Consider the following 58362-nt stretch of genomic DNA (forward strand, 5'->3'; position numbering starts at 1 on the left):
TGTGGATGTCATGACAGTTATGGCTGGAGTTGAAGTGAAAGTGTTATGACATGTACCCCGAGGTCTTCAATTTTGTATTCTCAAAAATCATTTGTGTTAACAATTTTTAGTTTATCTTTGATAAAAAAAATTTACTGCATTTTGAAAGTGTCATGATTGGCACATGTTTAATTTAATTGAACTTTATATTATGAAAGTTCCCAATCAAATATGCAAAACTAGTTAAAGTTACGTGTTATACTGTTGAACTAGTAACTAGGGGAATCGATTTACCTTGTTTGCTTACGCCCAATTTATGGGAAGGTTCAAGTGTTAGCAAGGCTTAAAGACGAGTCCATTATGTTGTTACAAAGGTTACAAAGCACATTTAAGCCCTGTCGTAATTCCTAAAGAATTCGTGTTTGGGTTATAGGCCTGACATCATCTTGCATTCGTGTTTGGGTTATAAGCCTGCCATCATCTTGCATTCTTGCTTACCTGTGGCCTTTGGGTTATAGGCCTTCTAGCTTGCTACGGGTGGGTGATACTTCCTCCGTTTTGTATTAGTTGACACGTTTTGACTTTAGCACTATTTACACAAGTTACTTCGTCTACTTTTGTGATTTATAATTAAGAAAAAACATGATCATGTGATGTTTTGTAAATTCATATCATAAATAAATATCAACTTTTATAATATTTGCAAATAATGGAAGATATTAATGTTAGAAACAAGCAAACTATGGATTGATATAAGTTTGCTGCTGTTGGATTTAAAAGGTTTCGCAAAATTGTTTTCGTTGTATTTTGTAGCTATTCCCTTGAATTCTAGCTTCATTTTAAGTTATAGAAAGAACACAAACAAACGAATTCGACAGATGGAAAATAGCTAATGGTTGCAATAAGAAATGGAGACTGCACATACCAATGTCCAGGCATAACTTGACCCGAAACTTGTTGGATTTCTATTTCTAAAACACGGAGAATGGAGACCGCAAATATTTTTAGGACACAAGTGAACATCTAGATTTCACAAGCAACTGGAAACCTATGACAAGCTTTGATACATCCTCTTTGTGTTTCTGCCTTCCAAAGCCACGGAGGTAAGGCAAACAAAAAGCAGGGTATTACAAGTCACAACCGGACCCCTAATTCAAAACATTGTCAACCCCATGATAAAAGCGTCACTAAACAAACATATTATTAATGTTCTTGTTCTTATTCAACTTCCTCCATCGTGTACAAAGTATGAAACAACATTAAGCAAGCTTCCTCATCCCATACGTTCTTCAAGTATGAAACAACATTCAGCAAGATTAATCATCCCAGACAAAATGAGGACTGAAATCCAACATTGTAAGCTTTTCACCAGGTCCATCAGTTGGATGAGCAACCACTCCCGGACACATCGCACAACCAAGTTTCGCTTTGTTACCTGGTGAGCCATATGAAAATATAGAGAATATGAAAAACCGGTAAAGTGAAAGGGATTGTAGGAGTATATTTTCATAAAGCCAGGGTAAGGGGGAAAAGAGCAATTAATTATTAAACATGAACCTACAAATTTACAGATTTCAATGCACTCAACTTAGGGTTGAAACCAAAAAAGGACAATTAAAGAAAATTTAACTTTGAAGTTCAAATGCAACTACAAAAACAAAAGTCAACAATCAAGTATACTACTCCGTACTACTTTTTTATCAAAGAAAAAGAAAGAACCAAAGTAAAACAGTATGACATCATAAACACATCATAAACAATAATATCATTGTATTGTATAATATAAAAGACATCGCTTTCAATGTTCAAAAAAAGGATCAGGGAAGCGATCGTTATAGGATTTCAATGAAAATCTCAAAAATAAAATATTTGTTAGAAGATAATCAAGAAAAACCCATCAAAAATGCTCTTAAAGATGGTAATACTTTCAACATGGCAGGTTTTACATTATGGAGTATATCAGAATATTTGTGCGCCATATTCTGTCAACGCTTCTCTTCTCTTGCAAAAACTTTTTACAGAAACATTTGCATTTGCTTTGTTATCCTAATGCTGATAAGTGATAACCCAATAGACCAATTGGTCAAACACACTAAACATAAGATTTTTTCCACAACGCTTCCTAATACAAAGTACTCCGTATACATTACACCCTTAAGGAAGCTTTTCTAACATATTGTTCGGTAATAAATAAAAGGTCAAGGTTGCCATAAAACTAGTTACAGAAAAACACATTATCAATTCCAGATTCGGCAATGGATAATATGTAGAATAAGGCAACATCACGCAAATATAATACTAAAGTAAAAGTGATACAACAACTAGCCTAAGCCTAACATAATAATTATCAATGACACGTACCATCCAATATCTGGTAAGAACTGGGAAACATTTCATCATCAGAGTCCGTTTCCATCTTAGCATAAAAACCTTGGTAGAAAAATCACTACCATTCAATGGAATTGATTTAGGCTTGGCGGTGAAGTTGCAATGGAGGTAGAAGTCATAATCCCGGGAAACACAGACATCAAGGCAGTCGACAAGTTCATAGTCAGTTTGCTGCAACAAGAAACGATATTCATGAAAAAAATCCATTAAAGGACATAATACAATACAAGGTAACAAACAACATTACATACATTTTCAGCATTGAACAACTCCAAAACTTTCTTGGCACACGGCCTGATGCAGCCGACGCGGGCTTCTTTGTGACGCATCAGGTACACGTCAGAACGCCCGGGAAGAAATACATAAGGTGGATCCCAATCGGGCGAATAACGACGATTTTCGCTGCAACTTAACCAGGTAAATGAAAAACAAATTCAAATTCAAAATCAAACCAAATGGACACACAAATTCAAAAGCAAACCCAATTTATTTTCAAACTCGAATTTAAAACAAAACCAATTTGCAACCCTAATTCGAAAGCTAACCAATTTGCAAACCCTAATTCCAAAGTAAACCAATTTACAACCCCAAATTCGAAAGCAAACCAATTTTCAACCCCAAATTCCAAAGCAACCCCAAATTCGAATAGTTAAAAAAATTTAGGGTTTTCGATTTCAGAATAATATATGCGTGTAAAAAATTGAAGTTATCTTACTGTGATAAAGCTACTTTGAATTCTTCCTTTAAGTCATCGACTATCTGTCTCAACGTATGCATATCAACAATAGCTTCAGGCGCAGCCATCCCCGGAACTTCAAGCGCAGCCATCTCCAAAACCTATTTCTGTTTAAGCAAAATTAAAAAAGTATTCACTGCTTCTTTAATTAAATTAATAAATCAATTCCAATGTACTCCATAAATAAATAAACAGCTGCTTCTGTTGTGGAGACTCGTGAGAGAAGATGCAGAGATCGGAGAGACCGTCTGCTGCCACTTTTCGCCTTGAGAGAGAAACTAATTACGGAGTAATTTTGTTTTTTTAATCTTAAAAGGAAGAAACTGATTAGATTTTGCAACCACGGTGGATTCTTGTCATTTGTACTTGGGGGTACTAATAACGATGGCCCTAAATACACATGGACTAACCGTTGCCATATTAATTCAACTGGTCTTTTGGCTCGTGCAAAGCACGAGCTTCACTTAGGATAAGCAGTTTATAACATAAAACATAACTATAGTTTTTATAAATTTTCTTTTGTATGAGTGGATGTAATGTTCCAAAAAAAATGTATGTAATATTTATTAGACAATACTTTGTGCAAGAATGTTAAAAAAACAAAACATAGTTTTTTATTAGCTACCCACTAAACCAGTCGAACAAACGCCTAATAATAGGCAAATCCCGGGGATGAAGTATAACAAAAGTTCCCTCAAAAACAATTAAGGGGCTTAACCTGTGACCTCCAAGTCACAAGGTGAGTTATCCACCAAATTGTGTTGTTTATTCAATAGAACTATAGAAGTAGGTATTAATAGTGTGTGTCATTCCATAACAATATTTTTTAGACTCAGTTATCAAAGACTCATTCGATCTCATAGTCCTTGATGCTTTTGGTACATTTGGTTACGGGATTTGAGCTTTTGATCATATTGCATATAACCATATAATTTTGCAGACTACAGAATCATTACCTTTGTTCTTTGTATCAGTACTCCTGCCTAGATGAAGGTGATGTCGGAGATACTTGTAAGGGCAATTGATTTTTAACCTGGTAAAAGGTAATGCCATAGGAATTTTGGCTTAAAACTGTATTTGTCTTTGTTGATTATTTTTCCTTTTGTAAATACTTTCTTTCCTATGTAGTAGTTAATATTTTTTTGAAAAATGTGTCATTATATTCCGAATATAGACTGAATTATGAAAGATGTTTAGAACTTTAGTAAAAGGATATGTTTATTCTAACTATTAATTTATGGTCTTTGAATTCAATGTATGTCGCGACTTGTTTTTATCACAAGAAACTTTAAAGAGCGAATACTGTATAATATTTTCAGCAAGATAAATTACCGTGAGCCTAAATTCTCATAAGAAAAGTAAAACTTTTAAATAAGTCGTACTACATATATAATTTCCACAATATTGAAATTATTATTAATTCTCATAAATTTACACAAAAATGTGCTCATAAGAAATTTCTAACTTGGTAAAAACATAAAACAATACAAAGTATAACATAATCAGGGAAAATAGTAAAAATATATAGCATCCTTAAGTGGGAAAAAAATGATTACTCTGTTAAAGCTGAACTTATTACCTTGTAAAAATTAAATAGAACACAAATTACCAAATTTTAAAGGATGTAACGCAATAAGAAGAATTTTTTTGAAGAATGTTTGGCAATTTTGCCCGATTTTTAGCAAAATGGATGCAGTAATCAAATGATTGAAGATTGAACCATTTAAATGACCAAATGAAAAAAAGTTATAGTGAACGAATTAGGGAAATACCTTGGTTATAATGAGTTCAAGAACCGAAAGAAATTACAGAGTAATTCTTAACCATCTTGAGTATACACGAATTATTGGATAATACCTGAGGCCAAAACAACCAAAAATTTACAGATCGGAGTTATGCTTACATGTGATGTAGATGGGATAATTATAAGAAAACCAAAATGAATATATAACTATGTAAATCGTCTTAAAGTAAAAAATTAAAAGAGGATGAACATCATAGAATAGAGAATGTAATTGAAGAGAAAATGGAAGATTGGAAGTGGTCTGATAAATACCGAGCACTTAACTGCAAAACCCATTAAAACCTGATGTTGTTTCAATTATGTATTAAATGGCTCATTGGTTTTTTTTAAAACATGTTGCCGTTTCAATTCATATTGAAGAAAGATGAAAAGGTGGAATCATTAAAGTTGTAACATTGAAGTTTATTTCTTTTCATATTTCTGTAACATTGAAGTTATGCATTAAATATTGAAGGAAGATGAAAAGGTGGAAGCATTGAACAATGTGGTGATTTACTGATTGTAAATTCACGTGGCTTAGTAAAAAGGAATGGAATAAAGTAATGACACATGGCAAAGTAAAATGCATGATGATTATGTGTCTGCCATGTGTCTTCAAAATAATGTTGCTTACGTGTCCTTAAATTGGAGTTGGTTTTCTTTTTTAAATACTAGGTATTGACTAGGTATTGATTGATTGATTTTGGAGTCTCTAGACAGGGCTTGGGTTACTCAAGATTGGATAGGAAAATTTCCGAATGCTAGTTTAAAACACCTTCCTAGAGTCACGTCCGATCATTGTCCAATTCTCTTGATCTTAGAAAACCCAGTTCCCTCCAATAGGCGTCAAACCGTTCCATTTTGAACCAATGCGGCTCATGGAGCCTTCTTTCGGTGGGGTGGTTCGAGGGGCTTGGGCGAGGGAATGTGATGGCCTGGCCAAAAATTTGATCTATTTAGGTGAGGAATTTTCTAATCGGAATTTAAATGAGTTTGGGAATATTTATGCATTACCAAGGTCTTTAAAAGTTAAAACTCTCGATAAAAGATCAGTTTAGTCTTTTAACTTTGAAAAGTGTCGATTTAGTCCCTTAAAATAGATGGAATCAGTTAATTATATTAACACCGTTTGTTTTTCCTTTAAATTGAATAAAATAATAATAAAACTGTTTTAAAAAAATAAAAAACTAATTTATACGTGTTAAAATGATCGAAACCGCTAATTTTGATTATTACTTAGCCTTTTCATTTGTTTATTAAAATTTACACGCTTCATTCCCCCCCCCCCCCCTAGGTTCTTCCACTCATTTTTTGCGGTAATTTTTTTACTGTTCCCAACCCTATTTCCCCCATTTTTACTTCCCTATATTTATATTCCCCCCTTCCCTTCCCATTTCACTTTCAGTTGTCTTTTTCTAACTTATTCACAAAAACACAAAGAGCATTAGTAACTATTGCTATGTATTTTTTCTACATAATCATCAAAGCGAGTTGACCGTTGGGAAGGAGGACTACCTTCTAAGAAGCCGAGAGTGTCAAGGTGGGACAATGATACTTTCATTCGTCCTCTTTGTCAATTCTTTCATTAAAGTCGTCTTTTTTCTTTTTTTGTAGAGAAGCATGACAAAATTAGAATTTTTTATTTAGTAATATTTACTCAAAATTCATGCTCGCATGTTCTTGGTAATGGTGTTTTATATGTTAATTTAAATAAACGTCACTTAATTTTGCATAATTTAACATTTTCAGTATGAACTAGAGTTCGTCAATTTTTTACTTTCCAATTTTTTATTCGAATTGATGCATGCATGTTCTTGAAAATGGTGTTTAATATGTTAACTTAAACAATTACTGTTTAAGTAATTAGGGTTTTTATTTACTAGTTTAACTAAGGGTTTCTAGTTAAATCTAAAACAGAGTTGCTTGATATTGACTTTGGGCTTTAATTTGACCTTAGGTGTGTATTCTCTACGGGAAAATCATCCCCTATGCTACGCACATGACATCCTTGTGAGTGAGATCTTCCCCAATTTAGACTGGAAGTCATAGGCTACTGTGCAGATGACCTGCAAGCAGTGGAGGAGGTGGTCGAAGCTTCGTTATCGCCTCTCATACTCGTACCCTCCAAGGAGCTACCATGGGTGATCATGGACCTTATCGAGTATAACGGAAGTGACTTCCACGCCTGAATTAATAACGCCTGAATTCAAGGAGGAGGAGGAGGAGGAGTTATTGGTGGTGGCATGCAGGGGTGGGTGGTGGTGGCCCCTCATTTGTTGAAGCTTTAGGTTTTATTTTCTTATAGTTTCTAAGACTAACTCACTCACCACTGTCATAGCAATGTAGGTAGTTTGAAGGTGACAAATGGTTTTTGCTTTTGGTATTTGTTACCGCTATGACAGTGTGTTATATTTAATAGTAGGGTTCTTCCATCAAACAACATGGGATGGAGGATGGTTAACGTAAGGGAAGAAGCCTACCCTTTTGTGGATGTAATTGGAATGATTCAAATGATGAAATGAAATGGATTATTTTGGTTATATATGTTGTAATGCTTGTATTTTGTTTCAATTGTTAATTTGGTTTCATTTGATATTGGTTTCATTGTGATCATATGTTCTTTATTTGATATTGGTTTGTCTTGTATGTATTGGTTTCACTATGATCAGATGTGGATGTGGATGATTTGACTTTTGAACCCTTGCATAATTGTGCATCATGGTGGTGAATGGGTTGCAGAAGGGAAAATAGTTTATGTTGGGAGAAAGGGTGAATATCTTTGATGACATCCCTTAAATATTCAGATGGAAAATATGTGAAAGCATTAGTTAATGATTTTAGGTTACACTGATATAGAGAAACTACATTTTTGGGACCCTAGACAAGAATTCAAGAGTGGGGTAAGGTTTTTAGGTTTTGATAGTAGTACTTATGACCCTTTCTTAGCTCTACTTTACAAATACAAAAACATTCATATCTACACTGAGCATAAAATCAAACCTCACTTAAAATTTTAATATAAAAATAGAGGTGGAGGGAAAGATGGAGGGCTTGAAAGTTTCCTTGACTTGTTGATTGGTGATGGGGATGATGTGGTAGACCTTGATTCTGACATTGTGGAACCACCTATTACAGTACTCCCACCTAAACAAACTCAAGCACAACCTCAAACTGAACCAGATGCTGAAATTGATATGATTCAGAAGGTACAAATGAATATGATGATGAGTTAGCCATTTCTAGGTCTAAGATATCTGATGATAAGAGAAGGGGACTAGCTAGCTTGTGCTAAGGACTTGATATGCTGAAAAAACTAGCAGATAGTAAGGGTGAAGGTGGACTGAATTTAGGGGATGACTTAAAAGGATTTATGTGACCTAGACAGCTCCATGGGACCAGAGGATGAGTATGATGTTGGGTACCTAGTTGCACCACCACACCATAAGAGGGAGGTTAAGAAACAAACTGAAAATAATACTAAAGAGGGTGATAAAACCTTTTATGTTGACCAACAGTTTGAGAATCCCATGACTTTTAGGAAAGCAATCATAGATTACTCCATCGATAAAGGAAAAGACATTCCATTTGCTATAAGAATAATTCACCAGGGTATGTGGAGAGTGTGAGCACACAGATAAAGGTTGTAAATGGAGAACGCGAGCTTCATGGGAGAGAGGAAGATGGTCTTTCACAGTGAAGACATATGTCAGTAAGCACACTTGGTGTAGGACACCTAGCATTAAGAAGATGACATCCACTTGGATTGCAAAGTACTATCATAATTTGTTCAACGTGAACTTTATATGAGAGTGCAAGATATTCAGGAAACCATTTGGTTAGAAAATAGTATAAGGGTGAGTAGAGCCATGCTATGAGAGCTAGAAGAAAGGGTCGGGCTCTTATTGTTGGTGAATACAAATAGAAGTATGCATTACTGCCTATATATGCAACTGAAATACTAAGAAGCAATTCAGGGAACACAGTGAAATTGAAGTTGAATTCAAATGTGTTTGAGAGAATGTACTTATGTTTCGAGGAACTTAGAAAAGGATTTTTGGTTGGATGGCGACCTTTTATTTCACTGGATAGATGTTGCTTAAAGGGGCCATTTGGGGTTCAGTTGTTAGTAGCTATTGATAGGGATGGTAATAATAATAAAATATTCCCTGTTGCTTGGGAAGCTTGTGAGGTTGAAAGCATTGACATGGAGTTGGTTCTTGGAACTTCTAGCTACTGATTTAGGCACTAGTGAATGAGCTGGATGCACATTCATGTCTAACCAGCAAAAGGGTTTACTTGAAGCTGTTGCAACTGTGTTTCCACAAGCTGAAACTAGGGTGTGTACAAGGCATGTGTACTGTAACTTTAGGGGAGTGTTTGGTGGTGGTTTAGAGTACATAAGACTGTTATGGATTATTCCATAAAGCACAATAATAAGTCACTTCAAGGAAACATTGAAGTAATAAGGGGTATTTCTAGTGAAGCTGTTGGAGATTTGATGAAAAGTAACTACAAGAAATGGTATAGGGCTTTCTACACTCCACTATCTTGCTCTGAGTGATGTGCTTAATGCTTACATCTTGAGTGCAAAGCACACGCCTATTATTACCATGGTCGAAGATATCAGAGAGGATTTGATTCAAAGGTTGCATAAGAAAAAATAATTTCTTTGAGAAAAATAGATAATGTTGTGTCCTAGGATACAAAATCAGCTAGAGAAACACAAGATTTGAGCAAGGGGTTGGAATGCATACTGGGATAATGGGTTTTGCTATGGAGTAAGGGAAGGTGCAACACATGTTATGTATATGGTGAATATGAATCAACATACTTGCAGTTGCAATGCATGGCCGGTGAGTTGAATTCCATACAAACATGCAATTGTTGCAATATGGAAAAAAGTAGACCCCCCCCCAGAACAGTATGTGAATGGTTATTTCACCAAATATAGACCTACATGAAGGCATATGACTTTTTGTTGGAGCCTTTAAATGGTCCCCAAGAGTGGCCTACTTTTACTAGCATTGTTGTGACTCCCAATGTGAAAAATGTTTGTGACAGACTTAAAACAAAAACGAGATATGGTGTTGGAGGGCTGACTGCATGTGGTAAGCTGGAGATAATAGGATGTGTCATGACATGCAGCTTATGTATTCTGTCAAGCCACAACAAAAGGGGCTGCAAGAATGGCCCTAAGTAACCAGAACACATTAACACTCATGCTCACTCTTCCCATGCAGAACAAACCACAATATAACAACAACACTCAACAACCAGTTCTGTTATCCCATTGCACAATATGGATTTAGATATTTATACCTACCCTAATGGGTTTTAAAAAATAGCTATTGTAACTAATTTATTTCACTAAACATCTTTCTGATTTGTTATTTACATGTACTATAAGTTAACTTGTTTCTAATTTGTTTCATATGCAACCTACAACCCAACATTTCACCACACCACAGAGACAAAGAGTTGCAACTTTCTATTATAATCATGGAGGTGATCAAACCATCCACTCCTTCCCTGCACAAGATTTTTCATTGTCACGGACTCAACCAAGTCAAGGACAACACATAATATCAATCCAAGCATTGATGCACGATCTTGCAATGGCTAGAAGATTGGAAAGGAGACCTAAAAATCCATGAGATAATATATTATTGCAATTAAATTTTTCATTACATTAGTGCAATTCATTAAATTACTTACCTATTCACTTAACTTCAAACAAACGTAATAAAAAAATCAGAACCATTAGGATAACAACCCACACTTCATATTTCACATTAATACTTGGTTTTTTCATCTTGCTCATCACTTATTATGTCTTTCTCTTCCTTTCATAGCAATTAGCTTCCCTAACTTTTATCCTTAAACTATCAACTTCAGAAGAAAAAAAAAAAAAAAAAAAAAAAAAAAAAAAAAAAAAAACTTTGTTTATCTTGCATTAACCCGAATATGATCATATTTGTTTGCCAACCTGCGGGATCTTGTTCATCAATCCAGCTAAATAATATGCAACCCCTTCTTTTCATTTCAACATCGTAATCTGGACAAGCAATAAACCTCCTACCAGGATTATCTTTTGTCCATGCCCTTTGGATGGACACTGTCAATCCACATCGGCACCTCTTTGGATGTGAATTTTTCACCACTAGTGAACAAAGACATAGCTCTGGTCATCATACTGATACTGCAAATCAATTATTGTTTTTGTTAACTCTAAGTATGTTTAAGTATTGTTTAAAAACAACTAACTTTAATGGATTTACAAAAATGGCAGAAAATTACCTTTATTCTGGAGAACGGTCAACTATGGTGAAGCAACAGTGAAGGAACACATAGATGATGATGGAGAAGATGATTTTTTTTTTTTGAAAGTGTTGAATTATTTATGTGTAAATGGACTGTTAAATACTCTGTTTCTTGAGAGCTCCAACGACTAGTTTTTAGGAAATTTTTCCTTTATTTTTTAAATAATTACAGGTAAAAGTAACTGTCATTTTGTCATTTTCTGCCTTTTATATTAATTTGCCTTTATTTTTCATTCATTTAAACAGACGTTAGTAACAGAAGCCAAAAAGCAGCAATTTTCATCCAAAAGCAGGAACCAAACTGAACTTTTGCCCAAAGTTTAGGGCCTGACAGAACTCTTTAGTCCTAATCTAAGTATCATTTATTTTCCAATTGGGAAAATTTTCAATAGCTTAACAAAAGTTGTCAATTATTATCTAGCTTTCTAATTAGTGATGTCAATTGCTACTTTAATTCATTTCCCGATTAATTAATCAAGTAATAAGATCATAATTAATCTTGATTAGACTTTATTTATGACTTAATATAGTAATTTAATTACCAAATTCTATCTAATGACCTAAAAATAATCTGGTGCACTTTTGCAAATTGTTAGGTACACTCGAGAGAGTATCGGGAGGAAGGTACTCTCGCGCGTTAATATATAACGTCATGTTCGCTTTTTATGAAAAAAATAACATTAGCTTTGTAAAAAATAACATGAAAGCGAGAATAACATATATTTATAGGAAAAATAACTTAAGTGTATAGGAAAATAACATAGGTTTAAAAGTGTTTGTCTCTAAATTTTAAACGGCTTATGTTGCAAATTTACATCAAATTTGAATGCTGAAATATGGTTTAAAAGATTAAAAAAAAAGGTTAAAGGTTGAAGAGAAAGAAAATCACATATTAAGTAATCATTGCAACAACCTTAGGTATCAACGAATATACAATAAATAATATAAGTACTAGATAAAGTAACATATATTATGTCAAAAATAACATGCGTAGTACAAACTTATGAAAACATATTAGCTTATAAATTGACGGAAATTACGAACTGAATTTTAATTCATGATTCAATTGTGTCATTGCCTTCAAGTTATCCAGAACTATAATTGTACAATTAAAAAGAAAAAAGAAAAAAACTCAAAAAATTAGGGTTTATAAGTCAAAAGTTTCAAAAACATGAAAAAAAAATTAGGAAGAAATTACATAATATTTAGAAATGAATCTTTTTCACCTTGTACTTTTGAATTCCTTGTTTTCTGAATGTTTTTCAGGCTACTTTTCTTCCATTTTACTTCAGGAATTTTCAAAAATTGCGAGGAGAAATGTAAATGAAGAGGATACTTTTATGAAACGTTAATGGAGAGGAGAGAGAAAGCTTAAAAATTTCCACAAATGGCGGTTTGTGACAATTGTGGAGTGAGAAAGTGGAGAGGAGAGAGAGCTTCGAAATGGAAATGAAGCGTATTGTAATCTTTCATAATTTTAAGGCTATTTATACTTATAATTTTGGCAATTATGTTATGTTACTTTTTTATTTCGTATATTACGTCTGTCATTTCACATGTTATTTTATGTTACCCACCGTTCTATGTAGCGCGCATTTTATTTTGTATTGTATTCACTACGTTTTACCCCGAGAGTACCATTTGGACAGTACTCTCGGGTATATAATTCAGTAATTGGTGCACGTTGAATGATATGGAACTATAGATGCACCTAGGTGCATATACCCCAGATGCTCCCGGATTCACCATAATAAGATGCGACTTTGTGATACATGTCATATGTTTTAGATAGGACAAAACAACAAAGTCGAATGTTATTAGTAAATTCTACCATGTGAAAGTTAGAAAGAGTTGAATCTCAAATAGACATTTCTCATCTGCAAGCGCCAAATAAAAATAAAAATAAAAATAAAAATAAAAAAGCGAATACTGGCACAATCAACAAGAACTCTGGTCCCGCATGGAAGTAGTCTCTGATTATATCCAAAACAAGTTCGCTTCCTCTGAACCTTAACCTCTGACATCACAGACAAAAGAAACTCGACGATCCATATCTTCACTGTACAGTTCGTTCCCATTCTTGCTCCTTTTTTTTTCCAATGACCAGTTTTCATCCAAACTTTACTGTCTCAAATGCTCCATTAGAACTCAGGACTCAGAAGAGTCAGAACCAATAGATATAAAGAAAGGGTATCAAAACAAGTATATTAGAAAAGACAGACAGACACACACAGAGAGAGAGAGGGAGAGAGATGTCAATTGCCTGTTACACTTCATCGGCAGATCAGTTGCAGATCAGAGAATCAGCAAGCAGATATCAGAATAGAAACCCTAGCAAGGTTCATGGCGCAGGAGACAAAAGTAAATGAAGTGACTAACTCAGATTGTGCACTGACCTGTGTAACTCTATTTTCCATTCAGAGAAAAATTAAGATCCCGACTTTGTACAATATCTAGTTTAAATTAACCTACCAATATAACCAGGGGGGAAAAGCAGAGATCAAAAGTTGGTCTCATCCTGAGAGTACTTGGACAAAAAATGGATAACCTTTAATTTAGGGTTGTCTGAACCTGCTGCTGTCTTTGTCTCAAAAACACCCTTTATAATACGGGTATATAGCCTTTCAAGTTGTGGAATACCATATCCTTCAGTTCTTTTCAAAAACTGTTGCTTGATCACTTCTACTTGGCAAGCAGCATCTCTGTCTTCCATGATAACATCATCTTCACATCTAAGTTTGTCTAATTCTGTCGGAACCTCACATTCACTATAATGTGCAGTCGAGCTCTCTGGTCCAGCATTGGTAGTAACCTTAGCCTGAGCCTCTTCGGTTGTTGATGGTGAAGGCAGTGATTCTGGAAGTCTGGACTTGTCTTCATCATCTGCAACTGAAATTCGCCAAACAGACCATGATTAAGTGAAAAACTCCCACAATATCATAAAAAATTACATGCGACTGCTTTAATTGGTTCTTGCTTACTCGCTGGGCAGGGGGCAGTATGCTCTAATCCTGAGTACACTACAAATTACAAGTTATAGAGTTCCGTAAACTCGTAGGGTGACAACAGAAGTTCAAGAAAAATCCTTAACCCAAAAGGCCAAAAGAAATTTGCTTCAATTCTTTAGCTACCAAGCTCAAAGAAAAGGCATTGTGTGCAGATGAAGACTTATCCTGCTTTCAGTTTATTGTGTGCATCCCTGATAAGCAATAGTTAATGGTGTAATTTTGTAAATGAGGGTTTTGCTTCCTCCCTTCCTAGAAGGTGGGAATGGAATCCTGATACATTGTTTATTTCTTGTCAGTTGTATTTTGGTGGCTTTGTGTTTGTAAGTTTTCCTTCCTTTTGGCAATAATAATTGTCATAAAAAAAAGATCAGGAAATATAATCCGAATTTACATCAGTCATCCAATAAATTTATGAGATTCCTCATATTTAACTATTTAAGCCTAGGTCAGGTCCTGGAGCTGGAGCACTCACGGACTCAAGGTTCATTTAACAATTTATAATGGATATTTTCATGTGTTGAATGGTGCAATTGAAGTATATTATACATGTAACGACTCATTGAAGAGCATGAAACTCTTTTACGCCTCATCACTTTTTCTTATCATATTAACATCCACCTAAATCCTAATTATGAGATGCAATAAAGTTCAAAAAAACTCATTGATTTCTCAGTTCTCACCCCGGAGGCAAGGGTCCAGAGTCACAGACTATCAGCAAACACATCAACTGGCCAAATTACAGTCAAAATAATCATTGCATCAAAGTACAAGTCTCAAAAAGAATGTGCAATCACATTTGAATCGTTCAAGAAACTTAATATGGCCTTTATAAAGAAATTATAAACAAGTGGACTTCAAAATAGTGAATAATTGTGATTGCCAGATGACAACAGGGTTTACTGGTTTAGAGTCCAAACTAGGGCCTTTCAGAAAGCAGGGATCACACCTTTTCAGTTTAGACTCCAGTTATGCTAAAAAAATCACTAAGATGTCACCAATACCCCGAACACAGTGTATAAACTAGGACCTTTTCAGAAAGCAGGGATCATACATTCATACCACAACGTAAATCCAAAGCAAGGGAAAGAAAGGCTGGTACCTATGGAGATAGTGTCTACATTCTTCTTTGGTCTTTTTAATGCTTCGTAACTTTGATCTAAGTTAACCTCTGGCTGGACATGACGGAGCCGGGCACTCGCTCTAGTCACTGATAATGTTTGAACAACAGGAGTTTGCTGAAGAGCAGAGCCTCCGAAACCATCAGGCATTTGATTAGGGCCTCCTTGAGCAGCAATCTTATCGCAGAATGCCACAAGTGCAGGATCTATCTGAGAGAGCATTCCTTGCACCTAAAGAACATACCGACGACATACAACATATAGTCAATAAAAAAACTCCGAAATTAAAATACAGATAGAAGTACGGTAAATAAAGCAGAGAAGAAACTACAGATACGATGAAATATGTGAACATACGGCATCTTGAAGCTCATGTGCTCTGCTTACAATCCTAGCTCCATTATAGTCATCTCCGTTATATGCCTGAAAAGCATAATAAACCATTTAGTCAGTAAAGGAAAAAGTTCCTTTAAACCAAGACATGTTTTAAGCGGTTAGCACAAAAGTTAGATTGTTTTTTAAGGTAAGGTGAACAGCCACCTTGAGAGGGGGAGCAAGGAAACCCTCTCAAAGTGGGTTTAAGAATAATTAAACCAAACCTCCCGCCACGAATTCGATGGACCTCCCAGCTTAGACAACCCCCGTTCTCGACAAACAAAAATTATATATGTAAATCAAGGATAATGAATAAGTTGGAAGCACAAAAATCTTATAACTCCTCCACAAATCAACAGGAAAGACAAAATTAATTGGGGGTGGGGGTGAGAAACTGAGAATAAGAAGGCGAAAAAGACTTAAAAGTTTAAAATAAAGCGAGGCTACAAAATAAGAGAATTTTTGTACCACTCCTACCATGTATCACGTGAAATGTAGGCACTAAGCGATGCCAAATTTTGTAGTGTGCAGCTTACAGCATTACAAGTTTTGTTAAGTTTCCAGAATTCTAGAGACTTCAGGTTAAAATTCATTAGTGCGTGAATGGATTCCTAAATATATTAGGGGTGTAAATTTTAAGGGTTTCTAATTTCCCTTCTTGTGGTCTGGTATTATTCCTAGTCAAAGTGACCCTTCTCAAAACTTGCTCAATGATGGGTCTCACAACTGTAGTCGCCGTGAAGTTCACCACCATCACCAAACTGCATAGACCTAAGAGAGAACAGATTTTACAGCAGCCACGGTTACTACAGAAAGAATGAAGACGAGATATGATGAGAGGAGCCATGTCGGAGAAGGGGCTTGTAAGCTGCAAACAATGACATTGCGAATAACAGAGGAGCAATGAAAGTGCTGGTTGTCGCCACTTGCCCTATGACGGTGAAATGATGGTGGTAGGATGGTAAAGGGAGTGAAGAGGGTAAATTTACCCTCAAATGCCCAAATCATTATTACCCTTAAATATCCACTGCCACAAACCTTCCAAAATCTGAATCCCCCAATTATTTCCCTCCCTAAGTAGGAATTACCCTATGTCCATCTTGCTACTCATACAATAAATATTACTAACAATTTAATAATTTGTGAAACATGGTCTGCTATTGCAGCTTGCAAGTTACGAAGAAGATGATTATTATTACCCAGTTACTGATACACTATTTTAATAAATTATGAAACATGGTCTGCTATTGCAACTTGCAATTATGAAGGAGATAGTTATTATTACCCCGTTACTGATATACTATTTTGTTTGCTGCTTGAGAGAGAAAGATTTTAAATTATTAGTGGAAAGAGAGTCCTCTTTCCAGAATAATAGCAGTACCCTCGCCCCATACCTTTATTTACTTCTAATATCCAGATGGTTTATATACAATAATCCATGTGCAAAACAGTTCCAAATATTGTTCACGTTTAAGGTCTTACACTAGTTGGAATTCTTGGAAACATAAGATGGCTATGTCCTATTGGTATATCACAAACAAAATAAATTACGGAATGTAAAGAAATATTGCAATCAGCTGATTCAACTTAGCATAATGAAGGCAATTCTCATTGGCATATCTCAGAACAAAAGGTGGAGTTGAGACCCTTCTAATCAGCAAAGAACAATTTGTGGATCAGCATAGTATGCAACATAGCCAAGATTAAGGAAAAAAGACCGTGTTTTAACTGAAAAAGCTACACACCTTAGCATTGCTTAAAATCAATTCAACATCCTGCAGGAAAGCAGAACTTTTTATGTATCGGCCAGAATCTACATGCTGAAGCAATGTAGCAATGTCCATAGGATTTTGAATTATCGAGCGATAATTTGGAGCATCTTCATCTGTAACCGGATAATGGAAGGCACTAAAACGTTTGTCATATAAGATCCTGCACAAAATTGTAAACTTACATCATTATCAACGCCACATTTAATATATTGCAACCCAAAACAATTTGAAAATTAGAGTACCAGACCTTGACAATGTCACTATCAAAACAATAAAAATTTCCGTATCAAAACATGCAGCATGGGCTAGCATGACAGCATTATACTGGCAAATTGAGCAGAGAATAACCTTTACCATAGGCGGGAATATGTTATATCAAGAAGTTATAGAAAATAGGCCTGGGGTATGCTGCCTATGAAGGAGTAGAGTCAAGCCACTTACTACCCAAAGTGAGATTTCTGCACAAAACCAACTGGCAACGGGAAGAGTTCACAAAACCAACTGGCAACCGCTACCATAGGTGGTAATAATTGGGGGATTTTTTTTTTCCCCCTATTTTTCTTCAACGTGAAACAATTCACTTGTATAAAAATATATGGGGTCTCAATACTCCCTCTCACCCTACTACCCTAGCATGATCAAAGCCCCAAAATATTAAAAAAAATGACAGTCTAGATTCTGATACCATATTAAAGATGAGACAAGCCACTTACAAGACCAAGTGAGTTCCTACCCAAAACAAATAACAATAGGAAGAACACTCCCTAAGGGTATAAGATGGTTCTTTTTCTACTGTTCTCATATGAGAGACAATTCACATCAGTGCATATAAGGTTGTGATTTTGCACTTGAGAAAGAACTAAGAGGCAATGCTTCACGAATTAATCACTTACAAACCATATTTAAATTGAAAAACGCTAAGGAACAATCTTTCTATAAAAAAAAAGGAATTCTCACCTATTGCACACATCTCTAAGACACATCCGCAGTCTACGAAGTGCATGCTGCTCTGCTTCCACCTTTGCTTTCAACTCAGAGATCTTTGGGCCACTGTCAACCTTAGGAGCTTTAGGGAGCTCTTCAAGTGATGTTGATGTCTCAAGTTTTCTTAAAGTAGCTTCAGATGGTACTGACAAAGAAGCTTCAATTAGTTGATCAAAGAAAAAAGTCCGGTCTTCATTTGATGGTGCATTCACTTTGTAGCTGGAAAGAAAACCAACAGAATAGATAATCGCATTCCAAAGTTTGAATCTACATATTCTGACAAAGATACCAAACTAAAAACTATATCTACACGAAAATAGTCAAACACATGACATACATTTTGAAACTAATAAGAGTTCGCAATTTAAGGTACTGAAGTAATCATATCAATAGTTTCAAGACGAGAAAAAATGGGTACAAAGGTACCTAGGTAGCTGGTCCCTGACTTGACAAAAAAAAATATCACAGTTCACTTTCTCTTCATGTACAGCTCAACATAGATGAGAAGCATATGTTATATCTTTAGCTAATGTTCTCCTAAAACAGAACTGGCAAACGATGTCAAAATAAATGTGGAGATTGACTGTTTCATTTCCGAAGCTATGTAGGTAACAGTTTCCCACTCATTTTATAAAGCCTTCTTGCGAAAAAGGTAGACTGACTCAACCTCCAAGATCCTCCAGGAACACCCCAACCCCACATTCCTGAACATAAGACCTAACAAAATTATCAACATCCTTTAATCGTGATAACAAAAAAGATCAGCAAGGCCCTTGAACAATAACAACAAAAACAGAGGCAAACATAAACGGCTAACATCCAATTTCAAGCTAGTTCACAGCATGAGTAATTGAGTACAGTAACTCTAACAACTAAACAAGCATTTCAACTGATGAACATTTTTTAACGCATTAGCAAAATATCAAAGCTAAAACTAAAAGGAGCACACAGTAGGAGGCATACATGCTACGCTCAGTAAATATCCGATGCCGCCCGTCCACATCAGGGGGTAGATCTGAGGTTGTTCCGAGTAACAAGATTGGTAACTCAGACGGCAATTCTTCTAATAGAGTGAGAAGGACCGCTCTAAGCTGATCGTGTGCCTGACAAACAATATGACTGAGTCAAAAGAACTGCAGGAAACTGTAAATTTAAATCCACTAATGCTAAACTTAGCATAAAAGAAAGCAAATTCTCCGTAATGAGCAATAATTTCATCTGCTTGCACATGCGAGTGAAGCATGCAGATGCACAATTTTTTTATCTACACATACTGAGAGAAAGAGACCTATAACTATGAACTTACGTTGTCCCACCAAAGATCATAGTGAGGCAGATATAAAATAGATGGTGTTGTCCTTCGTGCTTCACTAAGTATATGTACCAAAGCCTCTTCAGGTGTCTTTGCACTAGGGTCTGACAGCAGAGATGGAAGCCCAAGGGAGTGAACAGGAAATTTCTCTAGCTCATGTAACATAGCAGGTCCTAGATGATCCTGTGAAAGTGTGAAACTAAAGAAGTCAGTGTACAAAACTTTTATACCATACTGAATATAGGTCTAATAAGAATGCTAAAGAGGATTACCAGCCCAACCCCTTCGTTGCCACATAGCAGAAACCGAGGCCTAAAAACCAGTGGAATAGCTGAACCATACGAGAGCATCGATTGTTTTGTCAATTCAGATGAAATAGAAGAAGCAGGGAAAATATCTGATATGTGTGCCATGGCCTTTTGAAGGTGTCTTTGCAAGCATGGAGCAACAACAGCTGACAACGGCCTCGAATGCACTATGGAGCCTCTGTGAGCAGCAGGAGTAATCGTTGACATGGCATCATAAAAGTGATATTTTTCTACCCTGACTGAATCAACATCTATCAGGAATTTGTCATCACTAGTGTACACCTGTGGATATTTTTCACGAAATGCACGAATTGCTGCTTCAGTGCAGAGGGCCTTTAAATCAGCCCCACAATAACCCACACAACTAGCTGCAAGTTCTGTCCTCAGTTCCCTGGTTGGTGGGTGCATCCATTTGCGAGTGTGAATATCTAAAATTTCAGCCCGGGCCTCACAGCCAGGCAAGGGAAAGTTAAACTCCCGATCAAATCGACCAGGTCGACGCAAGGCCCCGTCGATAGCATCAATTCTGTTAGTGGCCCCAATCAAGACAACTTGTCCACGAGAATCAAGGCCATCCATTAAAGCAAGCAAAGTTGAAACTATAGAATTGTGGATTTGCTCCTGTTTGCTTGACCTCACTGGAGCAAGCCCGTCTATCTCATCAAAGAAAATGATGGAAGGCTGATTCTTTTGAGCTTCTTCAAAAAGAAGTTTCAACTGTCGTTCGGCCTCTCCAACCCATTTGCTGAGAACATCAGCTCCCTTGCGCATGTAAAAGCTGACTTTCTGGCCAGCTTTTGAAGCAGCAGAAGCTAACGCTCGTGCAATTAGAGTTTTTCCAGTTCCTGGGGGTCCACACAAAAGGACACCTCTTGGTGGGGTAATGCTATAGCTTGCAAAGAAATCTGGGTAAAGCAAGGGAAAGAAGACCATTTCCTTCAACGCATCAATGTATCCTGAAAGCCCGCCTATATCATCAAAACTCACACTATCGTCAATTTGCAAAGGTTGGATATCTGCTCCCCCCTTTGAACTCGGCCCAGCAGTTTGGACACCAGATGTCAAGGAAGTATAGGAATCAGCCTGGTGACCCCAACCAGACGCAGCAACATTTAATCCCCAGGCTGTTGCCCCATTCATATCTAGCCCTCCCATGAGCCAAGGAGGACCAGATCTGCTTCCACTCCGAGCCCAAGGAATAGCTGGGCCTTGGTCCAACTCATCCACAAGAAGAGAGTCATCAGAATCATCAATCCTAAAACGGTGACGTTTATGGACTCTAGTGCCACCTCTTCCCACAACCCTATTGACCTTGTTTCCCATCCCATGATGCAACACTCTACGGGGGGATCTTGGTCTACGTTTACCCTCCTCCAAAGAAAGCCTACGGACATCTGCACGGTTCCGAAGATCATAACGCCTCCGCCCATCTTGCTCCTCCTCGCCCTCTTCATCATCGCCATCTTCCTCTCTTTCACCCTCCTCTTCGCCCTCCCCACCCTCCTCAGCTTCACCTTCATCATCACCCTCAACCTCATCATCATTATCTTCACCATCGTTTCCATTTTCTATTCCATCTTGTTCATCCTTCTCTTCTGAGCTACCTTCTTCTTCATCAAATGAAATACACCTCCCATTTGATCTGGAATTGCGAGGACGCAACCCTTCTCGTCGAGGAGTGGATTTACTCCCAGTGAATTTTCTGCGTTTAGGGGTTGATAATTCATCCTGAACAGCCCTGTTATGAATCCGGCTTCTTGTACGGTGTTTTCTAGGTTCCTGTAAAGAATGAATGCAGAAGCAGATCATTAATCTGAGCCCTACATGATAAAGTATAAAATCATGTCCAACTGAACACGGAAATGTAGTATAAGCTCAAATGAAAATGCACATTATTTATCTATAAGCATTACCATTAAATCTTCATCTTCATCTGTACCAGTACTGTCTGTATAATCATCACCCAAATTTTTAGATGTCCTCTGTCTGGTAGAGCGCCGAAGGTTGGTTGCATCCATCTGAAAACAAAGAACCAACGACAAACCAAAATGAAAAAGGCATGATGCATCATCAAACATCTGACAGAATCATGTAATCCGATGGAGCAAAACATGAGTCAACTGGCCCCCAAAAAATAATTTATAACATGTAACCCAGCACAACTTATGCATTGTCTTTAACCACAAAACCAAGTTGCATAACGAAGCACCAACAACAAAGAGATGGTAGCTTAAAGTCCTAGCTACAGCTGTTCTACCTCATTGGAATCTGAAAGATAATCAAGACAGTTAATCTTTCGAAGCCCCCTCCAACAACAGCCATACTTCCTACCTCAAATCTTTGCTCTTGCGAGTATGTGACAGGTGATCTTGACAAGGCTTATATAGATAATATTCTAGACCATACCACCTTCTAATGAAGTATGATATCAGCACATCGTCATATAAATAGTTAATCCCATACGAGTCATACCATACACAGGGACCAGGATTTTATGGAGCTTTTCCGAAGTTCCTTAACCCTATGGTCAAAAAATTTCAAAATCATGTCACGACAACACCCCCATATACAAGATACATTGAAGCTTTGGAAATTTTTGGAGGCTCAACACTGAAATTGCCTGATGCATGTCAGGTAAGCAGCACTAGTTTCTGCATTATGGAGTGCTTCGCTGATCCCAATATGTGAAATAGGTGTTTTTCATTCTTCGATCCATCATTTTACCCTGAGATACCTTCACTTATAAATTCAAACACCCACATGATGCTTTGACGCTTTTCAGCTCATTAAAAGCTTACCCCAGATCTCAAAAACTATCCAGGTATCTTTATTACCTCTGAAAGTGTTCAAAAAAGCAGGAAAGTGGACTCACCTACACTTTGGATATCAGTACTAAGTATGATGATGGTGAGAAGTGTGAGGAGTAACGTCAAGTTCAGAGGATATCGTTCTGATAACTTTTTGGTTTAACTTTAAGGCCTAAGAGGAGGGGAGGAGTATTCTAAATGGCATATGTTATTGTTGGGTAGTGGAGATTTCCACATCTTTAGTAGTTTCACATAGTTTTGAATTGATTAATGGATTTTCTGCCAAAAGATGCAATTTAGCACAGTATATTGTTTCCTTAGAAGTGGAGTCCTCGTTAATACATACTAATACATTTTTCTTCCTTTTACTACATCAATCATATTAGTACATTTTTCCCCCGGTTTCTTATCCCGTAAGGCCGTAAAAATATTTAGGTCTCAGAGAGAGGAAGGTCTAGTAAGGAGTGACTTACACTAACAATCAACATGTCATATGAGAAGCATAACATAACGACCTTACACTAACAACTTGCATATTTCAAACTTGAGCAAACAAAGTGGCTAAATAACTATATTTCCCAGTATAAGGCTCCATTTGGAGTAGTTGAATAGCTAGCTCAATGATAGAAAGATAGCCAAAAGCTGCTGAGCTGGCGGACTGTAATAGAAAGTTCGATACTAGTTTAAAATCTAGCTGAAAATTGTGAAACACTATAAAAGGACATTTTACTTGATTGATATCAAATGGCTGGTTTCGGTCAGGACGTGGAATTTAACAACATTTCAACTAGCTTAAAGTAATTCACGCAAATGGGAGTATGGGACTACCATTACCCGTCCAGCTCAAATCAGCTGAAAATGATATCCCCAAATGTACTCTAAATCCTACAATGTTATAAATCTAGCTATCCAGCCTATCCTCCTTGAACCTATATCTCTCTGCACAAACCAAACAAATCTTGTGCTCCATAGTCTCGTGATTCTACACTCATTCCTTCAACCCCTCTTGTCACCCTCTCAACTTAAGCCTTTCTCCTAGGTTATCCAAACCTAAGAAGGCGTCATTGCTTCAAAAACTTCAGATACTAAACTCGTTATTACTCATCATAACAGGAAATGACAGAAAACAGTCATAAGTAAGCTTAACCCGAATGATCACAAAAAATAATCTTCCGAGCGAAAGCAACGGTCACTGAAAAGCTTCCTTCAACTGCAACAACAATTGAAATCACCTAATGTATCTTTTCCTTACAAGAATCTCCAATATTTACTCTCTCCATATTTTAAGATAGCAACACAAGTCACTACAACAATGGAAATTCACATTAAAAAAAAACGGTTCCCCGAAAACCAACATGCAACAACCCGAAATTAATACCTCTCATTCCCCAAACACAAACAATCATAACCACAAACAATTAGCTGTATCATTCAACCTAAACCTCACAAACTAAGTTTCAGTACAAACTAAAACACACAGGAACAAAAAAATTAACCAAAATAATCTTAAAACAAGGGGTAAAATTAGGTGAAAGGCATACATTAGAGATAGACTTTGCAGAGTTGCGAATGGGACGGCGACCTCCGGGCTTCAACATCTTAGCAATGTGAGCAGCAGCAGTCCTCGTTTTCACCTTCTTCTTCCTCTTATACGACGGCGTTAAAGTATAAAATAATGAGCTTCCTCTTGCCGTAGGCCTTCGAACCCGAGAGCTGGTTCGTACCTCCAGTCCATTGCTGTTATTGTTCTTGCTAATAGAAGCGATAGTTCCATTTTCATCTCCATTGTTCGATCGCTTCGAATGCATACTCAAAAAAAATGCGGCAGTTTTTAGTGTTCGAATTCACGTCTTGTGCTCAAGGGAATTCGGACGCTGAGCGTTTCGCAAGAGATTAATCAACATGCATGTTTGAGATTGGGGAGAAATTCGAAACCCTAAGGTTTCGGAAGATGAAGATCGATTTTGTTAGGGATTTTTGGTTTGTTGTTTGAATTTTTTGAAAGTTTCTGGGTTTCAAAATTTGGGGGTTTTGGGAGAGAGAAAAATGGAGGAGAGAGAAGTAGAGTGACAAATGTGGAGAGGAAACTGGGGAAATTTTTTGGGTTTTGAAGGCGCTGCCGATGTTCTGATATTATAGGGAGGGAAAGAAAGGAAGCGGGGGAAAGACCAAAAGTGGGGGAGGAATTGCTCTTTTTGTTTGTTCTTTTTTTGCCTAAAAAAGTTGATCTCGTGTTAGACGGTCATATTCTATTACAATTACTCGTAAGTTTCGAGCTTTTCTGACTTAATATTCGAGATTACAGAAGGAGTATATTAAGTGGCATTTTGGTAAATAAAAGGCATTTCACCTACTAACTCTGTCTTCCTCATTGTCAACCACTATTCTCGTCCGTCCATCTTCAGTCGCACCTTCTCCCACTCTCTCTCGCTCCCTCATCCACATGATATTACGCTGCAACAGCCCTCATTGGTGGTGGTCCCTACCCTCAATTCTGACCATCGGTGTTGTTGCATCGGTGAACTCGCATCTGCGTCAGGACATAGATCTCAGCCTGTAGCTCCCAGGTTTTAGCCTCCGTTTACGAATTCTCTCTCTCTAAATCAGTCTTCTCCTTCTCCAGAATCTCGATCCTCTTATTAAGCTCGTCAACGGAGGTAATCGAGGTAGTCTTCTTTGTAGGTTGATCAGCGTCGCGGAAATCCGATGAATTGTCGTTGACTCCATTAACGAGAGCTTCGTTGTCCGCCATGGATGAGGGTAAATACAGTCACTATACAAAAATATACAGTCAAATAAGCCTAATTGACAGTCATGTTACAAAAATATACAACTAGCATCTTATAGTATACAGTCACTTTTACATTAAATAACTTCACTTTTTTTTTCCAAATATACCCCTTGATTTACTTGATTTACTTCTAAGTAATCACTACGAAGAAGGGAAAGTAAATGAGGACTATTACAAGTGTCAATAACCATAATTTAGCTAACTAAGTGTAATTACCCGTAAATTTATAAATTTAATTAATATATTTTAACGTATAGTTACTTATATTTAAATAAAATTTATGAATTCCATTAATATATATTTTTTAATGTATAGTTAATTTTATTTAAATACATCCTAAGTATTTTAATGATTTAAGCAAGTCAAATATTTATTAGAATCATGCTTTGAAAAGGTTTGAAAATTTGGAAATACTTTTTGGATTTGAAAAATACTTCTAAATGAGTTTGAGGAACTCAAACACTCTCAAATTGGAAAAATGAATCATAATCCTAGTCCAATTATATTTCCTAAGCCCATAAAATACATAAGCTATTAAGCCCCTTAAACCCCCTAAACCCCAAATTTTACCCACACAATTATTTTCTCTCTCTTCCCTCGCTCACAAACTCACGACACCCTGTTTTTCTTCTTCTCTCTTTCACGTCTTTTCCTTCTCCGCTTTTCCTTTTCTTTCTTTTTTTCTTTCTTCCTCCTTTCTTGCTCTTCCCCTCACGGCAGTCTTCCGCCACCAAGTAGCCAACGCCGCTGCTTCCACCGCCGACTAGCGCCCCTGCTCGTCGACCAGCAGTCGTCGGCGCCCCTCCCCTCTCTCTCTTTTTGGTTATTTCTTCACCCTTTAAATTATTTAATGTATTATTTATGTTTTAATAATTTTACATGATTTAAATTTATAGTTTTGATGATTTAAATATAGAATTCAGATTATATATTTTGTATAATAAGTTTATAAACTTTCAGATTCGTTAATCTTGTTTAAATAAGACTTTTAACTATCAGAGCATGAATTTTTAGGGTTTTGAAAGTTAGAAAATCATAGTAGGTTATTGTAGGGGTGTTTTTTGTACCTTTTTTCCCTACGGGGTTTTGTAAGTTTTTGAATTTCGAATGAGTCGTCACCAAACAATATTTAAGGGTCCGGTTTGGAAAGACCAAGGTTGACTCTTTGTGGGTAAGGCATTGAATCTTAGAAACGGATGGGTGAGATCCGGGCAAGGGAACGAGATGCTTATTTTGCGAACTTTTAAAATTGTATTCGAATGCATGACAAGAAGCATTTTCGGATAACCCTAGCCATGACACTATGTTGGTTTGAGCATGCATTTAGAACATGAAAATTGCTACTTGTATGTGATCACTTGCTTTAAAGTTAATTAAAGGAACCTAAGGCCGGTTTGTCCAAGAATTATCTTTGTTAAGCGTGATGTGACCTTTTGTATATTGTTGAATTTAGCATGTGAGGTGATGAAAGTAATAAACAAGTAAAGCATCATCACAATAAGTAAAGGAATTATTGAAAGTGCGTACAAAACCACATCACCTTAAAATAAGGTGAGTAAAGAGTGCGGAATTGAAATAGCAAGAATAAAGGTGCAATATTGAAATGCGATATTGAAAGGTGCGAGCAGTGTTGGTGGTTGTTGTTGATGCTTCGTGTGTGGCGTGCGAGCATGCGAGCGCGCTACTGCGACGCGCGGGGAGCGGAGCGTAGGCGCGCGTGGGAACCGGGCCGAGGGAGAGGAGAAGCCGAGCAAGAGGATAGGAAAAAGAAAAGGAGAGAATGAAAATAGAGTTTGAGAATTGTGGGGATTTTGAGGGTACATGGTTAGTATTTATAGGTTTAGGAATCCCTTGTTGGGCTCCTTTAATTTTCTTCCGGGCTTGCTTTAAACTCTTTGGACTTATTTTATAAACTCCACTAGACTTGGCTCGTTTTTAAATCCTTTCTCTTTTTTAAAACCCAATTAATTTCCCCCAATTAAATTTAAAATACTTTTCTCCTCGAATTCTAATTAATAAAATATATTTAAATAAATATTTAAATGCGACTTTAATTTAAAAACTCTTTCAAAAATACTTTGTAAATATAATAAATATATTTATAATTTAATAAAAAATACGGGGTATTACACGTCTTCGCTCCGCGGGCGCCCACATCCGCTCACAGCACCACGTGCCCATATCTTGCTCTCGCCCAACCCACATTTTGCTCACATCATCATATGCTTGTCCGCCCCATGGCACCCCTCGTGCACACCCAACCCCGTTAAGCGCCATGCTCACCCTAAAATACAAACCAACCAAAATGGCAAGACTCTTCCGCCAAACCCCCGACTTTTCAAAGAGTTCACCTCGCAAATTTGGCTCGGGGCTAATGTTCGGGCCCCATGAAACCCACATATAAATTCCATAAAATTGCCAAAATACCCTTAGAGGATAAAATACAAAAATACCCCTGACGACAACTCAAGATGGACTTCCTAAGTTATCTACGGGCCCAAATCCCATTCCTCCAGAAGGCCCAAGGTTCCATACCCCAATAATTTCTCTTATTTACTAGCACTGCCCTCCTGCATTAGTATAAATATGACATACCTAATCATTACTCAGGTATCAATCAATACTAAACACACTCTCTCTATTTTCTCTTTCTACAAGAATATGACTTGAGCGTCGGAGAGAGTTTTCTCGGGAACCCCCTTGAGCCAGCTCACGTGTGCTCTTTTGTAGGAAACTCAGCAGACCCGGTTAACGGAAACGGTTCACCTAGTCGACGAAGCTTCCCCACTATTTCTTATTCGCATTGTCTTTGCAGAAACAAAACCATTTTTTATAATTAAAATAATCTGGGACCACCGTTGAGAAGTTGGAAAAGTAAAGGGCTACCGTTAAGAATTTGCAAAAGTAAAGGGCTACCGTTGGTAATATCCCTAAATAATATTGTACGAGTAAGAAGAACATCTCAATTTTTCTTTACGAACTTTTATAAAAGGCGGTCTTGCACAAAAGACCACATTGTTGTCATATTAGTTAAGCATTGAAATTAATTTTTTAAGCACTGGAACTAATTAGTTAAGCACTGAAACCAATTAGTTAAGCAACATAACTAATTAGTTAAGCACTAGAACTAATTAGTTAACCAAAACCAATTAGTTAAGCAATCTGGAAATACAACTTGATAGCTTGTCGTGTGTGCAAGCTCTAAACAAGGAAATTGAAAGTGGAGATGACTGTATTCATGAGTTCAGAAGATGCCAAGCTATGCTAAGAATGACTGACTGGACCGTGAAGCTAACTCATGTTTACCGGGAAGGAAACCGGGCGGCGGATTGGCTAGCCAATCGAGGAGTCTCCCACACTAGTGTCTTGTTTATTTAGATACTATCCCTACAGAACTGTGTGTAATCTTAGAAGAGGATGCTAGAGGCATGGCCTTCCCTCGCCTAGCCCCTCCCTAAGTTAGTTTATTTTTGCTGTTTGTTGCTTTTTTGCTGTACTTTTTCTCTTTTTATTGAAGCTCCTCTTCTCCTTTGGATAAAAAAAAAGTGGTCTTTCTGGTAAGGCGGTCTTACACAAAAGTTGCCGATTTTTCTTTGTACAATAGGGATATCTTTTCCTTTTCAAAACGAGGATATAAATGTATATGTTATGCAATGATCTTAAAAGAAATGAGTTATTTTTGTTTGATTTTATTTTATTCCCTTTTCAAAATGAGGATATAATTTATATGTTCACAGTGGTTAAGCAAGCACATTGTGAACAAAATAAACAAGTGAAACATATTATTTCTTAAGTTTGGTATTGAACTATGCGTAGACTTAACAAAACTGTCCGGTATTCGATTACTAAACCCGACAATCGAACTCTATCCAATATCTCTTATCTGAATTACACTCACCCCAATTTTGATCCGGCTTGAATCGTAACGGCAACATTGTGTCTAATAATGATTATTTAATTATAATAAGCCTATTGACATTAAACCAAAAATGACCCGACCCCACTCTAACCGACGAAACCTGTTTCTGCCGGAGAAACTGTGAATGTAATAACTCGGGAATCAACTTAACCGATGACGTATTTGACCGTGATTTCCTTATATCCGACCACCTGTGTTACCGTTTTTTAGATAGTCCCTAAATGTATCCGAGGAACCTTCGTATTAAAAATAGATAAGTTGTCGTTAAGTGAGAAGAACGAGAGAGAGAGAGAGTGACTGATTTGCTTTTTTAGGTAATGATTAGATATATTTTTAATGATTACATGCAGCAGAGTATTTATATGATTACACGGGGGTAATTATGTAATTGCGTCTACTTCTAATGAACAGCTGTGCTCCTTGGTTCCCAAGGTTCAAGGGCATTTTCGTCTTTTTATACCGAGTTGGGCTGACCATGTTCATGGGCCCAAACAATTAGCCCCACCCTTGACGTAAGAAATGGCGTCGTCGGCATGTGGTATGTCGAGGGGAGTCCGGTATCAGTCGTTGTTTGTTGTCATTCTTAGTTTGTCCATTTGCAGGTCGAGGAACCTCCTGAGTTCGGTCGAGGAGCATCCTCGGGTTGGCTGCATAGCTGCGTTGCCGAGGAATTAGGCATTCCATGGTCGAGGAACATCTCTTTCGGGATGGGACTCACCCAACGTCGTCGAGGACCATCTTCCCCTCTTGCGTGTTTGCTTGGGCGGGGAGTCGACAGACTTGGTCGAGGAACATCTCTTCTGGGATGGGCCTCACTTAGCGTCGTCGGGGACCGTTTTGGGTTCACGATCGTGGGCCTCATGTCTCGAACATCTTGTTTGGTCGAGGAACCGTTCGGACCCGGTCGAGGGACCTATCGTCGTCCCTTCTACCATTGTCAAGTTGGCCGAGGAACCTCCTGGGTTTGCCGACTTGGTTTAATTTTAAGTGAAGAAACAAGTTAGCTCTTCACGTTGAAATTTCTAATTTATTAATTAGCTTTCGTCTGTCGAGGAACACCTCCATGTGTCCGTCTGATGTTGTTTGGTCGAGGAACACACTTGTTTTGTTCGCGAGATGTCGTTTGGTCGAGGGACCTCTCGGTCGCGGAGCTCCTTGTTTTCGAGTCCGTCACAACGCCCGGTCGAGGAGCTTAATGTGTACAGGCCCAACTCCTCATGGAGAAGTCGAGGAATAGCCCCATGTTTTTAATTGGGCTTGATCGGTATGCGCATCAAATGAGGACCTATTCGGTCGAGGAGCTCCCTTTATCCGAGGAGTTTCCCTTCGGATTTGGGTGATGTCGGTCGACCGGGTGACGAGCAATAATCCCATATTAACCAACCGTTAGTTGAGGGATTAATGAGCCCCAAGAGCTAGGTCCTAGGCACATAGTATAGTCCGACCTCAATAAGTGGAAGGTGTCTTTGGATGAAGGTCTTTCAAATACTTTGGACGATAGTCCCAAGTACGCCTTGATAGAAGGTCTTTAAGCATTTAATTTAGTTTTAAGTGTTCCCTTCGAGTTTGGGGCACCGAAAAGGGCTAATGAGCCTTGTGCATTTCGGACGGTGGGCCCAAAAACGAGGGTCGATGGATCTTTCACTTGTGCATTAAAAACGAGGGCCGACGGATCTTTCATTTGTGCATTTCGGACGGTGGTCTCTTTAACCCGTACAACGCACGTCCGAGTGCGGACCTTTCACTTGTGGATTTTTGAGTGAGGAAAACCTTGGGCCTTATAATGGGCCAAAATTTTGCCGCTTCCTTTTGCTCCTTTTTTAGGTCGGCCGCCGCTCCCCCTCTCCTCTGACCTAGCCGTCATCTCTATAAAAGAAAGGGGGGGGTTCTTTCTTATCAACATTTCAACATTACTTAAGAAATTCTTCCATATTCTCTCTATCTTTTTTTTTCTTTGGGTTATTGATAACGTAGAGGAAATCGGGGCGACCTCCTCGACGGTCGGGTATCTTTGGCGGATAATAACTGTTTATCTACCACAGTCCTTCCGTCGACCGTAGTCGACAATACCTCGGGGCTAGAAGGCGGAGTTTGTGCTTGGAGGTGGTTTGTCGATTGTTAGTCGACGCACCGCTCGCGAGGGTTAGCTCTCGGTCTTGTTACGGGTTCGTCCTCATCTGAAGACTGCGGACTTCCTCACCCAAAGAGTCGGCTGACTCATCACTCGATTGTCGACTGTCTTTTATCGGTGTACCGCCAGTCAACTGTCGACGAACCAATAGGTGGGTCTTCGTTCGTTTGTTTTTCCAGCACCGAGAGCTTGCCGACGGGGTTTTGTCGGGGAAGGCGTTTGGAGGATTGTGTTCGTTTGCTCTTTTGGTCGACGGAGATACGCTTCAAGAGGTATGCCATTGTGTTTCCCTCTAAGTGTAGTTTTAATTTCTTGTAAATAAGGGTTACCTCTCGGGCCGAGTACCGTTGTATCATGAATAATCGAGGTATTCGGTCCGAGTTGGTTACCCCACCTACCTTCCCCGAGATATTTGACTTATCTCGGGAGATAAGAGTGGAGGGGGTTGTAGTAGTCAATGTAGTATCATCATGCTTAGATCCCTCGACGATACCCGATGCCATACCCCTTCCTACTTCATCAGATGAGTCGGTTTCTGCGGGGGAGGAGGAACATTGTCCTTATCCGTGGGAGGTTTCAATTGCCTTTCCACCCGCACATAATAGTTACTTAGATATTTATTTGAACAGTGGGTCCGTCAAAATAATGTCCGAGGGAGAGGAGCAGACGCCTTCAAGCTTCGATGATTACCCCGCACCCGATCCTGCCGGAGGTCCGGTTAATTTTTACCTCCTGCCTAAGTGGAGCAAAACCTTGAAAAATTACATCGACCACTTGAATAAAAAATATTCGCTCAAGGGTGAGTACATTTTGTATAGGCCGGGGGTGTTGCACACTATCTTGACTCCGTCTCCGGGTTGTACGGCCGTGTACAAGTCGAGCTTTCAGTTGGGCCTTCGATTTCCATTGCATCCCTTCATTGTTGACTTGCTCAGTGCTTATAACTTGTCTATTTGCCAGTTGATGCCCAACTCATGGGCTTCCATAAATTCAGTGTTGGCCATTTGTGATCTTTTGAGGGTACGATGCACTTTGACATTGTGGCGGTCGGTGATGAAGTTGGTGGAGGTGTCGGCTTTCGAGTATGGTCCCGGTTGGTGGTCATTTCAATGCCGAGGGGGTTTTAAGGTGGTCGACACCGTCCCTTCAAATCATAGGGGGTTCCGTCATGAGTTTGTTTTCGTGTATTATGGTGGAGAGTGGGATATCCCGTTGGTTCCCGGGTCCGAGGGTACGAACTTTTCTCTCAATCGAAAAGTGCCGAAGATGACAGTAGAGGAGGCGATAGTTGCTATATATCTCCAGAAAGTGGAGAAGTGGGTAAAGGGTCAGCGATTCATGGTTTCCCCATTTTGGTTGCCGAGTTCACGGGAGTTGAGTGACGAGCACTTCTTGTCATCATTTGGTTTGAGTCCGGCTTATCCTAAGGGTAGGCGCCGAGGGATCTTTACTTCGCTTTCCTAACTTTCTATTCTCCCTTGTGAATTTTGTTGATTGCTTGTTGGTTTACAGATATTGCCCGGTTGAAGTTGGACGAGGAAATGGCGGGGAGGATTAGTGCTAGCGCTCTCCTTGCTGCACAGATAAGGAAGGACCTGGCCGCTGGATCGATGAAGGTTCCTGAGCCTCCGAAGGTATGTTGGGTTTTACTTTCTGATGAATAAGCATCATTCTTCGCTTCCATGCTAATTCTTCCTCGGCCTGGATCCCAAAAAACTGAAGAGGAAGAGGGCGCCTACTGATCCGGTTCCGACGGTTGCCGTGACTGGACCTGCGCCGAGGAAGGTTTCTCTCGTCGTGTCGACGACTGCTGCTTCGGGTTCCAAGGGAACAAAGCCGCCAATAGGGTGGTTCCTGCCCCTCTTAGTGTTTGTCCGGGCGAGGAGGAGAGGCACCATGCCCCATTGTCCGAGGATGGTCATGAACTGTCTTCTGAGTATCCCGCCGAGGAGGCTTCTTTGGCTCGGGGGTCGTTGATGTGTCTTTCGACCGATGATGGGAGTTTGAGGCCTTTTGCAGAGCTTCCCGCCAATCTGAAGAATCGGCGCGTGAGCAAGGCGATGGATGAGTTGTTTACTCCTGCCGATGATGCTCATTTGTCCTCTCTTGGAAAGCATGAGATCGATGCCCTCCATGAGAGTTGGGCCGAGGTGAGTCTCTTGATATAGTTTCCTCTTTCTTTCTGTTTTGTGTTTTATGATTTTCTTCTCTCCTTCTAACTAGGCTTTATGTTTCAGTTTTCCATCCGGATGACGACTGATACACGCCGATGCTACAATGGGGCTGCGGATGAGGTAGAGAAGCTGAGGGATGAGATCGGGAAACTCCAGGAGAAAGAGAAGATGCACTTTTCGGAGGTAAGTGAACTGAAGAAGGAGCTTCATTGGACTGAGTCTGAGTTGGATCGTGCTAAGAGAAGCATTAAGAATGACGAGGGGGAGCTCCAACAGGCCAGGGTTGATCTTGCCAAAGCTAAGGAAGATTCCACGATTCTCACGAGCCAGCGTGATTCCGTTAATCGGGCGTTGAAGGATGTGAAAGCTGAGTTAGAGGTTGTCAAGGGTCGGCTTGCGACCTCCGATGCTAGGATTGGTGATCTTTTGAGTTCGCAGAACCGTCTGAAGGAGAAGATCGTCGAAGAGTGGAAGAATTCCGAGGAGGGCGAGGCTCATAATGTTGAGATAGGCCTTGAGGCGACTTCTGTTGTTACTTCAGATACATTGCGTCGAGTTCAGCTTGCTTTGGCCGAGTTTGCGCCTAGCCTCGGTTGGGATGAGATACAAGGCAGGTATGATTCTATTTTGGCCAAGGAGCGGGAGGATCTCAGGGCTCAGCTGGTTGCTCAGGACAAGGTTGAGGGAGGCGAGGGTGATTCGTCTGGTTCTGATTCTGCTAGTACTTCGGGTTCTGATTCGAGCAGCAGTGGTGATGATGATGCTGGTAGCCATGTTGATGTCGTTGACCCTTAGGCGGATAGTTGTTATCTCTTATGTTGCTTTTGTAGCTTTCTTTTCGTACCTAGCATGATGTAATCTTTGAAGATTTTGGTCCTTCGTAGAGGAACATTAACATTGAACTAAATTTGATCCTTCGTAGAGGAACTTTGTTAAGAAACTAATTATAAGTACTTATAATTGATTTTGGCTCAAAACTTTCTTTTGTTTCATTCAATCATAGCCTTACACTTTATTTATTACAATGATGAAATTACTTATCATTTGGTGACAGTGCCCCTATTATGCCCCTATTACATCATTGAAACTTAAATACATACCAGACACTCTAGATGTAGAATTTCTTAAGGTTGTCGGCATTCCATGGTCGAGGAAGTTGCTTGCCCTTGGTGTCGACGAGGTTGTAGGTGCCAGGTCGGATAACTTTTGCAATCTTGTAAGGACCCTCCCAGTTAGGTCCCATTTTTCCGAGGGTGCTTCTTCGGCCAGTTGCCTCAATTTTCCTCAGTGCCCAATCTCCTTCGTGCAATGGCCGAGGACGAACTCTTTTGTTGAAGTACCGAGCAATCTTCTGCTTATAGGCAATGGACTTGAGCAGAGTGTTTCCTCTTGTTTCGGGGAGCAAGTCGAGATTAACCCTTTTTTCGGCTTCATTGTTCTCGTAGTCATAGTAAGTGACTCGAGGTGAGGGGATGCCAACTTCGACGGGGAGGACGGCGTCGCTTCCATAGACAAGTGAGAAAGGAGTTTGCCCAGTAGATTCTTTGACAGTGGTTCGAGCCGACCATAAGACACCAGGCAGGTCATCGACCCAAGAACCACTAGATCCCTCGATCATCGTCTTGAGTCCATTCAGGATAATCTTGTTAGCAGATTCTGCCTGGCCATTGCTTTGGGGCCTTGAAATCGACGTGAATCGAGTTTGTATGCCGAAGTGATCACAGTATCCCTTGGTGGCTTTGCTGTCAAACTGTCGACCATTATCTGATATGAGTGTCCGAGGGACTCCAAATCTCGTGATGATATTCCTCCAGATGAATTGTTGCAATTGCTTGTCACTTATCTTTGCTAGAGGTTCTGCCTCGATCCATTTAGTGAAGTAGTCAACAACCACAATTAACAATTTTATCTGACCAGAGGCTACTGGGAATGGGCCGAGGATGTCCATCCCCCACCTGTCGAAGGGTAAAACAGCTTGAACGGTTGTTAGGTCATTGGCTGGCATCCGAGTGAGATTAGCGAACTCCTGACATCGACCACATCTTTTTACCAAGTCTGTCGCATCCTTTCTTAAAGTTGGCCAATAGAAGCCCGATCGGAGTGCTTTCCCTGCAATGGTTCTTGCCCCTTGGTGGCTCCCGCACGCCCCTTGATGTATTTCCCGGAGTATGTAATTTCCTTCCTCTGGGGTAACACATTTGAGCAAGGGGTGGGTGTATGAAATCTTGTAGAGAGTCTCGTTGTGCCAGAGGAACCAATATGCTTGTTTCTTAATTAATGCCGCCTCTTTTTCACTGTCAGGGAGCGCATTGTCTCTTTTGAACTTTATGATTTTCTCCATCCAATATGGACCTCTGTCTAGGCTCATGAGTGCCTCGACATTTATGTTAGGCTCTTGTAGCACCTCCCAAATGATCGTCCTAGGTTCCATCCCTTCTGCGGAACTTGCTAGCCTTGACAGGGCATCGGCTTGTTGGTTTTCTGATCGGGGAATATGTCGGATGGTGAAGTCATGCAGTTGGTCGATGACTTTCCTCGCCTTTGTAAGGTACATTTTCATGCTGTCTTCCTTAGCTTCGAAATCTCCTTGAATTTGTCCGACAATGAGTTGTGAGTCAGACTTGGCATGCATAGAGATGGCTCCCGCGGCTTGACACATTTGAATTCCGAGAATAAGTGCCTCATATTCTGATTCATTATTGGAGGCTAGGAACGAGAACTTAACCGCATATTTGAGCCGATCACCGTTGGGCGTTTTGATCAATATGCCTGCTCCACACCCTGTCCTCGTGGCCGACCCGTCAACATAAAGTTCCCACGACTTTTGGCTTGCCGTATCTTTTTCGGGTGGCCGATTAGTGCATTCGACGATGAAGTCGGCGAGGGCTTGTGCCTTGATAGCCCTCCTCGGCTCGTATTCCAGGCCAAAATTCGAGAGCTGGTTTGCCCATTCAGTCATGCGGTTTGAATGGTTTCGACTCTCAATCACCTTTCTCAGAGGTTGGCTTGTCAGGACCTTGATTGGATGTGCCTGGAAGTATGGTTTGAGTTTTCGACTGGCCATCACTAGAGCATATACCATTTTCTCAATGAGTGGATACTTGGCTTCTGCTCCTCGGAATGCGTGGCTGATGAAGTATACTGGGTGTTGCTGTTTCTCTCTTTCGGCGACAAGGACCGCGCTGAGTGCATACTCAATGATTCCCAAGTAAAGGTATAAAGTTTCTCCTGCCAACGGCGAAACCAACTTGGGAATGGCCGAGAGATGTGCCTTCAGTTGTTGGAAAGAGGCCTCGGCTTCGGCATTCCAATTAAACCCTGTTCCTTTCAGTACTTTGAAGAAAGCAAGACTTTTATCAGCTGATCGGGACAAGAACCTGCCGAGGGCTGCTATGCATCCAGTGAGTCTTTGGACTTCCTTGACTGACCGGGGGGATTTCATGTCGAGAAGCGCCTGTATTTTGTCAGGATTTGCTTCGATTCCCCTTTCGTCCACAAGGAATCCGAGGCACTTCCCACCTTTGACTCCAAACACGCATTTCTTTGGATTGAGCTTCATGTTGTGTAGGCGTAGGGTCTTGAGTGTTTCTTCGAGGTCGGAAGAGTGCTCTTCAGGGAGTTTGCTCTTGACGATCATGTCATCGACATACACTTCGATGTTCCTCTCAATCTGTTCTCCAAAGATTTTGTTAACTAGCCTCTGGTAAGTTGCCCCTGCATTTTTTAGCCCGAAGGGCATCACTTTGTAGCAATATACTCCTTGGCTGGTGATGAAGGCAGTGTGGGCTTGGTCTTTTTCGGACATGGGAATCTGATGATAGCCTGCATTGGCATCCATGAAGCTGAACAGGCCGTGTCCAGCCGTCGAGTCGACGAGTCTGTCAATTTTTGGCAGAGGATAGTCATCCTTGGGGCAAGCTTTATTTAGATCTGTAAAGTCAACGCACATTATCCAGGTTCCGTTTGGCTTCTTTACCAAGACCACATTAGAGAGCCACTCTGAGTATTGACACTCCCGGATGAACCCTGCCTCCAACAATTTGTGGATTTCCTCAGCAGTAGCTTGGTTGCGCTCTAGGCCTTGATGCCGCAACTTTTGTTTGATTGGTCGATGACCTTCTTTGATGTTCAATTCGTGTACCATAATTTTTCGGTCGATGCCCGGCATTTCCTTGACCGAGAAAGCAAACACATCCCTGTATTCTCGCAAAATAGCAATGATTTGGCCTCGCAATTCTTCACCTAGGTTCTTTCCAACCCGGACAGTATGGAGCGGATCTTTGTCAAGCACTATCTCCTCATCTTCCTCGGCTGGTCTAGGGCGGGCATAATATTTTGGATCTTCGCCAAGGAATACACCTAGATCGTCAGCCGGAGATTCCTTTTCCTCCACACATCTCTTCTTCAGAGGGGGTTCCGTGTTCGGGATTGAATTTTTCTCATTTTTGAAGCTGTTGTTGTAACATTGTCGAGCAGACCGCTGATCTCCGTAGAGTTTTCCGACTACCCCACTGTCCGTTTCATATTGGAGGAGGAGTTGGTAGGTTGAGATGGCAGCCTTGATTTTGTTTAGCAGAGGCCTCCCCACTATTATGTTGTAAGGCAAGGGTGTGTCGACGACCATGAAGTTTATGGGAAGGCTTCTTCCTTTTCCTTTTTCTCCGATACGGACAGGGAGCTTAATCATGCCGACGGGGTATACTGATTGACCACCGAATCCTACGAGAGGTTGGCTGATGTCGACGAGGTCACTTTTCTTGTAACGTAGCCTTTTGAGGCATTCAAGAGTTAGGATGTCAGCCGAGCTTCCGCTATCAATCAACACTCTTTTAACTGTACGGTTGGCTACCTTAATCTCAACAACCAGGGGATCATCATGTGGACCATGGATAATTCGAGAGGGGTCCTCTTGAAATGTTATTGTGGGGCATTTGAGGTTTGATGAAGGTGCTTCGACATCGAGGATCTTATGGGTTAGGGCGTGTAAGTGTCTTTTTCTGGCGTTTCCGGTTAGGCCACCAGATGCTAGACCCCCTGCTATCACCCCAACATATCCCTCGGTGTGATCACTATGGACATCTGATCCCTTGTTATCTTCCTTCTTGTCAGAGGAGGAGCCCTTCAAATATTTGTTCAACTTTCCTTCGTCGGCCAGTCTGTCCAAGGCCCTTTTCAATTCTCGACAGTCCTTGGTAGTGTGTCCGCACTCTTTGTGGAACTCACACCAGAGGCTCTTGTCTCTTTTGGACGCGGGGGTCCTGATCGGGGTTGGACTTGGCAGCAATGACTTTTCCTTGATGTCAAGGTATATCTCCCTCCTGTTACTGTTGTACCGAGGGTCGTTCCCGTTATCAGTCTCTTTGGGCTTCTTTTCTTTTTCTCGTCCAACGACCTCTTTTTTCCTCTTAAGGTCAATTTCGGCCGACGGATTGCAGATTTCCGCGGATTGAATGTACCTCTATGCCCGGACCATTGCTTGGGGTAGGGTAGATATTTGCTCGTCGGCCAAGACCCAACGAAATCGGCTTCCTGCCTTTAGCCCGGTCATGAGTGCGGTGAAGGCCACGGAATCTTGCAAGTTTGGTATGTTCAAGGACTCGTCATTGAATCTCTTGATGTATTCCTTGAGGCTTTCGTTGGGTTGTTGTCGGACGGACATGAGATGCATGCTGGTCTTCTTGTATACTTGCCCGGCAATGAACTGTGACTTAAATAGAGCTTCGAGCACTGAGAATCTTGTGATGACACCAGCCGATAGCCCAGAGAACCATGAGAGGGCCATCCCTTTGAGAGTGGCCGGGAAGAACCTGCACCATGCCGCTTCATCTTCTGTTTGGACAGTCATTCGGGCCTTGTAGGCATCCATGTGGTCGTTCAGATCAGAGGTACCATCATATGGGTCGATGGAAGGCACCTTGACTTTGTTCGGGGTCGGTGCTTCAATGATCTGTCTACTAAAAGGACTTAGGAAGCTGAGGTTGCCGAGCTGCACCTCGTCTCGAGGGGGGGTCAGTTCTCGTCTCCCAGTCCGAGGAGGTTCTCTCTCCGTTTGGGTGTGTCTATCAGCCCCTCTTCCAGATGTAATTGAATTTTCTTCTTGGTCTCTTTCCCGAAAGGATCCGTGCCGAGATCTCGAAGTTTCCACTGGGGTGAGGGAGTGTCGAGGATGATCAAGGGGTCTTCTCGAACTCTCATGTTGAGAGCGAGCAGAAATCCCCTCGGCATCTCCTTGTCTCCCCTCGGTTCTTCGAGAGTTGATGATTTCGCGGGCATCGAGCTCACCTCTCCGGAGTCTTCGCTGGACAATCACATTTCGAGCATCGCCTCGGCCGTGCCTCTGGGGTGGCGGGGGGAGGCTTCTCGATGTCCGATGTTCCCCTGTGTGTCGAGGAAGATTCCGTAGTAGTTCATGGTTTCTTTCGGACCGAGGAGGGCCTCTCGTAGAGAGTGTGCTTCTGGGGGGCCGGAGGCGTGATCTTGTCTCCCGCTGGGCTAGGACCTCCTCCGACGACCTTGGTTGCCCTCTAGGTCGAGATGGGCCTTCATTACCATCCCGGAGGTTCAACACGGCGGCCCTGAGGCTGCGCTCTAAGGTGTCGTTGGACTGTTCAGCCATTCTCCTTAAGTCTTCCTGTGTGACGGGCAAAGGTCCTTCGACTTCTCCATGAGGTCGCGGGTCGCTGGCATGGATCGACTCGAGCACGTGATCGTGTCGAGAAGACAGCACTGGACCATGACGCGACTGATCGTCCACATGTCTGGAGGCCGAGGACCTTCCTTGAGAGGGTGACTGGGTAGGTGAGGGATGTCGAATGGGTGACGGTCGTCGACCACGTCTGGTGTTCACCATGGCTTTTTGTTAAGCGATCCCCACAGACGGCGCCAAACTGTTTCTGCCGGAGAAACTGTGAATGTAATAACTCGAGAATCAACTTAACCGATGACGTATTTGACCGTGATTTCCTTATATCCGACCACCTGTGTTACCGTTTTCTAGATAGTCCCTAAATGTATCCGAGGAACCTTCGTATTAAAATTAGATAAGTTGTCGTTAAGTGAGAAGAACTAGAGAGAGAGAGTGACTGATTTGCTTTTTTAGGTAATGATTAGATAGATTTTTAATGATTACAGCAGAGTATTTATATGATTACACGAGGGTAATTATGTAATTGCGTCTACTTCTAATGAACAGCTGTGCTCCTTGGTTCCCAAGGTTCAAGGGCATTTTCGTCTTTTTATACCGACTTGGGCTGACCATGTTCATGGACCCAAACAAAACCCAAAATCAATTCAATTTGTTTCTCACCCAAACTTGATCCGATTCGAGTTGACCCGACTCGAAGCAGATCTATATGACCCGTTTGCACATTGGAGTTACTTTTACCTAATTTTTGTTAACTTTAACATGTTTTGACTAACTTTTTTACGTAGTATTACAATTTTTTTTTGTGGATAAGCATTTTAAAGAGTTACATCATTACTTTTATACATTATTAGTGATATTGAATGGATAACTTTTATTAAAAGGACAAATTTTATCCCTGAAAAATTCTACGTAGATAACTTCTACATTATACATGAAACTTTTTTAAATATTTTGACTTAAATATTACTCCCTCCGTCCCTTAATACTCGCACAGGTTTGACCAGTGCGGAGTTTAAAACATTTGAATTGACTTATTAATTTAATGAGTGTTAGTTGATAATAGGATATTTTTTTAATATAGTTAGTGGGAAATGTGTAAGGGGTGGGAAGTGGTGAGTGGGAGGTGTAGACTTTTAAATGATTTTTTGTAGGGAGTAGGGGTGTAGGTGGGGTAGTAAGTATGAGAAATAATATAATATTGGTAAATATTTCAATTTTGTAGAAGCGATGCAAGTATTAAGGAACGACCCAAAAAGAAAAGCGGTGCGAGTATTAAAGGACGGAGGGAGTACTCAAACGTACAATATTTACTGTACACCACCTTTAAATAGAAAAATTTCCAGTCTTTATTGGGAAAGATCTAAATGAGGAAAGCATTCTAAAATTGGAAAACACTGTTCTATTTGCTGACATCATCTTGGCAAATAATGAGAATCAGCAAGAAAGGAATGATGATCTGTACAAAATTAAGTATCAATATGCAACACAAAAAGGGATGACACATTCTGCTGACTAGCTTGAAACTTCGAACTAGCTAGTGATCTTGACAATTCGACCAATAAATAAACAATATTAATATTTCAACTTGTACCGCTATATAACATTATAACCATAACATTCCATTACAAAGAATTAAATAATTAACTTATGGAAAACTTCAAAAGAAATGGAGATTATAAGAGAAAAATAAATAAATAGGAATTTATTATGCTATGCTACATACATGAAAATATGAAATACACAGAGTTAGTTAACCTGTTCACTTTAGCATCCGGCTGCTTTCAAAAACTTATCATAAGGGCTTGCAGGTGGTAACCGGAAAGACTGATATCCGTACTCCAATGAACAAGGATACATCTGATCATTGTGTTGAATCATTTCTTTGCCTACCGAATCTGGAATAGGTTCTTCCTCCATAGGCTATGATCAATAAAACAAGGAAATAAGTCGAGCATTTCAAGAAAAAATGAAACGAGTTCGTCTGGAATGTATTAAGGTTTCACATATTCTTATTTACAAGTGGTGTACGATAAATATTGCACACCGTAGTAAAAATTTAACTCAAAATGCTTAAAAATTACCCTTATATATATGTAAAAGTTATCTTTTATTTTAGGTGATAATTTTTTCATTTGAATAAAAAATATTTTTCAAAATCACTAATAATGTATAAAATTAATCATTTAACCCTTTAAAATGTTTATCTATGATTTTTTTTAATATAAAAGTTAATCAAAACATATTAAAAGTTAAACAAAAATTAAGTAAAAGTTATAAAAAGCGGTAATTTTTGTGTAGACCGCCTTACCGGAAAGACCCCTTTGATTGTTTAACTAATTGGTTTCATTGCTTAACTAATTAGTTATAATGCTTTACTAATTAGTTATAATGCTTTACTAATTAGTTTCATTGTTTAACTAATTGGTTTCAGTGCTTAACTAATTAGTTCCAATGTTGAATTAATTGATTTCATTGCTTAACTTATATGACACCAAGGTGGTCTTTTGTGTAAGACCGCCTTATATAAAAGTTTGTATATAAAAAACCTGGATAAAATCCTGGTGTACAATAAATTTATTATACACCTTGTGCGTGCAATACCTTTTGTTAAGGTTTTGAGTGCAATTTTATAGAAGTCTAAACATTTCGATCCAAATTCAAGTGTCAACATATCTTACCGTATCCATAATTGCGGCACTTTTCATCTCAGTGTCACTGGTAAGAACAATAGCTTTGGCTTCCTGTTGCTTCTTGAAGCTTTGAAGCACAGACATCTTTTGCTGCTTACCAGTCACAAGGGCCTCACATTGGTTTTTCACTTGGTCATACGATATCAGGCTGTTGGAGGTAGGCAAGCTAGCCACTTGTTGAGCTGTTTCCAACACCTAATTGTCATACAAAACGATGAACTCAGCATGAAGGAACAAAAGGTATTGAGAAACTAATAACAAGTCACTTTCTCATAATATCGCATAGGTGGAATTGTAATTTACTTCAAGATGGAATTGTAATTTATCAGAGTTATGGATGTTTTGCCTATCAGGATTCAGGAGTAGCAGATATTTGAAACGTAACAAATAAGGGAGAAATGAACTTATTTATCTGTAACAATCATAAGAACTATGGAAAGAACCACAGTTTCAGAATGTAGATTACCGTTAAAAAGGGAACATTATTAAAAAAAAAAAAAAAAAGCAGATTGCACACTAATGGGACAATCCTTTATCGGCACAACACACTAAAATAAAACTCCGTTCTGCATATACTTCCCAATCGAAGTAAAAGACAAGAAAGGTTACACTAACTCGCTGAAACATTTCTAGAATGAATCAACAGCTGTAACAAAATAAAGATGGAAATTGAACTCACCGACTCAAGAAGCTGATTCACATTAAGAATGTCTAGTGAATTGGAGGAAATTGATGTCTTGCGACCAGATTGGCTTCCACTAGCATCAGGTAAGGCTTCTTCAAACAACGAAGTACCCACCTGAGTAAAAATATGCAACATGGATGAAAAATAAAGTCCTGATTTTCAGCCCGTAGGAGTTAGAATACAGAGATATAACACAATCTAACCTCATCAGAAGATTGAAAGTCCAGGTGTGCAAGTGGGGAGCAATGTTGTGGTGTCTCCATAAACAATGGAACACCCAAAGAATATGACTCATCAGGTGAAAATCCCTGTAAAATTTGCTTCTTGATGCCAGATAATTCATCCTGCATAAAGCAACCATGGACAGAAGTAAGAAAGAATAATTTTTCCTCCCCCGCTTTCTTTGAATTCCCTAAGATGTATCTTTGACAGCAAAAAATCATAGAAGAACACAAACACAAATTTTACAGACTGTGCCAATGTTCATTCGAAATAGCAGAATTGTGTGTGGAACTTATCACATTGTTTTCTCAACTTCAAAACATATCAAATATTTGAAAGGGGACTCCTATTAGCATTATACAAGAAACTACTAGACGATTCTACTGATAAAAAGTTATTACGATTAGAGTTAGGAGGCTCATCCTTCAAAACTAACATCTTTCTAGTATAAAGACTCAGCTACAATAAAAAGTTCACCGTCCTGCTTTATTTAGATAATGAAAACGGGGAATTCTTAAATCTGGGAAGGGTCTTTATATACAAAATACCATGTGTAATCTTACCCGGACAAACAGTAGGGTTAGCTAAATCACTTTTTGACGACTTCAGACTCAACATTTGCCCAAAGTATCCTAGATGCCAGCCCCCAATATTTCTTCGTTAATTAATCTTTTCTGTTTAACTCATTCATCCCAATCTTTCATACTTCTATATGTTCTGTACGTGAAGTAGCTAAAGGCATGTCATCTGCAAATGCTGGATAGAACATTGTCCTGTTCTACAAACAAGAAAACGTTGCTTCTAGCACAGCGTACCAGGCATCAGAATTGCTAGCTAAAGAAAGCTTCATAATATTATACAGGTGATCTTTTCAAAATCCCAGCAGTCAGCACCAATGTTATTGATATATCACTTTCAAAATCACCATTAAAATGGATTAACTATAACATCCTTTGAAATTTCTGACAAAGAATGTAGTAGTTACTGACGAAGGGAAAGGGTACAGGTAAATGATGCAGAGGTGAACGAAAGATTAGATAGGTTAAAAACTCCACTCTGGATGATCCGAGAGGGGAATAAGTGTTGAGGAATGTAGGTTGCTAGTAACAAAATGATGTGGAAAGAAAATTGAAGCACCAGTTCCATTTTTGTAAAACTCCAGTTTTTTAATCGAAATGTATTTGGATCTCCCAAAGGCTTAAAGGATATTTTTCATACTGCATAAGGTGGCTACAACAGGAGACCACATATGTTCCTTCACCAGCACCTTTGCAAAATGTTTTGGATCTCATTTCATCCATGCTATATAGCCATACAGGTGAGAGAATTAATCATGTATGTAAAGAGTCAGAACTCCCTTGATTCTGTAAAAGTTCTGGTAATGAATAGATTCTGTAGAAGTTATCTTTAGTTTCCAATTTTCAATAAAATTTCACACAGGGTAACAGGTCATGAAAGTGACAAACTAGGTTTCACTAGAGACTGATCAGATGCTGGCCATTTACCTCTGGTAACTTCTCAAATTTATACATCAAGTGAGATAAGACGATTTCTTTCAATTGTTCATCTGATTCTATTGCTGAAAGAGACTTCAATGCAGCAAAATCATCTTCCTCTGATCCATAGGTCCTTCCACCATCAACTGGATTCTGGATGACTGCTTGGAGTCTGATATTGTCAACCAACTCAAGATAAGGATCAACCTGCCAAAAAACCATTAACCATAAATATAAACTATTAGGATGTTTGAAGAATGTTAAACATCTAAAAGGGGAAATCATTCTCCTGTGGAATAATCTTGAGAAGGGCATATTACAGTTATATCTGTCAAAGATGATTTAACAATAGGGATCAACTCTGGAAGATTGCCTGCTCTTGCCGAAAATATAAGCATGCTAGATGCCATGGTGAAGAGAGATCTTCTTCGAGATGGTTGTAGACCTCCTTCAATAAGATAAGAAAACATACATCAAAAGGATTGGAGGGGATTCTTATATCTTCAGTGTATGTAAGCAGGAAATTGGCAAAAGCTCCAGAACATATAGACTAGAACGCACGAAAAACACAAAAGAACTGGATATCTATTCCTCTCGAACACTGGATGTTCAGTATTGTCTACTAATTACATCAATTTTTAATTCATACCCAAGAGACACTGGCGTAACAAAGATTAGTAACAATATAAGTTAAAAAATGCAACACCTAATATGCATTGATGTCCTAAAGTGGACTTTGTTGAATTTCATCCCTATATTTCTAATATATCATGTTTATATATATCCAAAAGGGGAAGTCATGAGAGCCAGAAAAATGACATTTAAAGTATAAGAAGTATTAGAACCCACTTGGAGAGATAAATTTCTTTCATTTGAATATTTGATCTTGTTTCATGTTAAGAAATGCAAGGCTGTCGATTGGGAATGTCCAAGGGGCTCAGCATTGCCTTTTTTTTCATGTGATGCTGCATATGAGCTAGTAAATGCAGGACACTGCAACAACTTTAAATATGCTTATAAAATGAGTTTAGAGCAACGATTCCTGCCTAATATGAAACTAACAAGCTAACCTCAACCCCTTTTTCTTCTGGGCGAGATATACCAAAGGTCCCAAACAAGTTCTTGTTGGATTATGGGGTACCCTAATAAGCAAGGGAAACTGCATTTGACAATTTCTGAAATATTTCCAAAATAAAGGCAAAAGAGACAATCACCAGACATCAAATGAATGAAGTCTTGAATGATTTCACACTGAGAATTTGTTTCTTCCAAGTAATCAGGGGCAAGAATTGAGGTAGATGAAAAAAAGAGAAAGAAAGAAAGTACCTTCGTGATCAAGGGATATGCTTCTCAGAGAAAATGCTAGCTGGAAACACCTTACCAGAGCCACATGACTGGAGGTCTGTCATTTAAGTCAAAACGTTATTCAGGCGACAAAGGCAGCAATGCATTACAAATTAGTTAGTACTAAGTAGATTAAGTACTTCTGTCATGCATCATCTCTATTATATAAGGAAATTCCGGAGGTGGCGTCAAAATTTGGGAGTTCCTTTTTACCCTTCATTAAATAAATTGAAAAATAAGCTTTAAAAAAAAAGAATAAAATTAGTAAATACTTACTTCTATAAATAAAGAGCGTGGCGTAGTAAAAGAATATTGTACGAGTAGAAAGAACATCTCACTTTTTTTATACATACGGAGTAATATGGATACTTTTCTTTTTTAAAAGGAGGAGATCTAATCATACATTTGTATAATATGCAGTTATTTAGAAGAAGGGCAATGTTTATGCAATTGTTTATGGATATTTATGCAATACATTGACACACACAACATACGGGACTAAGTATTATAGGGGTATAAGACAAAAGAAGGGTAATTAGTAATGTAGATAAACTATTTCTCTTTAATGGTAATCATTGATTCCAGTGCATGTAAATGTTAAACTAGTCTCCAATGTTCTGTATGTACTAGTACACAGATCGAAATTCATGCCTCTGAGGCTCTGACAGTGATCAGGAATTCATGTCATTGAAGTGTAAACATGGAAAAAAGAATCTCACCTTGGTCCGGGTCAATAGCAAAGCAATACTGTAAGTATGTGCCATTGCTTCAAAATTGGAAGGGGTATTTTCTCTAAAAGTTGCCTGAGCCCAGATAGACGAAAGCAAGAGACTGACATGATGACTACTCAGTCTAAGTGAAGCAAGCTCCTGGGAAACCACAAAGAAAAGACAAAAATGAAATTTCATGTATTCAAACAAGAGAAGAAACAGAAGAAATTGTGCATAATTGTTCATTCTCACCATTTTGCCATTGGTCATAGCAGTCTCAAAACTGTGTAATTTACTATGTGATCGACAAACTCGAGATTCTTTTAAATCATTACATCTCAGGTTGTCTTCCATTGTGCGCATAGATTGTACTTTCTCTTCACTTTTCTCAGGAATGGAAAATCTTCCACTTTTTTCTTCCAGTGTTGAAAGGATGGAGGAAGGCCCAAAACTGTTTAGTGAAGCCAGCTCGTTTTGGTCTGACCAAGGGCAAACCAAAGAAGGCATAAGCACAGAGGACAAAATGCGGTGTGCCCCAATTCGAGTTTCATAATCTGGGTGGCCCATGGCTACAAGAAGTTGGTGAAATAAAGCATCGGGAACAGTCTGGAGATTAAGCAAATGGGTAAGATGTTAGATATGATTCTAAAATGATAAAATGCTATATGTATTCAGTTTAAACAAAGATAGTTCACCTTTTTGTGATATGATATATTGGGTAGGGAGGCTACTATTCGAGCAGTGCGATAAACAGAGAAGATAGTTGTTCTGGCAACAATATTGCTATTTGGAACATTCTCAAGCACCACAGCCATGATATCAAGAACGGGCCCAACATCTCCAACCTGTTAATACGGTCTCATGAATATACAAATTAGCAATCTAACGAATTCAAATGGGCATAGTTACCCGGGAAAAAAAGTCCATTAAATTAGGATTTGATTCTTCTCCTACTCCCCTTTCCCAAAAACAAACAAAAAACAAAGCAGGAATACTGACACACTAAATTTTCTAACAGTATGCTTTGAATAAAACATTTAAACCAAAAGACAAAAGGCATACATTTCTTTACATGCTTTGTTTAGTGGAATTCTCAAATAACAATTGTAGGATCCAAACTTAGTCAATATTGCACGTTAAAAATGAATGAGAAGTGAAGATCAAATAACAAACCTTACTTGACAGCTGAAAGACACATTTTTCTAATGCTGACTGAAGATCTGCATTTAATTTCTCTGCACCACTTCCACAGCTAGATGCGTCTGCTGAATACTGCATGCACTTGCGTAGATGTTTCAGTAGGTCAGTCAAGGCACCTGTCAAGGCAGCTGAAGCCCGTTGCTTAACAAGTTGAGCAAGTTTCCTAATGACATGAATGATACTGATCTGTTTAAGAGGCTGCCTAGCAACATTTTTGTGATCCAAGTGCTTCACCAAGATGGATAGTAACAAATGAGAATTTTCTTCCGCTGCAAAACATCATAATAAACATAAGAAGGACCAGTCAGATCCAAGATACTGATATGTCACTGGACTACGATACTATTATGTAAAATTGGCAAACATCAAAGTGAACCTGAGTCTTCTAACACCACTTGCATATACATCAAGACAGAAGAGGCAAGCCCCCTCTCAGGAGACCAGCAGTCTTCTGAATCGAAGATATGGAAAAAGGGTTCAAGCACACGCCTGACGGTTGTAGCTTCCTTGGCTAAGCCAGCAATGTTATACAAGCAAACCTTAGCCCAATAAGAAGGACTTTTTGAAGCATTCCTACGAAAGAGACAAACAGAAATTGGTTGGATTTCCAAAATTCAGGACAAGCTCAATAAAATTTACAAGAATGACACAGGTGTCCACATACACTGGTGGTACTAATTGTTGTTTAATGTTGCTAATGTCCATCGAAAAAGTGGCATCTTTGCATATATTTGCAGATGACAGCTTATTATCGTCTATGGTTGTTGATACTCGGCTACATTGATCTGAACTATCACGTATTATTCCATCCAGCTTGCCATTCAAAAGCATAATTTGTGAATCCCCAAAATTATCTAAAATTGCTGATATGATCTGTTACAGTTATTGGAAGTAGAAATATTAGATAAAACAGAAAAGTCAGCCCAAAGATTTTTTTTTTTTTTTTTAATATTAATATAAAGCAGCTTCATTCTTACTTTGTCGAATTCCATTGGAATGTGGGACTGCTCACCCATAAATTGAACCTAGATACAAACAGTTTAAGGATATTAATTGAAAAATTAGTCAGTAACACGATAGACACAACAGGTATATGACGTGTATGAATGGATTAGCAAATGAGAGAGAACAAAAATCAGCTATTACAAATCTCTGGACTGGAATATTCATTGGAAGATGGGGGTGGGAATAGATAAAGAATGAGTAGCGATGTCCCTCACAAAGTCAAGGGAGACAGTACCATTGAGGAAAGTGCTTGCAATCCAGCTGCCCGCAGACAAAAAGATCTATCATCATTACCGACTTCTTGAGCTAGGTGACAAAGTTTGGGAACAAGACCTTCTATGTTGAACATATATGTGCTCTCCGCCTGTGGAAAGTTAAGTAAATTAATATCATTATATCCTGGGGAAATCCTAAGGCAAGATTGTCATATTAAGTCATAATTGAAGTACGATAACTGTTGTTCTCAATCCTCCATATCGTGGAAGAAACAAACTCTTAAAACTACCAAATAAATGCCAATGTACACTCTTAATGAATCACCAAAAATGTGAGGTTGTAGACATCAAAGGAGGAATTATCAAGCACAAGTTCCCCCATGTACATTACAACAGTACTGCTTTCCGGAAGATGAATGCATTTTAAACGCGAAGTATTAGCCATTCTCAATATCGGATAAATATGAATAGATGAAATGCGTCTAACTGTTTATATTAGTTGTGAAAAACAGGGCAGTCAACTGCCTTCTTGTCAAAGGGAAACCTCCAATTTGCATTTGCAGGAGCAATGCTGCAAACATGTAACCCCCTCTATCTCCCTCTACAGGCCTAATTAGAAGGGTTGGTCCATTCGTATGGTATGGTTAGGTTAGTGAAAAGGAGTTCCTTACCTGGACATTTAAGAAGTCGACAAGGGCATTGCAACCTAGTATTTGCATTTCCTCCTGAGAAGTTTGTTCTAGAAGAGTACGAATTATTCCTAATAAACTGCAAGCAAACAGTGGCCTGCAAAAAATAGAGGAACCAATAAAAAAAGTGCATCCAAAGGAACTACCAATATAGAAACAATATTGACTTTAATTCTTTAAACATGCAAAGTACTTCATCCTATCAACAATTTAGTGGAGGAATGTAGAAATGTCACGTTACTGTGTTTGTGAGCTGTCTTTGGCTTTATATAATATATGTTCAAGAATGATCTAGCAATTGCTTGCTACTCTTAATGCCGAATGCTTGTTATGCATTTGTTCTAATCATAAATGGAAATTTGTATCAACTCGACTACTAATCATATTGTTTAAGCAGACCTGGAACCATGGTGTAAAATATCGGCCGAGTCAAATCATGTACCATCCGTGGGTAAATTGTGTTGACTCAATAATCCAACACATAATTCCAAATCCACACCACATTCCATCTCTTATCTTACAGAAACATATGATACAATCCCAAATTCACAATACCCGAGTCTTAGAAACATTTCCAATATCCATTAACTGCACAAGACCTTAAATCTACACACTTCTTACGCAAATATTTTTGCTATTTCTCTTCTTCTCGAATAAAAATAATTGCCCCATAGGAAAGCGACTTAAGTGTCTTGGAGGAGGGGCGGAGTCATTGGAAGTGAAAAAAATAACCCTGACAAAATTAAAGCATAAGTCACACCCAATGTCATATTTACCATCCTGCTGCTATAAGAAGAATTCTATTCTCCCTCTCCCGGACCTCCCCATCAAATGTGGAAGGCCACTGAATTCTATTTCTGACTTCATATCTACTCCAGAGTTGGCTTCCAATAGTTCTCAACTTTGAAGTTGGATAGAGGAAAAGCAAAGAAGACAAGAAAAGCTCACTCAACTAAAAATCGATTGGATGAGATTAAACATTATGTAACTTTCAAAGTTCTAAGATTTACTGACAGATGGAGAAGAAGAGTAATAGGATTAAGAATTTGTCTTAGCAGTCTTCTCAACTTCTACGTTTCTACCTAACCCAAACTATCATCTTTCCTACTTGGTCCTGTCTACTTAAACCTGTACACCATAAGTCCTGTGGAATTCATTAATTAAAAGAACACAGACTAACATAAAGGTTTTTACAAGACAATCAAGATACTACTCTACATCCTCTGTTCGTCGCGAAATGTATGAAGTCTATTAAGACAATGTAATATGGTTGATAATTTGTCATGCATCCGTAAAATTAAAAAAGTATATATCACACGTCGAAGCACATAATTAACTACTTCATAATAGCTTATCTTCAATGAAATATTGAAATATCACATCCAACTAAGTTCACCTTCCATTAAGGTCTCCCCAAGTAGGTCAGCGATAGTTGACATTGTTCTGAACTCATAGGCTAAAAGAGAGCGTAAGATCTATCCTCCAAAAAAGAAAGCAAATATTATTCTTCCGTGAAGCATAGCAGAGGGAAAAACTAGTAACCTACATCACTCTACTAACTCATAAACCAAGTAACGTGACAGATGATGTGACCTTTATGTTCAAGAAACAAAGCAGGCACAGGCAACAGATTTACATTGAATAGAATCTTCTCAAGACAACTAAAAAGTAATGTAATTCATTTTTGTTATTCTGTCTTCATCTAGGAAGATCAAGTTGACAAAAGGTACAAAGTATGAGAGATCACTGTGATTATTTGGCCAAGCTGGATGCAAAAAAATATAGGTCGTACGACTAGTACTAAACCCCCCCCCCCCCCCTCTCCCGCTCGTTCCCTCAGGGGATAAATAAAAAAACTCTTTCTAGATCTATATGTGACTTCAATAGGACAGAGAGTAGTGAATAAAAGAAGGGTCAAACTGCATCAGTTCCAAAAAAAAAAAAAAGATATGTCAAACTTACATCTGTTCCTTACATGAAGATATAAATTTCCTGTACACGCACAACACAACCTTTGCTGATCCAACATTCTCATTCCGTAAATCCTTGTAAAATCGCTGTTCCAGGTATTCGGTTATCTACATATAGAAAAGTGTACAGGATGAGATGATAGATTCGCTGAGCCTGTAGGTCCAATTGTTCAATGTTTCATCAAATACGACAAAAATAATAAATAGGAGTGTGAGACACTTCCAGGCTTCAAGCCCTTTATGATCAGCAATTTGAAGATTTTAGATTTAAGGTTGTCCCAATATCTTTTGCTCTATCAGAGACATATCTAAAACCTCGGCCACCGAAGATCAGAATGTAGCTCAGACGTGCTTCTTTTAAGAGCTTCATGGAATATCATTGAACAATTGACTACAAGTCTACAACTATGACAGCGAACTCAAGGCAAAGTTAATGCTACATCCTAGAAAATTCTCATTCACGTCTAAACCTTGTTACACTCACACCACTTCCGGAACATCTTATTCATAAGTCACATCTCAATCAAAAGTTAGAAGAAGAAAGGCAATAGAAAGCGTGAATCTTCATAAAAGAGATTGCAAATCCTACTGTACTAAAATGATCTCTTACTCTTGAGCACCCTTTACATTCTCCACTTTCTCTTAGTCTCTTCGTCTTCTCTGTTCAATTTTCCTTTCTAAAAACAATTGGCTAACACTAAGCTGTCACAGAGAGATAGTTGGGGTCCCTAGTTAAAGACCAGTTTTGAGAGAACAGCTCACTACTCTATATTTTGGCTTCACGAGTCAGAGAAGATAAAGGCAGTCTGTTCAATTATGCTCCAAAATGAACCAATGAATCTACCCCACCATATATGCAAGAGGGAATACAGTAAATCCCATTTTGCAAACTGGAACTTACCATGTTCCAGGAAACCATGATTGAACCTACAGAGACATCTATACAAGATAACGGCCATAATGAATGACAAACCCACAAAAAATATGGTTCGGTCTCTTGATAATAAATTAATCTTAGCGATAATTTTTTTAACTATACTCAAAACAAGGCCAAAAACTTTGTTTTGGATTTGTCATTCTTAAAGAATCTTGACCAAAAAAATATAGTACCAACAACTAACTGAATAAAGGGAATCAGAGTTCTTTTAAACCAAACGAGGGTCTACTAATGCAGAATATATGTAAAGTAAGGAGTAGCATATAGCATAAGATACTTGTTACTCTCAATCTCCCAGTAGCGCTCAACCCCCTGGGAGTCAAACAAGCATACCGTGGAAAAAGCTACGACTACCACCATCCCTATTTCATTTTACACTAGTACTTTGGAAAGTTCCAAATATATCTTTCACATACCTATACATCCAATAATGTAAACACTGCCCAACCCCCCATAAGAAGTGGATCCCACTTTCTCTTACAATTATTTCTCTCTATTACATCAATTCTTTCTCTTTCACAATCCCAACACTTTACCTTACTACTTTTTCTCTCTTTATCCACTTACCAAAGTCAGATTCATCTGTCAATTACATTCATCTCTCTTCATAAAGAAACTTACTGCTTAAGTAGAATCATGATATTAGGACTACAAGCTGCAATATGAGTTAAAATGTGTACTACGTGAACAAGATGATGAAAAAATGGTAAAATTTTTCATTGCATATAATCTGCAGCTATCTGTAACAAGTGTTGAGATGACTCAGATGTAATAGAAGAAAACTAGCTCCTTGGGATGACGAGGTTTCATGCCTGATTGAAAGAGGATCTGGATCACCCTAGCAAATACTGTTAAAGTGTGTGGCACTCCACTATTAGTGCTTCGGTTGGACTTTGAGAGAAATGGAACAATGTAAAAGAAAGTCAAACCCACTGAAGTTTCTGTTGTTGAATGAACAACTTAGCAATTTGTTACGCGAATGTAAAGAAAAAAAGTTTCATAGTTTGCCAATCTAGGAAGTCGCAACCTTTCTGTGGGTTTGGTATGACTTGGGCCAAACATATGATGACATTACCCAAGTCGAGCATCCTACAAGAGATTCCTAAGTTAAACACTAATGCTTCTTTTTTCTGATAAGAAAAGTTTAAACACTGATGCTACTCTAATGGTCTAAATGTTTTAGGTAGTCTGGCAGAAGAATGTTGTCTGTAAACCAACCTGCTTCATACAAACACTTCATTTGTCTGTTTTAACAAGTTTCAATAGTTGAAATAAAAAGAGAAAGAGGGAGTATGACGGGTACAAGCCTGACAACATGATTCCATAATATCTGGTTCTGCATCCCAACGTTTTCAAACTCGGTAATTATTAGATTTGTACACTAGAACAGATTCTCATATGATCTGCGGATTTCTTGCCTTGTTCACAAAATGATAGTCAAAGACAAGCAGGCAGACAGAACCATTTTTTCCCTTCCATGTTCTATTATATCATTAAATAATATCCATTACACCAAGCCAGAAGAAGTTCAGGAATAAATTATGAAATAAAAATTCCATAAAAATAGTCCAGAAACAGGAATGGTGACAGGAGATATGTTCTATACTTTTGGCAATTGAAGTTGAATATATGACCATTGATAATTATGAGACCAACAAGTGAGAAATTATGATCCCTTGTCTAACAGAAAAGAAAAGAAAAGAAGGTCCACCTTAGGAACTCGTAATGGGTTCTTCGATACGTATTCACAAAGTTTCCCAATCTTTCTGTCATTTGGCTCGATTTCCTGTGGAATGAAATAAAACGTAGTTCATGAAATTTCAAGGCAACCAACAAATCCACGCAGGAAAAGTTGTCTAAAGCTTCTTCCTCAGTATTTAGTAAACCACAAGCAAGCTAGATTTTTATGAACAATTTGTTTCACAAAAGAAAACAAATCAAGAAGTTAGTAATTAAATTTATCTGTAATTTTACTAAGAAATGCCGCATAAGAATTATAAAATTCATATTAATTGACCAAGATAATGCGTCTACGCCTGAAAATATTTTCCATGTTCAATTCGTTTTATGTGTCAAGCGTACCTAGTTACCTACATCTCTACATAAGCATTGCTTAGAGAACATGAAAATTGAATTGATCAAATCACCTTATGCTACTTATGTTGTAAGGACTCTCTATGTAAATTTTCCCAAATTAAGTATTCCATTGGCATGTAAGAGAAAAAACATAACCAATTCCAAAAAAGAACTAAAAACTAAAAAAGTCAATTCAAGATCATGGCAAACTCAGTATGAGCACTAATAAACACGACATTTACAGAAACAGAAGAAACCAAACAAAAGCCACTGAATCAATCACACAAAAAGCTGTGATGAAGTCAGAAACTAAGAAAAGAATGCAAAGTTTCACCTGATTTTTAGGAAATATTTCTGCAAGGAGCTTCTTATATCTTTTCACTGGTTGTCTTGACCGAGCTCGCAGCGACGGGCAGAAAATACAGATGCTGCCACAGGCAGGCAGAACCCGTCTGGACATAACCCCCATTTTCTGCTATCAGATTTAAACCCCCCGTAGTTCTACAAATTCAGCACCAAAACGAGCATAATCAAGCATTGACTCAGTTGATCAAATACTAAAATAAAAAGCAACAGTTACATAATTAGCATAATGTTGCAAGTTCATCAATTGGGTTCAACGAAATATCAAAAACCCAAATAAGATTCATCAATTTTAACAATTGGGTACTATCGAATTTTGTCAAAAACACACAAATTCTACAGAATTCAGCAAAATTAACACGAATTGAACAAACCCCACCTGGAAATTTGCCTTTGAACTGACAAAGTCTCAGCCTTTGATCGTCTCTGAACAGATTAAACCTAAAGCAGAGTGAACAAATCAAAAAATTTCCAACATTTACCAAATAATATGAACTTATTTACCATTAATTCAATCAAAATAAAAACAATTAAAATTCATAAATGTCCCAACAAATAAAAATTCTCAAAATTTGAAAATTACCAGAAGTTGTAGCCAGTGGGGGGATGGAGGCTACAGATCCCCAGCCACCTGTTTCTGTCTTTTTCTTCTTTTTTCCTCTCCTCTTACATCTAGAATTTTAATTAATTTAAAAAAAAACAGTTTGGCAAAATTAATTGATTAATATGAAATAATTTGTCAAAAATTAACAAAAAAACTAAATCTACACTGACGTGCTGTTGAGGGAAACGGTCACAGTTCTCAATCAGATTAATGCAAATAAATGGGACCCACGTTGAGGAACTTAATATGGTTGGTTGAATGGTTGATGATGTGGATGGGTGACAAAATAGAAAAGTGACAGGCAGTGAGATTAGCAAAAGAACGTTAATGTGGGTTCTATTTTGGTGAGTGTAGTGGTGTTGTGTTGTTGCATGGCGAAAAGGGAAATGAGAAATGATGAGAAGGTGGCCCGCCCAACTAACCCGGGAATTATGGGATTGTATTTTGTACTTGTTAAAAAGACAAAATTACCCTTTGCTGAACTGTCTTTTTATTGACCTTTTTGTCAATGGGATTAAGGAAGATAAGACAATTGGATCAAGACACCTTCGATTTAGGGGAGTGTGGTGGCTAATCCCTGAACATTCCGCATTAAAATGGAAATACATATGCGAAGTATGTAAAAATTCTTTTTATGATGTTTGTTTTTTTTGAAAAGGGCTACGCATACAGTATGAGTAAGTGTTGGTCCACATATATAATGTATTTTTGTTGGTTTAAAGCATGAGATAATAGTTCCACCATTTTGAAATTTCAATCCGATATTGAATTTATGTTCATCATATATGTTTGTAGCGACTGTCATTGTCAATAAATGAATGTTTAATAAGTTGATCGGATAATTAAATTAGCATGCATTTTTTTCTTCCTTCGTGGGTGGTGACATGGTGTTGTGGCCTTGTGACTAATCCCTAAATGCGCCTATCATATAAACAAAAGCTCTCTATACACAGCTCTAACCATTTATCTTCAATTATCAATTTTTTAAAAAAAAAATGATATTTAAACAATGTCATATTTGTAATATAACCAATGAGGTCTCGACCTAGTGGTTAAGACGGAGTGTCTGTATATATAAATCACCCACCCCATTTATAATTTTATTGTTAAAAAATATAATTATTTTGTTAAGATGAAGAGAACAAAACCTAACTAATACTCCCTTTGTTTTCCTATGTTCTACCAAATTGCATTTTGCACGATCTCTAACGTAGTACTTTGACCATTAATTTCTGTAAATATATATTAGTAAAATTGTAAAAAAAAAAAATGATATTTTGAAAATATATAATGAACAAATTCAACATGATATCTCATGATGTTTTTTTTATACACAAATAAAAAGACATGGTCAAAGTTAAAGAGTCATTTTGAATTATTTGATTTATTAGATCTTGAATTTTGATGAACGTCTTTTTATTTTCAGCAATTCATGGAAAAATGAATTTGTGAAAGAATGAATCGAGGAAAACCTATCCCACTCAATCTTTTACATCAATGTATTGTACTCTCTCGACCTTTTTCTAAGTTTGACCAATGAATAATGAAGTGAGTAAAACTTATAAAAACGGAGACTTGTGGATAAGGAAAATGGAGGGAGTAGCG

At 38.5% G+C, this 58362-nt stretch overlaps 3 protein-coding genes across 6 annotated transcripts; all 3 read right to left on the reverse strand.

Annotated features, from left to right (window-relative positions):
- Positions 1-901: 901 nt before the first annotated feature.
- On the reverse strand, positions 902-3460 carry LOC110789078 (uncharacterized). Of its 2 annotated transcripts, none has more exons than XM_056838957.1 (4): positions 3083-3460; positions 2619-2769; positions 2341-2538; positions 902-1414 (listed from the first exon to the last, which is right to left on the reverse strand). In XM_056838957.1, the coding sequence occupies exons 1-4, from the start codon at positions 3193-3195 to the stop codon at positions 1253-1255; spliced, it is 624 nt and encodes a 207-aa protein (XP_056694935.1). In that variant the 5' UTR covers positions 3196-3460; the 3' UTR covers positions 902-1252. The 2 variants fall into 2 exon arrangements, with proteins under 2 accessions (XP_056694935.1, XP_056694934.1); XM_056838956.1 differs by having other exon boundaries at positions 2619-2775; positions 3083-3455.
- A 10130-nt stretch (positions 3461-13590) lies between these two features.
- LOC110789106 (ATPase family AAA domain-containing protein At1g05910) lies at positions 13591-25072 on the reverse strand. The gene is made up of 10 exons (XM_021993762.2): positions 24432-25072; positions 21997-22101; positions 20048-21862; positions 19770-19958; positions 19427-19566; positions 18437-18682; positions 17453-17639; positions 15690-15755; positions 15314-15563; positions 13591-14095 (listed from the first exon to the last, which is right to left on the reverse strand). Exons 1-10 carry the CDS (start codon positions 24696-24698, stop codon positions 13707-13709), a joined length of 3654 nt encoding a protein of 1217 aa, XP_021849454.2. The 5' UTR covers positions 24699-25072; the 3' UTR covers positions 13591-13706.
- A 17029-nt stretch (positions 25073-42101) lies between these two features.
- LOC110789107 (protein SEMI-ROLLED LEAF 2) lies at positions 42102-56930 on the reverse strand. Of its 3 annotated transcripts, XM_021993763.2 has the most exons (21): positions 56737-56930; positions 56533-56594; positions 56125-56291; positions 55426-55500; positions 52770-52885; positions 50790-50904; positions 50139-50267; positions 49876-49923; positions 49563-49771; positions 49275-49471; positions 48872-49167; positions 48394-48543; positions 47951-48304; positions 47708-47857; positions 46971-47046; positions 45965-46092; positions 45654-45851; positions 44130-44270; positions 43921-44040; positions 43230-43436; positions 42102-42471 (listed from the first exon to the last, which is right to left on the reverse strand). In XM_021993763.2, exons 3-21 carry the CDS (start codon positions 56257-56259, stop codon positions 42316-42318), a joined length of 3000 nt encoding a protein of 999 aa, XP_021849455.1. In that variant the 5' UTR covers positions 56260-56291; positions 56533-56594; positions 56737-56930; the 3' UTR covers positions 42102-42315. The 3 variants fall into 3 exon arrangements, with proteins under 3 accessions (XP_021849455.1, XP_056694944.1, XP_021849456.1); XM_056838966.1 differs by lacking the exons at positions 52770-52885; positions 56533-56594; positions 56737-56930 and having other exon boundaries at positions 56125-56265; XM_021993764.2 differs by lacking the exons at positions 55426-55500; positions 56125-56291; positions 56533-56594; positions 56737-56930 and having other exon boundaries at positions 52783-52885.
- Between the last annotated feature and the right edge of the window lie 1432 nt (positions 56931-58362).

This window comes from Spinacia oleracea, chromosome 3 (assembly GCF_020520425.1).
Source record: "Spinacia oleracea cultivar Varoflay chromosome 3, BTI_SOV_V1, whole genome shotgun sequence".
Lineage (NCBI taxonomy): Eukaryota > Viridiplantae > Streptophyta > Magnoliopsida > Caryophyllales > Amaranthaceae > Spinacia > Spinacia oleracea.

Bases quoted from the DNA above. Each gene is read 5' to 3' on its own strand.
- LOC110789078 (XM_056838956.1), bottom strand. From the start codon at position 3,195: ATGGCTGCGCTTGAAGTTCCGGGGATGGCTGCGCCTGAAGCTATTGTT. The intron at 2,776-3,082 runs GTAAGATAACTT...TACCTGGTTAAG, and splicing joins TTCAAAGTAGCTTTATCACA to TTGCAGCGAAAATCGTCGTT. The intron at 1,415-2,340 runs GTACGTGTCATT...ATGGCTCACCAG, and splicing joins TTCTTACCAGATATTGGATG to GTAACAAAGCGAAACTTGGT.
- LOC110789106 (XM_021993762.2), bottom strand. From the start codon at position 24,698: ATGCATTCGAAGCGATCGAACAATGGAGATGAAAATGGAACTATCGCT. The intron at 17,640-18,436 runs GTGAGAATTCCT...AATTTTGTGCAG, and splicing joins CTTAGAGATGTGTGCAATAG to GATCTTATATGACAAACGTT. The intron at 15,756-17,452 runs GTGTGTAGCTTT...TATGCTTTTCAG, and splicing joins TGATTTTAAGCAATGCTAAG to GCATATAACGGAGATGACTA.
- LOC110789107 (XM_021993763.2), bottom strand. From the start codon at position 56,259: ATGGGGGTTATGTCCAGACGGGTTCTGCCTGCCTGTGGCAGCATCTGT. The intron at 50,268-50,789 runs GTAAGGAACTCC...AACTTTCCACAG, and splicing joins TCGACTTCTTAAATGTCCAG to GCGGAGAGCACATATATGTT. The intron at 45,852-45,964 runs GTAATATGCCCT...GTTTTTTGGCAG, and splicing joins CATCTTTGACAGATATAACT to GTTGATCCTTATCTTGAGTT.